This window comes from Indicator indicator, chromosome 22, assembly GCF_027791375.1.
Source record: "Indicator indicator isolate 239-I01 chromosome 22, UM_Iind_1.1, whole genome shotgun sequence".
In the NCBI taxonomy this organism is placed as follows: domain Eukaryota; kingdom Metazoa; phylum Chordata; class Aves; order Piciformes; family Indicatoridae; genus Indicator; species Indicator indicator.
The window spans coordinates 9,893,150-9,948,224 of NC_072031.1; the positions used below are offsets into that span (position 1 = coordinate 9,893,150).

Consider the following 55,075-nt stretch of genomic DNA (forward strand, 5'->3'; position numbering starts at 1 on the left):
TTTATTTTCTGGTTTATGCCTGGAAAGTTAAAGTCTTCCATAAACAAAGAATTGCATTATTTTCCTCTAATTTTACTTCCCTTATAATTTATATAGAAATTTGAATAAAGGAAGGAGGCTGTAAAAGGTCCTCAGCACTATCCTTCTGGGGCACTTTGTGACATCTCTTGTCCCAGTAATTTCCAGCCAAACAGAATCTATTTCATCAAGGTGATCACAGGTTTTTTACACTCAGCCACTTCTTTAACATTCAGTGATAACCTTCCTTCCCTGTTCTCATTTCTGTCTTCCTTAAAAAGCTCTCTACACAGTGCATAGTGGGAATATTCTATACCTGCATGAAGTACAGGAGGCATCTCCATTCTGCAGCAAAGCTGTATAAAGACCTTGGAGCTTCTGGTTTCTAATGTTGCCTTTGGCACTGCCATTCAGTCTGTGCAAGAGAGTTTTCCAAAAAGATAGGGCACGTCCTATCTGAAGCATGCAGAAGAAAATCTGTGTGCTGCCAGTGGTCAGCTGGTAACTGAATACTTTTCACAGTGAAAGATGGTCTGAAATAGACATTTGATAATTTAACTGCCTGTCTGAGTACTCTGACTCCACAGGCCCTCAAGCCCACTGATTACCCACTCAGAATTATCAGAGAAGTATTACTACGAAGTCAGAGTACAGAAACACTATTTTTCATGCTTATTGATTTGTTCCCCTGTGGATGTAATTTTTTGAGTATTCTTCTGGCATCCAGGGCCAATGAGAACAGTCAGGGCAGTGCCTATGGAGAGGTTTAGTTGAGCTAACAAGTCAGCCCCATGCCTTACTTGTCTTTACTTCTTCAGAGAAATTATTTTATCCACATCACGAAGGCATTCACCGAGATTATACTTTTCACCAGGGCCAGGGGCCATGGGAGAAATGTGCACCCACGAACTTGATCTCCTAAATCCACCAGAGATTTGCTTCTGGGCAGTAAGTGCAACATCAAACAAAAAAATAATGGACTTGTTGAGAAACAACATTGCTGAAGTTCTTCTCACCCCAGTCACTCATGGCTGTGCACACCCAGCTGCTGTTGTTGGGAGTGCCTCCAGACAGAACTGGATGATGCAAGGCATTTTTCAGATGTTTGCCCAATCAAGAATTGCCATCATAGGGTCAGAAGGAACTGTTTTCAGAAAGCAAATATTGTGCATTTCTATGTTAGATAATAGCTAAGGGAAAGCATGCATTGTAGCTGGAACCTGAAGGGGAAGCAAGGCAGTGAGTCGAAAGAGATACTCGTCTCCTGACTCAGGGTGAGACTTCTGCTGTGCAGTGCAAGCAGTGCTTTCCCCTTCACCCCTTACTACTGGCTGCAATGCATCATGCTTAATTTTTCAGAGGTGTAAAATGAAATTGGAAAAGAGGATAGAAGCAAAAAGGTTCAGTGAATTGGAGAAATAGTAATGACTTTGTATCTGACTCATCTTCAAGCCATTCCATCAGATCAAAAATAACTCTTTATCAAAGATAAGTCCCCAGCAACAGCATCCCAGCAGTTGCACAATGTTTAGTTTAGCAGCTCTGGTTAGGACTTCTGAATTTCTCCATGGAGCAAGAACAGACTTCTTTAACTGTAGTGTTAGTAATTCAGATAAAAGAACTCTCCTACCTGTTATCTGGTGACACTTTTTGGCTATGTTTCACTACTGCTGTTCTCATACCTTTCCACTTGAAGTATGTTACTTACAGAAAGCATTGGCACTTCCCTGGCATATTGTATCTGCAAAAGGTTTTAGTAGGTCTTAAGTAGTAGCTGTCAGAGTAGTTCTGTGTCCTCTCCCAGAGGAGGTAATTTCTCAATAGAAAGGATAGGAACAGCAAGTTTAGTATTGGCATGTCCCACTGGTACTTGTGTGGGCTCTGTTTGGTGCTCAGAATATTTTTTAAACAGATGTTTGGTCAGAGTCATGTCTTCTGAGGAGTTTGGGTCAAAGTCATGTATTTTGAGGAGTATGGGTCAGAGTTATGTCTTTGGGGATTGACTACCACAAAATGTCAGTGTGGTTTAAGGACATACCAGTGCAATTGTGTTTCTAAAATAGTAGAATGGTTTGCAAAGAACTTTTATATGCCTTTTGCCCACTGGCCGTATGACAGGAAACTGCCTTCCGGGCAAGGCATCAGACAGTCTCTGCATGAGGCTCTAGGAGTGAAACATCTCAAATGAAGACAATAAGAAACACAGGCACAAAGGCCTCAGCTCAGTGAGCTGAGGACAGATGATTGTAGAGCTAACTTTGTAGTACTAATATTTGCTGCAGTGCACACTGCTATCCTAAGCTTGCTTCTTGGCAGGAAGGGACAGCCAAAGGGGAGTTTATACTTCCAGTGAATGAAATTGGAGGTGATGTAGATATGAAATCATTAACTTGAGAAAGTAATGGAATCCATCTAGAATAGGACAAAGACAATACCCTTCCTTATCCTCAAGAGTAGCTTGACTGCTAGCAGATTTGCAGCACAAAGTCCTTGTTTTGCCTTCTGCCTAACTTCATTAGGAACTGAAACATCTTTTTCCTGTTGCAATTCCATTCAAGTTAACAGATCTGCAAACAAGAGTTTGGAGCAGAGGCTGGTGTGGTGTCTGTTGACAGTTCTTTTTGCATGCCCCTGCTGATGGGTGACTAAGACAGAAGGATTGTTTCACATGAGGGAAGAGCTACAGGTGGGCATTGACAGCTAAAACAAACACTTGATCTTGTACCTATAGTTTTAGGATGGAAAATGAACATGAGTCTTACCTAAGGCTAAGGCTGGTGAGCAGACTTGGCTTGTGTGATTCATGACAGTGATTCCATGCAGTCCATATAGTGCTGCTTGTAAGGGTTGTAAGCTCCATTGGCTAGATACCATCATTACTGATGAAGAAAATTGGGCAAATGTGTGCTCTGTTTCTGAACATCATCATTCAGCTCCAACTCAGGTGGAGTTTTGTCCATGTATCTGGGATAGCTTAGTACAGATTACAAACCAAACCTGAAAGACTGCTAATTCTATAAGCACACCTACGCGCTATGGATCATGTCTCATAGAGACACCAGTGCAAGAACATGATACTGGTACCATGATAATGGTACTATCATTAATACTATTTGTATTTTAATAGTACCTAACTCCCTTTGTATGTTTCAGGTTAGGGATGTGTATTAGTTTGGGTTAAATTAATGAGGTGGGAATTATAAAATATAGTTATTTTTATTTTCCCAAAACCCCACCCCAAAACCATGTACAAAACTGATAAAATTATTTACAGGGTCTATTCGGTCATGAACTTTTCCAGGATGCTATGGCAATTTTGACACAGTTTAGAGAGTTCAGAGACTGGAAAAAGCTATGACACAAATAGCTTCACCCACTTATAAACCAAAGGCCAACCAATAACCCTTAGGAAGATATGAGCAGGCTGGGTTTACTCACGAGAATCAGGGTAGAAATTTGGAGATGGTTCCTAGCTCGCTTTCTCTGCTGACAGGCTCCAGAAACTGTTGACTTGTGATCCAATTCGAGGCTCAGGCTTTCCGCAGTTGGTCCCAGGGAGATGAGAAACGGCAGGCAAGTCCCAGGCAGGCAGGGGCACAGCTTTGCTGGCAGGCTCCCGAGCAGGATCGGTCCCAGGGCGCTGGACCAGACACTCGAAGCAAGGCAGGGCACTCGAGATGACAAGGCTTGAAATGAGGTGAGGCTTCAGCAGATCTGAGCAAGGCTTGAGCTAGGCAGATCTGATCAAGGTGCCCAGGCTCCCTAGCCACTTGTATATATACAAAATGCCAGAGGTCACTTGGTCCAATGGGGCACTAAGGCTAACATATAGCTGCCCAATGGAAAGCCTTCTGCCAGGCTATGATCATAAAAGGCAGAAGCAAGGACCTCATACCTGGGGGAGCTTACATGCTCTGACCCCAGATAGGCATCTTGTTTACCAGACAGGCAAGGTCCTGTCCCCTTTGTTCCTTTTCCTGCATTGCCCTGTTATTGTGGTGGGAAGGAGGGGAGAGATAAGGACCTGTCTAGACATCTTAAGGCCTATCTGGATTTGTACTGGGCCATGTGTCATTACCACCACAGGATGACAAAACGATTTGGAGAAACAAGTAGTTTTGGTGCCTTCACGTTCAAGGCAGTTACCAGTTCAGCTATTTTTAGTCTTCAGTATCAATCCAGGTCTTTCCAAAGCATTGCATTCACATTGAGTTTTCAACAAAAAAAAACTTTGCAGTAGGAATTTTCTGTCTGATTTTAACTTCTTCAGGCAGTATTACCAAATCAGGACTGTGATCCTCTAAGGTACACATGATTCAACGTTGAAACTTACAGAGACTCAACTGACTGAGAAGCCTTATTTAGTATCTCACATCTTGTTCTCTAATTTGAAGATACGTAATGTGAGTTTGCAGGGGGTGTTTGTTTGAGGGTCCCAACATCCTAGCCTGTTATTTTGTTTCTCCATAGATTCATTAGCAGCTGGGAAAAATGTTTTTTTAAGTGATCACACATTTGTTTGCTCAAAACTGTATTGTAATGTGAATTACATCCCAGTGAAAATACAGAATAGTCTTTCCTGTGTACAGAACCAAAGCCTCACAGTCTAGACCTCAATTTCCCTGAAGTCTGTGGTATTTATTTAAAGCTTTAGTTTTGACCTAGATCCAATTCTAATTTCTGAAAGCTACATGAAGTTCTGACTTGCAGCAATTTTCATCTTAAGGTCATTAATATATATGCATGTAAAAATCAAGAATTCCACCCTCTTGTCACATGAACTATATAATATTTTCAGGAAGAGTAATTTTTTTGCATAATGATATGCACAGGATACTGCAGGCAGAGGAAAAAAAAGCATGTGGCCCATACATATTTGTTATTAACTGCTTTAACTTGACTTACCTGGTTTTCTAAGCAGCATTGCCAGGGGAATTAATTGCATCGGTCAGTGGAGAGAAAAATCAAGGAAGAATTCTACTCACAACAAATTAAGGTTTAATACTGCAAAGTTGTCATGTATATGAAAGGTTGTTGAAAGTCACGTTGCTGGGAATAACTAGGGGGCTTGTTACTGCAGTCATGATCATCTTTCTGACAGAAGTTCACTATTGGGAAATGCGATATGAAATTTTCCTTAGGTTCTCACCTCATTCCCATACTGTGTTTATTCACTGTTCATGTGCTTCCTCTTTAATTTCTCAGTTAGGAACATATTTTTTCATCATCTACAGAACTGTATAATGAATGATGAGCAACTCTGAAAAGAGTCTTAAGTGAATGCAAGTTACATCTTTTTTTCCTAGTATTGGGAATGGGTATTTCCTCAAATAATTTGAGGCCCTTGCATAAAGAGGGTCAATATTGTGCTTCTAGACATAGCCACAATACAAAGCAGATCCCTAATTCCTGCATCTTGTAGTTTCATTTTGAACCACAACTGTTTTCTTCCAAGCATGTCCTCTTTTTTAGGAGAATAAGCCCCAAAAGGGTGTATATTTTCCTTTCTAGTCATCTCCACAATATCTTGTCAGCCTCTTAGGGGCTGACCCTTCACTCTGTGAATGGCTGAAACTGCTGTTGAAGTCTGGAGTGGTTTAAAAAAGTGCAGAATCAAAGAGGTATTCTGTTGGCAGCTTAAAGGATTACAGAATGTGTAGCACTAATGGAGACATTGATTCTTTGGGATTTTATAGGCATTCTTCTGTGTGTGTCTATCATGTGCAAACCTATCTGTGGAATTCCTTTTCCACCCTTCCTCAGGAATTATTTTTTTAAGATTGAGCAGGAGCCTGAGTTCTTTTGCCGAGTGAAGCAAAAGGCAAAAGCATATCAATGATAATGCAGCAGGCAGAAAGCATGAGTGCCTGTTCTAACTTCAAATCCATTTGGCTGTGTATCATGCATGCTAAGACTGCTGTACACCAATCACACAGAACACAATCCCACCCTGTGGAAGAGTTTCTTTTCCAGAGTAGTGTGAATAGACATGACGACAAACAACCGCTCCCAGTATGTCCTGGTCCAGATGATAAACTGGCCTCAAAATTACATATACAAAACACATGACCAATTGCATATTTTAATTTGTAATTATCAAAGTTCTATGTTAATTGTGCTAATTGCTTGTTGTGCAGTAGCAGCAAAATAAAAAAAGATATTTTAATTTTTGTTGTCATTACATTTTCTGTGTACAACAATTAATTTCTTGGTCCTCTGAACATAATGAATATTCTTTCTCTATGTGAATTACCTTTCTCTATATAAATCATTTAAATGCAGGATTCCTTCAAAGTGAGGTCAGCAAATCCAATAAGTTATTATGGACCTACTGTGTTCCAAATGACAATCTTCATATCTATGTCTTATTTATTTTGAGCCTCTTTACTGCACTAAGCATACTTTTCTCTGATATTCTGAAATGTCTTGCAGTTCTACATAGCAGTACAAAATTCTGCTTAAAGCAAGCAAATATCCAGAGCCATCTGGAGATGTACGTAATTTCTCAGTGGTGGACAAAACTGTATTTCAGACAAGGACAGGAATGACAGAGCAGAGAAGCAGATAGAGCACATATGGAAAGCAATATCCACTGGTGAGCAATTTGGACTCCAAACCAATATATGGCAGAACTGTTTTCTCACTCAGAGTTTACTCTTAGGAGAACTGTGTACATTAATTGAGCCACCTGCAACAGTGTCGCAGTACCAGAGCCTACAGAGAAGGTTAGCCTGCTTCGAGCTTTGACTGGTGCTGCTCAGGTATCTGTGGGAGTCACTGGTAGGTTATGGTGGGGCACAGACAAGACCTCCTGCCTTTCAGTGATCTTGATGTTCTGAGAGACCTTCCTTCTTTTCTTTCTCTCCTATGAGCATCTCTTCTACAGGATGAGGCTCCCAGAGGATAAGACATGGGATCCTCAGTGTGGATATTTCTTTGCCAGTCTGCCCAGGCAGGAAATCTTGATCAACATGGAGAATGCTGACAAATTGTTGCCAGGCTTGTGTTTGCCAGCTGGTGCAAAGCACACTGCAGCAAGGACATGCGTACAAGCCCATCCCCAGTGGTGGAACCACCTAATTGTTCAGCACTGCCAGTGAAAAGGAAAGCTCCTGTGACTATCCTGATCTCCAACAACTGTAATCAAATCCTAGGCAGAGGGAAAATCAGACAAGACAGACTGATGTTTCTGCTTATGCACAAAAAGCAGTGTAAGATTTTCATTTAAGACAGGAGTATTTAACGTGTGTAGGAATGCAACACAAGTTGTGTTAATTTGCTTGATAAAAAGAACATTTTCCGCTACCTAAGTTCAGTGATTTGGCAGTTTTGAGATGTCCTTGCTGAAAATAGATGTCTAGAGGTTTACGTGGGATGAAGGTTATATTTGGGTCAAATTAAAAAGTGGTCCATACTGTAAAATTTACCCAATGAAAAGGCAGAAGTGATAATCTTGCTTTTATCAGCAGTAAACTGAGCAGGTGCAAGCCATGTTTAATCCATGACCCCTGGGAGCCAGTAATGGTAATTTCTGTTGTCTTCCTGTGCCAGATGCCAGGCCTGCTGAATTTCTAATAGAGAGCACTAGCTAGAAAGTCTGATAAGGCACAACTGAGCACCTGGGTTGCATCAAAATGAGAATGGCTCTGTTCACTGCTGCTTATTGTAATATTCCACTGTAAGCAACACCTGTGGTATGACTTTATAAATAGATAATTCGAGCCGTGTTCACACAAGGTTAATTCAGAAGTTGTCAGCTTGTTAGGCAGCTTTCCAGCCATGTGCTGGTGACACATGCTCGTAACACAAGAGCAAATCATGCTTTATATTTGTATGGTACGTTATGACAGAAAGTGGATTTCTTTTTTCCTTATCTTTAAAATTCCTAGTTTGCTTCTGCATTAAAAGGAAGCTTCATGTAGATGTGATTACAACATTTTCTAATGTCTTGGAGTAGCTATGTCATCTGCCATGTTCCAACACCAGATGGATAGTCAAAATTACTTAGTGGTAGCTTGCACTTGCAGAGGAATTAAAATTTTGGCAAAGGTGCTGTTAACTATTTTCTCATCTAGCTTAATCCCTTAAGATGTTTTTTTCTCAATTTACAGTGATAGTTACTGTACCCCATGGAGTTTACAGCATTGAAACAGCACGTCCTTTTGGTATTGTGTACAGATCTGGATAGGAGATGCTTTTGCTGAACATCCTACAGCCCTTGGATTTTGATTAGCTTTGATTCTTTAGACTGAATTTCCTTCCTGCTCAAATAATTTACATTTGGAAATTATGAAGAAAAAATTGCATCTTGTCAGCCACCACTTCTTCCTAATTACTGAGTGTATGTGGAGATCCATAAACAGTCAGCAATTTATCATCAAACTTCTTTCCACTTTTCAGCAGTCGTTTAGATTCTGTGTTGTCTGATATAACATAAACATCCAACTAAGATATATTTATTGGCTTTGACAGCAAAAAATCCCCCAGTTCTCAATAAAGATAAAGGCATTTTTTATGTGGACGAATTTCCTGGACCAGAGAGGGCAATTGTAACTACTGACATTTATTCAATGAGAATAGAGCTTTTCAACTCAGCCAAAGCTTTAAAAGGTAGCAAGGAGGTGAGCATTTTGCAAAACATCTTTTATCCTTGAGTATCTGCTGCTTACACAAGATGAGATCATTCCCTGGACTTCAGTAAAATGGGAGGCATATTTCTGCATACCTGGCATGCATGAGCACTATCAATCAGGTGAGCAGCCCTACTCCCCTGTAGGATACAGAATCAAAGGACATGCAATACTCCTATGTTGCTCTAATGAGGGAGAATATTCCACACAGAGTTGAGCTCATTAAGTTGTTGGTCCTGGAGATGAAAAAAACTGCATTAAGTATGATCCTACTAGCAATGCAACTTCACCTGTAGGACTCAAAAATTTTAAATAACATTGTAAACATGTTTCTGCTGGATTTTATTAAGAATATGTGGGAAGGATTGTGGAAGAGAAGAAGTCTTTGATTCTTGGATGATCTTTAGACTTTCAGACTGCAAGGATAAGGAAAACAAAGCTACATATGTCAGGTCTGTTTGTTTTCTTCTAAGTAACCAGTTGAAATTAATAAGTAAACTTTTCAAATAAGATACTGTCCTCAATAGTGCCAAAGGTTTTTTTAAACCGCAGCTGCAATGTGTTTCTAGTGAGTTGTTCCCTGCCTGTGGCATAAGCTTTGCCCACTGGTTTTCGTTGCTTTCTCTGTAACAAATTTTCACAGAGGTATTTTACAACTCTTTCCATTCCGATTACCAAACAGTACAGAAATGGATGCCAAATTATTACCTTTGACAAATGGTTCTTGTTCCGAATTTGGTCTTTCGAGCTCACCTATTAAAAATAAATGAGAGTATCAAAATTTATGTTTTCCAGTGTACATGTGCTGGGTTTATGCTCCTTGCTCAATTATCAAGATTCTTCCTGATCCTGCTCAGTTTAGCTTGATTCACCTTGATTCTTCTCTGCCTAATTGGTGGTGTTGAAATTTCAGCGTTCCTCAGGATGACATTCATTAATGTAAGAAGAGTTAGAAAGATTGCAAAGCATCAGCATTCCAGTACAAGGTGGATCCTTCCTTCCCTTATAGTGCTTCAGTGAACTGCACCTTCCTCTGAATCTTGAGTTCTTCCATTTTTCTTCCAAGTGTGCACTGCAGCTGAAAGCAGCAAGAGCACCAGTTGTCTGCATGTTAGCAGCTTATTTACTCTCTTTTATTTATCCCTTGCTGGATCTGGCCTCTAGACCCGAGTGTTTCTTTTAAAAATGCCTTTTGTCAGTATTGTGAATTATTTCCAAATTGGCACGAGCTTTCCCCCCACATAGAGAGTGGCCCTTAGCATGAAGTCCCTGGTTTATTTTCACTCAAGTGTGGAGTAGTTACTTAAGGTTATTAAAGATATTTAAAATGAGAGGTAAGTACCTACATATATAAAAAATTGTCCTTTAATCTTCCCTGAGTTTCAGCTTGCTCAGTGTTAATGGGAACTAGTATGGGGGTTTTCCTTAATTATTTTTATAAAGCTATGTGTAAAGTGGTATGGAAATGGAAAATGCTACATGAATAGCAGGTTGATCAAGAATACCCTGTTTGATAGGGCTCAAAACAACTCTCCTCTTTCAACAGGTGACACATTCAAGTGGCAATGTATAATATTTATCAAAATTTAGCAATTAGAATTCTTTTTTAGAGAAACATGCAAATTGTATTTTGTCTTCTGCCCAAATGTTTGCCTTGCTTTACTGAAAGGGTTTATGATGAAGAGATTCCTGCTGATCTAGAGGTCCAGTAGCAGACAGTCCTTTTTTGGCAAGCACACTTGAACAGAGTTTATGCCAGCAAGATACATACTTAAACACAGTTAATTACAGGGCTATTCCCTGCAGCCTGTACATTGATTATTTGTTTTCCAAGAGGCACTGGTTCTATAATTTGTAGGTACTTTTATTAAATTCTTATACTTGGGCTGAAATGTTGATGAACTGTTCCTTTGAAGCAGTGCTGTTCTTGCCATATTACACCTATGGTGTCAAAACAAGTGAAGCCTTAAGCAGCAGCACTTCTTATTTCAGTAGTCTCAGGACAAGTTTCTGAGAGGTGCTGAGCAGCTTCCACAACTATTGCCTTAATGAAAACACTGCATGAAGAAAGGCTGAATTGAAACCTCCCTGTTTGAACTGTTGTGTTTTACTTGGTCTGTTTGTGAGAATATTCTTTCTGGTTTGCCTTTTGTATTTTTTTTTTTACCTTGACACACATATAGTGTATATTTAGACCACCACTGCATTAGACATTCATGTGGTTAAATGGTTTCTCACTATATTCAATACTGCTTTGCTGCATCTGGAGCAAAATTTAATAAGAGCACACAGCATTTGCTAAAAATAACTAGGAGAAGGTGGCAGGAATTTCTAATGTAGCTATGCAAGTTTTACAACAGCTTCTTTACACAGAAGTCAGCATTTTGCATTTTCTTTTGTGTTACTGGAAATTTCTTAGTTAAATCTCCTATACCCTTTGGAGAGAACAGACACAAAATTTCTCTTAAAACATTGGTGAAAGGTTCTATAGAAGCTTTAAGATACAGCTGTGTCACCACAGGTGTGTCTTTTAGTCAAGCATTAGACAATTGACAGTGGCATAAAAACCAGTTCCAAAGCTGGCATGAATTGGCATTTTGGCTGGCAATATCATCAGAGAATAGTATGTGGGGAAAGACATTTGCCCACTTATGACCATATTTCTTGTAATTTCTTGTAATCCTATTAAGAAATTTATATTGATGCTGGCACTTCTTTTGCCTTTTTGAGGGAGTTCTTAAATGGTCTTTCACAAAAATTCATTCTTTTGATTAACTCCACTGATGGTGTAAGATGGTTCAGTGAACTAAAGTGAAATGAATTTGATTTAATAAAGTAATTAACATAAATTTAAATGAATGCAAAAAGATACATTTTCAATTATGATTTGTGTTAATATCTTCTTGTTAAAACCTCTTCAAAGAACACCTGTTGGAAGCCAAAGCAGACAGCACCCTTCCAGATCAGGCTTATCCACATTACAGTAGGTATTTCTGAGTCAACAGAAATTAGATTTGTACCAAATATTCCAGGACATTAGTGGCAGATGCAAATCCAAATAGAAACATTTCCCAGTAAAAATGTAATTCCTTAATGGATTAAGAAGAGCTACTAAATCTTTATTAACACATTTTAACATGAACACGAAATGAATTTTCTGACAGTGATTCAAAATATGCCCTGTCATGTGTTTTAAGGGTTTATTTCTCCATGTGCAAGATTAAGCATTTGTGGGAAGAAATCAGAGACTTCTGTTCTAAGGCCATTTTAGAGTGACAGATAAATACTAAGGGGAAAAAAATTGACTGAAATAAACAAATTTCCCATACTACTTTGTTTTAAACCTGCTTTTCTTTAGCCAATTTTGCTTGGGAGCTATGTAAAATTTTGAATGCTGTAGTATTGGAACCAAGAAAGGTACCTCCAATTATGTAAAACTACTGAAACTGGAGGTTAAAATCAGTGATATTTTGTCTGTCATGTGGAGAAACAGTTTGCTTTGTTAAACATAAAAAGACAAAACTGACAGGGAAAGAAAAGGTTATATATGAAAGGATAAGACATTTCTCTTTTAGGGGGAGGGAGAGCAGGGTGTGTGCCTCAGCATTCATATATACAGAAACTAGTCTTTATGCTTTAAAACAGTGACCTGGAATAAACACCTTGGTTCTGTAATCAGCCATGTCCTGATGCTCAGTGATATCTTTGTAGTAAGCAAATCGTGAATCTTTTGCGGCTTTATTCACAGTTACACTGAAGACCTTTAACACCTCTCTGGCAAGCTGCTCAGTCTGCTAGACAATATTCCTTCTGCACCAATAACGTTATCAAAAATATTGAAGAAAACCAACTGAAAATAAAACCATCAACATCCTTTAGTTGATCCAATTATCTGTCTCTAAAAAAAGGTTTTAACACCTCCCACACAGAACAGCAGCTTCAGTATTTTGGCAATGATAACAGCGCATAATCAAGAAACAGGAGGCTGTGGTAAGTGGTAATAGATCCCATTTTGTGTACAGGAAGAGTTTTGTTTAAGTAAATATATTTTCTTTCCAAGCACCTTTTGGATTAGTTGCTGTTAGGTTGCTCATCCCATTGGTCTCGTATAGGTACTACAATGTTTAACTACAGAAATTGTAAATGGGTGAATCATGACATAGGAGATAGGAGATGAGGCTTTGTGTCTTTGGGGTTTTGTGGTGTTTGTGGTGTATTTGAAGATAGGGAGTGACTATGACCAACATGTAGAACAAAGGATTGCGAGGTTTGGTTATGTAGCTTCTACCAGTGAATAACTCACAGCTAACCTCAAGTGTACCATCATTAGAGAATAGTGCTCTGACAGGTCCCTTTAATGATACGCTGCCATAACTTCCCAGATGATATTACAACATTGTGTTTTATCAGCACCCTGCATCAAAGGCCTAACATTCAATTATGATAGGGTGGGTTGGGAAATACAGCATTGTGCTGTGTATACAATGCAGTGAGTTGTTTTGACTATTGAAGTAAGAACCCCCTTGCCTTGTAAACTTTCTGATGGGCTACAGATGAAGTTTTAAACTTTGTCTGTAGCTGCTATGAACCTCCAAATTCTTTTTGTAGGGAATCTGCATGAAGCCTGACAGATCTCAGAAGTACCTTAGGTCCTAGACGCTGTAGTGATAGATACCCTAGATTTGCTGAGGAAGTTATACCACAGAAGCACAGTAGTTTGAATAGGTGTCATTTTAAAAAGTGGTCATAATGTCAATTTGAAGGTGACACATCCATATCCAGAGGTACCAGCTCTGACATCCATACTCAGAGGAATATTTGATAGAGTGAAGAATAAAAGACTAAACTTGGATGTTTATAGTTTACACAGAGGAAGACCTGGCTGCATGCTTGTCACCAGCATCGGTTTTACATCAGTACAGAGCTATTTAAATTGAGATGGTGGCTGTTTGTACAAGAAAAAAATATTATTACATATCTTACATATGCTTATTACATATCACTGATTTTAAAGGGGAAGGACCACATGTTGCCTTCCTAGTCCATAAAATCTAGAGAGCCAGACAAGGAAGGCTTTGGGATCATTTGTTGGATTATATAAATTTTAAAGAATAATTCATAATAAGTAGCATAATGCATTAATAATAGTTTACTAAAACAACAAAAGAGGAGATTGTCTTCCATATCATTATTCAAGCAAAATATTTCATTTGGGGAAAAAAACAACCTAATTGGAACATTTAAAAAAAAAATGGGTCATTTAGAGTTACTGTCTTCAAGCCAGAGAGAGCATATATGGGGGTAGATGGACTGGTGTATGTAGTCTAAGTACATCCCCGTAGTAGGAAAAAATTACCCTAGAAAAAAATCTTAGCAACAGAGGAATTTAGGTTTATGTTGTGTCTTCATGGACATCATGTTCCTCATGCTACTTTGAGAACAAAACTTTTATTTCACGAAGTCCCAGGGGTGCACTCATTGTACATTTCTTTGGACGATCTGTGCTCACAAAGTCATTATATAATCTTGACATAATTAGAATTTCTGCTAAATTATTTGGAAAATGGAAATCCAGTTTGTTGGTTGTAAGGTATTTCCTTATTTCCTCGCTATACAGAGCCCCTTAGGTAATACTTCATTTACGCTGCTTAAAACTAACACCTCATTTTCACATACTCTGAATTCAGCCGAATTACAAACCCAGCCTCATACCCGAATAACCATTCCTTCTGAGCCCCGCTTCTATCATTAATTTTACAAGGTCATTTCCAGCCTTGGAAACGCACCGGCTGCAGAAGATACTTTCTGCCCGTCTCTGTGTCTAACTCCTCCTCTGCAGAGGAGCCAGAACACCCCGGACACACAGGCTGAAGCTTGCCAGGATCGGCCCGGAGATCCTGTGTGCCTGCAGCTGGTCCGCATGGGCGGTGGGCAGCGCAGCGCGGGTGTTCCCAGGCCTCTGAGGAAGCTCTCCCGGAGGGCCCCGAAGCTTCTGCTGGAACCTGGCTCTGCCTTTTACTGTTTCTCTCGAGCTCGGCCTCTGGCAGAGTTTTGCTACGGGTGTGCAGGGGGCGGCAATTAAACACGTACTGCTCGGTCGCAGAGCTCGGCCGCCACCCTGCATCGACTTAGCCCTCGAGGAGTCCCAAGGTCCAGCCTGGCTTGGAAGAGCAGGGTACGACCGTGCTCTCGGAGACACGAAGGCACGGGTTTTGGCCTGTGTTCCTCAGTGCGGGAGATCTCTGCTGCTGGACCCATTGATACGGAAGGGCCCGCTATAACTTTCCCGAAAGGTTGCCCAGGGCGAGGCCAGCGCGGCCGCAGGCTAGACCCCCTCGGACACTGCAAGCCGCCACTGCGCCTCCAGGCGGCGCTCTTCCCGCTACTGCCGCGTGTCCTGCGCACGGGCTCAGACAGGTCCCTCCTCCTTGCTGCTGCCTCCCGCGGAAACGACGTCGTCAAATGGTTGGCGGAGCGCGCCTTCAATCCTAGGGTGCTCCGCCCCCTCCCGTCGTCTCGAGTGCGGCTTGATTGGCAAACGCGCGCCACCGTTCTCGCGCTGCAGCCTGCGCGCGTCCTAGCTCGCCCTGCGCTGAGCGACTGGCTGATCTGACTGTCAATCACGGATTAGCCCCATCCCAGCCAGTAATGCCGCCTCCTGAGGTTGAGGTGCGGATTGATTGGTGTATGGGGCTGTCAATCAGCAACGCGCTCCACCTCCTCCCGGTCAGGTAGCCCGGAAGATGGCGGCGGCGGCGGCGATAGCGTCCGCAGGGGCTGGTGGGGCTCTGTGAGGAGCGGAGTAGCGGAGTCCGATGCCGCGGGCAGCCGCGCATCGGAGGCGGGGGGCAGTGGCTGCCGCGGGGGCTCGCTGGGAACGCTGAGAACCTCGGGCCCCGCATTCGGTGCCGGGCTCGGTCCGGGAGCTGAGGGCATGCAGCAGCGCGGGGGTCTCGGTGGGGGTGCCGGGCGACGGAGAAGTGGCCCGGTGCCTTTCGGATCCCGGCTCCCACTCGGGATCATCTTCCTGCTGTCGCTTCTTTTGGGGAGCGGCGGGGCGACTCCGCTTCCGCGAGCAGGTGCAGGTGAGGCGCGGGAGGCGGTGGAGTGGAGCGGGGTTAGGGGGGGGCGGCTCCGCGGTGGGGCCTGCGAGGGGGAGTCTGGGAGTGGGGCAGCGGCGGGGCCTCAGCGCGGGGTGTCTCCGGTGGGGGCCTGGGGCTTGGAGACGCAGTGCTGGGGGAGCCGGGGACTGCGGGCTTTCAAGTCCCCGTCCCTCCTTCTTCAGTGCTGCTGGCAGGGCTCCGTGCTCGGCGCTCTCCTGAAGCACAGGGAAGGGCACGGCGAGGGGATGGAACTTCCCGACACGGTGGGCTGCGGCTTCATCGTGGAGGTCACGTCTTGTGCTGTTGGCATTGAGCGGTATCCCGTTGTAGATACCTCAGTGGCTTTAAATTGAACTACGTGTTTATTTCGTCTGTGTGTTTGCCCACATACGTTCTCTCTATAGTAGCTGATACAGAACTCAGCGTGATTTGTCTTTTTCTCATTTTGACTGTGAATCACCGGGACTCCCGTTGCTGGGTGGAGGCTCCTCAGGGCAGACGGTGCTTCCCTCCTTTCCGGTCAGATTAGTCGGATCCCCCCCCCGCCCCCATACCGGCCTAGTCTCTCTAAATAGTCATGTAGTTCACACTTGCTTGCTTCTTATGTTAGGTAACTTCCTTCGATTTTTCGGTTTTCGTTATTATTTTCCTGTTTATCTTAGAAGCCCAAACTGGAAAAAAAAAAGCCACCTCAATCGTCTTGAGTTACTGATCAGAGCTTTATTAGTACTGATAGGTAGGAATCATCTCTCTGGTAAGGTTTTTATTTGTTAGTATTTCATTATGACTTGCTAACATAACGTATTGAGACTGAATTTTGTTACATATGGTTTAAATGCGCACTGAGATTCATTTCTAGCCATGAAGAGTTGAACAGATGAAATAGGCAATATGCTCACAGAGGAGGAGCATTGGGGAGGGGGAGATCTGAAGCACAGAGATTAAGTAATTTGGCTGTTGTCCTACAGAAAGTATCAGAACAGGGAGTGGAACCCATACTTCCTTTATTTTGAACTGATGGCTTTTTCCCAATTTTTTTTTTTTAAATTCCCAAGAACATTTCTGAATTGTTCATAAATTACTCTCTCCGCCAGGCTATGTTGATGTCTGTCTTACTCTCTATAAACTAAACTTCAGAAAAACAAAAACTGTCAGTCAAATTTTGGGATTAAATGTTGTTTATTTTTTTCATCATTTATGAAATACTTAAAGTTTGTCCCAATAATATTAACTTGTCATCAAGCCCTAAAGTAAGACAGCATAATCAGTTTTGCATGGAGGCCTTTTCTCTGTCTTGCTTTTTCTGAAATGTGGTTAATTTTTCTATTTAAAGGTAGATGGCACAGTGTCTGCATTCAATGTTTTCTTCTTTTTTTTTTTTTTTTTAAATAAAAATACCTCTTTCCAGACTATGCTTTGACCCTTGCAGATCTGGGAGATCAAAACATAACTTCCATCACTGGCAAAAAGCTTCATTCTCAGAATAAAAAACCAATTGGACAAAATGCAGGATGTAACAGCAAAAAAAACCCAAACAAAAAACCCCAAAACAAAAAAAACCCCACTTTAATGATTTTTTTTTTTAAAGGCAAAATCAGGTACACTAAATGCAGCACTGCTATAAGTATTTATGGTGTAATACTGAACTGATATGAAGTTAATGAGATACAATAATTTTATATGTTGATTTTGGTTATAGTTTAGGTTACAGTGTGTATCCATGTGATGTTAGCTGAAGTTTAGCAAACTGCCGAATCCTGTCATAGAAAACCTTGTGAACTGTGGGAAATGAAACTATTGCTTTCTACTGCTCATATAGTAAGAAACAATGTATTTGAATTATTTTATTGACAAAATATTTAGTATTTAAACCTTTAAGGTCTCAAGTGGAACCTTTTCCTTTTTCACTGACATCACTTTTGCTGGGAGGACTTCCTACTGCATGAAATAATGTGTGCAGATGGATTTATGTGCAATAGATTCTTAGTCTGCAACATGTCACCAGTACAGCAGCAACCACTCAGAAAGCTACAAGGACTTCTTTTCTCTCCTTGGGACTTTTTTTTTCCCCTCTCCTTCTTTTCAGTACCTTACCAGTGGATGATAATGAGACTGTTACACTTTCTCTGTCATACTAGGCAAATTTTATAACCTGCCTAGAAGACGTACTGGGACTTTGTTTTGTTGGGTTAAGAACCATGAGTTGTGTTCAAAGGCAACTTCATCTGTATTGTGAATCTCTCTCTCATGTTCCATGATGGCCCTGTATTGGGACTGGCTGGAGCTGATAGTCTCCATTCTGAGCTTTAGCAGTTTTTGCAGTTAACTGTAATGCTCAGCCTGATACCTACGAGTTGTAAAGTTGTGAAGAATTTAATGGACTTCTAATTTAATAGTTACTAAGTGGTTCCAGAATTATCTTAGGATCCCACAGTTCTTTATCTGGCAAGAAGGATTGCTTTGCCAATGGAGAAACATTTTGATGTGTGTTGCCCTGAGCTTGTTACAGGAAAGGTGGGAATCCATGGAATGAGAAGGAAAATGTTACATAGTGAACTTGTAGGTACTTCATGGAATATACCTGTCGTAAACTTCTCTTTTGGGAAGCAATCTGGAACGCAGGAAGTGGTGATGGGCAGGTTGTAGCAAGACTGGACTGAATTGCTTGTTCAAAAATGCTCCATTTAGTGGCGGTGCTGTAGAAGTATGCCAGACAGTATGGCTCGGGAGCTGTCAGGTTCCCAGGGCCTTGATCGAGATGAGTGATGCTGCTCTTTTTAAGTATGGCTTCAGAGTGTTTGCAGATGAAGGTGTGCATTGATGATGTGTTCTATATTTGTCTTGCATTTCCAGGTTACATTTCTAAACACATGTAAATTTTTTTTTTGCTTTTATACAATAAGGAGAGGAGGAAATAAGGCTTTTAACTGTTCTCCTAGTAGAATTCATAGCAATTATTGTAGAATATGGGAAAAACAATATGCTGCTAGCTAAAAATACTTTGACTGACTTGGATTTAATTTATTCTGAGAGTGGAAAAGGAGAATACTGAGATGTACTGTGGTAGTTCTGCATTTAAGGTTTCACTTTATACTGGAGGTGAGAGCTGAGGGCAAGTCTACTGGAAAGTAGTTCATAGAATTAAATACTGTAGTTGGTTTTAGACTGTGGAGTGTTGGTGATTTTACCTGAATGCATCAGCCAAGATGCATTTCCACTAAGATACCTTTTCCACTTTTAGTACTGGGTGGCTGAAGTAAGGGCATTTGGAAACTACTCTTTAGCAGCAGTATTTTGCAGCCAAACATAGTGTGTTATAATCTGACACATCTGCTTTACTGTGCTAAAGCTTTACATTTACATTCAGGCTCTCTTTCTGTTCTGACTTGGATTTCTGTACTTGACCTTAATTCAGCTGCCTCTCCAGAAAGCTGAGTATTAAATTCAAATGTGTGCAATGTCAAGACAAAGCATTTCTATCAGGTCTCTGCTTTATGAAGTCTTTGCCAATACAAAGTAACAGGGACTCCAATATGCTTATTTTGCTGTAAAACTTGAGTAGCTGGTAGCATTTCTGACAAGTATACAATTTTACATTTGTAGTTTGTTCAGTTGAATTGAGACAGCTGGACTGGTGCTTTCTTGGTCTGTGCTGAGAACCTCAGTCTTGGGACTGAACGGACCAGTTGAATGTCATGGCACTGTGTCCTTGCTGATGAGCTTGGTCATGTGCGATCCAGGAAAAGGCACTGGTTATGATATACCAGAGTAGTTACATGTTCATGCAGTTATAGGTGATGACTTAAAACTTTGGGATGAAGTAACTTTATAAAAATTTGAGTTGTGTAGCATATGTATATGTAAAAATACCCTCTTGGGAAAATTACTGCTTTTGAGTGGCTTTGGCTTGGTGTTTCACTTGGAGTTCTGTCAGGATGGGGCCCAGTCCTGGCTGTGGCCTGTGATTTACTACAATGTGAAATGTTTGTGACACTTGCATATAAGAGAAGCAATTTTCTAAGCATATGCAAGTTAGTGGCTCGGATCACTTGAAGCTAAGACAAATCTTGCTTGTGAAGTGGAGATTTTAATTTGTAGTGTATACTTTTCTTGGGAGTGGTCTACCTTTCCTTCCCCTTTTGAGCACTAAAGCTGTTTACTTCTCCCTGTATTTCTTTTTCTAGCTTCTATCCTAGACACCTAATAATTGTAGAGCTAGAGCTGCAAAGTTGTCTTTTATCTTTTGTTTCTATCTGAGTTTGGGACTGAGGTTGAGACACCAACCCTGACTCTTTGGCCTGCAGGGGTGTTCCATGCAAGGCGTTCACAGGCTTGGTCTGCTTTCTCTGCTTCTGGCTGTAAAGTGTCTGGACTTTGCTACAAGTAAAGCACTCCGTAGGAGGAGGTCACTTTCTGAGGTTGTTTCTCACATCTTGAATACTTGAGTTTAATAATTCCTCAGGTATCATTGTAGCATAGCACTGCTCAGACAGTCTGAAGGTGTGTTGTTGTAGCATCAGGTGCAGCTTGTTGGTTTGAAAGGCCCCGTTAGTTACAGCAGGTTTTACCTCAGATCCTGTATATAAAAAAGGAGGTTTTGTTACATAGTGAGATCAAACATTCTATTTGAAAGGCACAGAAGACAAAGTTATATTTTTGGGAGCTACTGAACAACTGTCAGGCAAATTTGAATAGAAATAACTTTCTGGATGTTTGCTGCAATCTATCCATTTGTGGTTTACCTGTGCAGAGTAAAGGGACCCTTGGGCAGTGTGATGTCAGAGGCTGCAAAAATCACAGTTTGCTCTTTCTGTCCTCATGTGCCAGTTTTGCAGTGGAAGGAGAGCACACTGGAGCACTGGAGTCTTCCCTGGGTTTAATTTTAGGTCTGACTTTCTTTGGTATGTGCATCTAGTATCTGGAGCTTGATAGGGTTCTGGGTACGATTTGCAATTGCTTCAATACTATTATTGCAAACTGAACTCTTTGTTTTGATTGTACTGCTGTTAGGAAAGCTCTTGAGCAACATCAGTGATACTAGAAACATTTGGTACATGCTTTTGTAATCAGAAATGCACAAACTGTGTCAGGATAGCCGTTGCAGTCTATATGAGTGGTTTAAGCACAACTTGTAGCAGAGTGTTGTGCCGCATATAGCTTAGGCAAGGTAATGGTGTAAAGCAGGTTATGGCAGTGAATTTTCTAAGATTTTTCAAAATGAAATACTGGTATAAAGTTACACCTTGTCCAATACTGCTACACTTAGTTGTAAGGAAACATCACTGTAGGGACTTAACAGTGACATGACTCTCTTAGGGACTACTATTGCGCTTTGAGAGTTCTTTGGTATGAAAGAGGTGTAGAAAATTTTATCTGGAGACCTTTGTGCATGGCTTTTAAGCTTTCAGCCTGTAGACCAGATGTAGTTCTCCAAAACTGCTCATTTATCCTAAGGCTTTTTCTTCCTAGGGATCGTTCAGCTGTGAATAGGGATGACAAATACAGCTGAATAAGCTCTTTTGGAAAAATGCTCTTCTGTTCCCAGTCTGCCCTCTTTCAGTTTGAATTGCTATCCCTTGTCTTGTCACTATACTTCCTGATGAGGAGCTGCTTTTAATCTTCCCTGTAGACCCCCTTTAAGTACTGGAAGACCACTGTAAGGTCTTCTTGGAGCCTTTTCTTCTCCAGGCTGAACAACCCTAACTCTCTTCATATCGCCTTATAGGGGAGGTGCTCCAAATCTCTTTGTGGTCCTGCTCTGGACCTGCTCAAGGTCCGTATCTGTCATATGCTGGGGGCCCCACATCTGAACACAGTATTCCAGATCGCCAGAGTGGAGAAGAGGGGTAGAATTCCCTTCTTCAACCACATCTCTTGATGCAGCCCAGGATGTAACTGGCTTTCTGGGCTGCAAGTGCACACTGCTGGCTCCTGTGCAGCTTTCCATCCACCGACACCTCAAAGTCCTTCTCTGCAGGGCTGCTCTCAATCCATTCTCTGCCGAGCCTGCATTTGTCTGTGGATTGCCCTGACCCAAGTTCAGGGCCTTGCACTTGGCCATGTTGTAGTTAATGAAATTTGCACAGGTCCCTTTGGGTGACATCTCTTCCCTCTGGTGTGTTGAGCAGACCATACGTAGTGTGGTGTTGCTGACAGAGTTGCTGAGGGTGCCTTCAATCCCACTGTCCATGTCATCTACAAAAATGTACACAGCACTGGTTCCAGTAATGACCCCTGATGATTGCCACTCATCACTGTTTCTCCTCCTGGACATTGAGCCTTTCACAGCAGCTTTTGAGTGCTACCATCCAGCCAACTCTTTATCCACTGAAGGGTCCATCTGTCAAATCCATATGTCTGCAGTTTAGAGACAAGGATGTCCTGTGGGACAGCGTCAAACGCTTTGCACAAATCTATGTCCATCACGTTTCCCAGATTTTCCATCAATGCTGCCATGCAGCCATAGGGTGCAAAATGATTTAACCTGTATTTTTTTTTTAACATTGTCTTAAGATGCCTTTGTGCAAACCTGAGATTCTAACACTGCAACTTCAAACAGATCTCGCTGTGTAAACACTTGAAGCACCAGCCTATATTTAGTGCTTATTAAAATTGAGCAGTATGCTGTTGTGTGAGTAATTCTTTGACGTTACTGGGAAAACTTGTAGGGTAATAGAATAAAGACAGAAATGTAAAACTAACCTTAGCTCACATTTTTGCAAGGTACTGTCCAGACAGCTCTCAGGCTAGGACAGGTGTTCACGAGAAGTGAGCTTTGGAGCTATGTTGTACTGAGGTGGTTGTACTTTATGAAAATCCGGCATTGCCCCAGATATTCTTGCCTTAGGGTATGTAACCTGTGCCACACTTAGGTACAAAGTGGGCTTAAGCAACTGTAGAAGCTCATCTGAAATACACTGTGAAAGTATTTGGGGGGAGCACAGGAGGAAATAGCTTGTAAGTGTTGACTGAGATTATGGTCTTATTAGGGACAAATGGGAGGACTGAGATAATTTGCCAAGAATTGTTGGCATAGAGTTACACATTCAGTTGTGATATGAAGTAGCTAAGATTTCTTTTTGAAACTTGTGGCAGAAGACAGTGATGATTTCAGGGTCACGTGTCCACAAAACACATTTAACTATGAAACTGGTGTTCTGTCACTGTGGAACTATATCCAGAACACAAGGTGGGTTGGAGGAGTGTGTCAGAGGCTGTTTCTAATTGCTTCATGGGCGAAAAAATTGCCACTTGCTGTCTTCATTACCCTTACTTCTGATGATTAACTGTTGTAAAGAAGAAAAGCTGGTGGCTTATCAAACGAATTGTCTGTGCACATATATTGGCCTTTCATCATCCATCTTCCCCATGAAGGACTGAAATAACAGACTTCTGGAGTAAGACAGGGATTGTAAAGGATAAGTAGAGGGGTGAAACGTTTCAATTTTGATTTAGAAGAATGTGATAACAAACTAACTTGTGACTTTTTTATTATTTTTCCCCCAATAGAAGTCTTGCCATCTTACTTCTCTCTGTGTGAGACTTTGATTTAGGCCATGTTACACAATTCAGATTCAGTTTTATTGAGAAACTATTAATTACTGCTTCATGCATGCAGAAAGATTAAATGCATGTGGTCTCAAGTAATTTATTTGGCTGTAGTTTTCAGTCCTTTTTTTTTCTTGAAAAAATCCTAGGAATTAGGATTTTCTGTAGTTGTAATGAAGAAGGGAAAATAAAATCGGGTGATAAAGTGCTTTTGGATGAAGATACATTTGTAATATCTCTACCAAGGATTATTTCTGTTTAGTTGTGTAAATTTTGCATTATTCAACTTAAGGGTAATAAAAGTGCCATGAGAGGATAGACTTTTGAAATAACTCTCTTCAATTAACATTTTTCAATAGTTTGTTCCAGATTGTTTTAAAATGTTAAAAGCATGTTTTTCTTTGGCAGTAAGTACTAAAAATCTGAAATGTTCAGTTATAAACTGAGAACCTCATTAAGGACCCTTAAGCAGCATTATATATGTCTGTTCTTAGGGATTTGCTCAATGAAGGAATATTTCAGCTCTCTGATTGAATACTTTGGGCATTTGGAAAGAGTTTTAGATTTTTATTAAGGTGCTGGCATTGTGTGGAGGGCATCAAGTCAATGAAATTCATCTCAGATCTACGGATTTCTTCCAGTTGCGCTGTTAGTGGCCATACAAATCAAAGGGCTGGCTGGAATTTGGAGTCATTCTCTCATCCTGAATTTCCTTTTTTTAATTTTTTTTTTTTTTTTTTTCCCAGAAGAATGTCTGAAGTGCCAAAAACACTTGTGTTAAATTTTTGTTCGCTGTGCTGTATCTCAAGTGAAAGCTGATAGTGATTTGAATGCAGCTGTACTGCAGTATTTGAAAGCTTATTGTAGTATAGCATTTCACAACTAGATGCTGGTACTGCACGCGTTTCTGCTGAAACTCATTCTCCAAAATGATTAGGACTTTTGGCTCAGTTTCTAAATGGAGGTAGCAGGGGTAAAAATGAGATTACAGGAATGCAGTAACTAATGGAATATGCTCTTGAGGTTTTTTGTGTGAAACGCTGGGGTTGTGATGTGTTTTGTGCTTTACTTTGTCATTCAAAATGGATATTACAAAATGGATATCTCTAAAATGGTTTTGTGTGGTTTCTTTGCCTTTTTAATCCCACCTGTTACCTGTATGCATTCAGAATTTGTAGGCCTGGTTTTATCTGTTGGTTTTGTGCCTATTAGTAGCTCCCTGAAGATTTCAGGGAGTAAATAAACATAGGAGAAACCTTTTGTGAGGAAAAGATAATCATCTGAATCTGGCTTGTGAAGAAGTGGGTAGGAGTTGACAATGTTTTTTGCCCTTAATTGCTAACACGGAAGAGAACGACGGCATTATTTCGGAAAGTCAAGCTAGCTTTTAAAATCACATTTATCAAACCCACTATAAATTAGGATGATGCTAGACTTTTAATTCTGGTTACATTAATATCTTTTAACATGCAGAATAAGTAAACTGATCAAGTTTATGAAAGATACCATGGAAGTAGTGAGGGAGCAGAGTTAGATATGGTCATTCATTAGTATTTTAAAAACTTCACTGTTCCAGCTTGGTGTCAGGAAGTAGCATCTCAGTTCGTGGTAGTACAATTTGAGGGTGTCCAAGAGACAGTTTAAGTGACTGCTGTCATGCTAGATTTGTGCTGGAAATAGTTACAGCTATTAGTGCAGAACTGCCATTTATATAGCTGCTCTCGAAAGAAAAGAGGCTCTTGCATATGCAGGGGGACTGTTGCATAGCAACTACTGTGCTGAAAGCTTAAAATCAGATGCTCCCTTGAAGTTCACTGTGCCCTACTAATGTCTGATTTTTCTAGGCCTTGCACTGCCTTTATCACAGGAGTGACTCTGATTAGTGTATTCAGTCATGTTTCTCTTGTACGTTTAGTTTACCTTTTTCCCCAAGCTTGGAACTGTGATGTGCGTTTTTTTAACCAAATTTCCTGATGATTGAGACCTTAATAACCTGATTAATCACTGAACCGAATCTGAGAGTTCAAGTATCATGGCCTTTCATAATCCAGTTGTAGACAAAGGCAAGGCTGCTGTCCCACATACAGACAGTCTGGTCCAGCATCGTTCCAAGGGGTGGCTGTTGGTTGGCAAGTGAACATGGATAGACCATTTGGCTAGCTGGTGTGCCTGGTGCTCTTAATTAATGGTAGCAAAGGATGACACAGATGGATGACATACATGGGTATTTTCAGAGAATTGTGGGCAGACTGGGAAATTGGATAGAGGAAGAAACCAGTTCTGGTGAGAAACAAACTTATTTGTTTAGTTGTTGTATTTGGTAGTCAGTGAACTATCTTGTGAAGAAAGTACACTTTAAAGAAGCTGAGGAAGGTATGGAGAGTTCTGACCTATATAAATTGCTTTGGAAAATACTTTGTATGGAAATAACATTTTTCCACCCCTCAAAACATGCTAATACATACTGCAGCATATGTTCTCATGCCTACACTTGATCCTGAGAATGCCTGCATAGAGTATCATCAGTGTTTTTTCAGTGAGTATGTTCATGTTCTTGCTTGTATACAGGGTTTGACTTCAGCTGTGCTATGCTCAAATTTAGACTTCCTTACAAAGTGTCAGTCTTCAGAGGTGCTGAAGAATCTACTTCAATAGCTAGAAATTAAATACGTATCTCAGCCAGGGATTTGAGTTGTTTATGATGGCATGTACTGTTTGAAGTGGGTAACTGACAGTGTAGAATCAGTATTTAATATTGAGAGGCTTTGGAAAAAAGATCCTATTTTCTATGCTGATAGTTTAGAACCATCTAGATGCTGTTTTGAGAGAACGTTTACTAGCACAGAGTTACTTGTAAAGCATTATGTTGTGTTAACCTTGCAGTTACACACATAGTAACACAGGCGTGCTGCATCTTCTGCTCTTTTAATATAGTAGTGATATAATCCAGGCTTCTTCCTGCTTAAGTAGCTTGGAGATACTTGACCAAAGTGGTCTAGAATGTATTAACTGATTGGAAGCCTTATATTTGGCATTTTATGGAGAGTAGCTGTTTTACAGTGCCCTTCCTGGAGAAGAGATTCTGATTTCTGGATACATATTAAAATGGAGGGTATTACTGCTTAGGGTCACATTAAATATAGTGGATTTTTTAAGTGAGATAATATGCTAAGAAAGTTTATAAAGTTCTCCACTTTAACAATCTATCATGTTTAGATTCTTCTGCATTCATTAGGAAATGGAGTGGTGTTTATTGGATTTTATTTATGTTTAGATTGAAATTAGTTAAATTTACAATGTATTTTAACATGTTTTTTTCTTATTAAAGAAAACTGTTTTCTGCAATTATTTGGGTCCTCTGTTTAATTGAACAAATTTCTTTCTGGTTGTTTCTTCAGTCAGGGTCCTTATAAATATCTGGTGTTAGTTCATACTTAGACAGGTTACAGGCAAAAGGAGATATTAAACATCTCCCTTTTCACTTCCAAGTAATTTTCCTAAGCTCCAGTGAATTGATGGAAGTAGCAAAAGAGGTTATACTGGAACAGGTTGTTCAGCATTTTGACAAAGACCAGTTCTAATACTTAATTATTGACGTCAGACACTGAATATGTATTTATGAAGGCTATTAAAATCACTTCTAAGAAATTTTAGCCCAATTGCAGGTTTTTGTCATATTAGGCTTAATTTTACATTTTTTTGTTTTTAAAAAGTGCAAATTAAGAAATATCACTTATTAATGACTACATGAGAGGCTTCAAAGTTTATCCAAGTAGAGAGGGATTCTATAATTCTCAGTAAGTAGTTATTGCTTGTATGAGTCATCTGAAGTGCTGGTTCTGTAAGCATTGCAGAAACTTGCCTATGATAATTGACATTTTTCTTGTATTAAAGCATCATTTTATAACTTTGTATGTGAAATTTGCTTGTGCTTTTGGAAGTTTAGATGACTTCCATCTTCTTAATGAACTGTTACTGGTTAGCTGCCTTTTCAAAGGCTATCTTGGCTGTCTTTTTTAAAGAAAAAACAACAGTTCGTTACTTTCTCCAATTAATTAGTTTGGTCACACAGTTTCTTTTCATGGGAATTGTAAAAGGTCTGTAAGGTTAGGGACTAGCATAATGAGTAGCAGCAATACTTTATTTTTTTTCCCCCCATCTTGATTTCATGACACTGAAAGGAGGTGGTTACATTATGGAGAAGAGGATAAGAAGAAATTGCATAAAGCACTTAGATTTTAGGCTTTGTAAATGGGCAGTTTTCTTGACAGAAGGAGTTCCAGACAGAATATACTGCCTTTCATACCAAATAGCTGAACACATGTGCAGTGTTTCTAGCATGTACTGTAAATGCAGCTTAGGATAGTTGGAGTTCATTGTCTCATTTTGAATTACATAGACCAGAAAGCTAGTGTAAGACCACCAAGAGCTTGAATCCTCCCAGCTGGATTTATTGTGATAACTTGTAACTTCAAAGGGCCAGAAGGGAGATCTGAAGTTGGAGTGATTATAATGTTTATGCACATACATGTTGTGCTCATGTCATGCTGCAGTTGTGATAGTCCAAGGGTATGGATAAAAAGGAGACTTTACAGACTACCAAAACCCCCCAAATAAAAGTTTGATAGCCCTTTTATAAATTCTATTTTATACACTTGACAGCTGAGGTGTTTTATACATACTCTTCCTTTAAGGATCTAATCTGAAGTTACTGCTTTGAGTAGCAACCTTCAAGGCGTGCTACTAATGCATTTTTGTGAGTAACAGGACATGTTCTTGGTGTCTGAGTTTGTGTAGTGATTTACTTCACTTGGCTAATTTTCCCAAAGGCACTGCATGAAACATTCTGTGGGGTTCAGGAGTCTTGATCTGCTACTGGGAGGAATATATGTTATAGTTTTGATGTGTTCCTGGATCAGGGAGAATCTTTCTGTTCAGTAGATGGCCTGCAGTAAGCTGACTTCTCATTTCAGTGAAGTTAGTGAAGGTGAGGAAGTTGTTTGGAAATGTGGGTGGGTTGGAAAAAAATGTCTTTATAATTTTAATTAGTGATATCTGGTAACATAAATATGTTTACTTTTGTTATTTGGCTTCTGATAGAAGTTCAAAGTAATCTCTTAAAATATATCTAAAGCTGTATTACCTGTGTGTTTATTACAGTAATTTAACTAATTACTTCACCAGATCTTTGTAATGGTGGTTGAGGTAATTTCCATTTTACTTAGGCTGTGGAACATCTTGAAGGAAGTAAACATAAATCAGCTGTTACATTCCCTTTTTCTCTTGTTGATGCTTACAAATAGAAAAAAATTATGGGTGTTATGTAGAAGATTTAAATGAATACAAATTGTTCTATTAAGAGCCCTCTTCAGAGATTTTCTTTTCAGAATGTTGCTGAAATGGGCTGAATAGCTGCACATTATGGTTTATGTGTGTTTGAATAAGACATCATTGATAGAATGAGGGGCAGTGGCTTCAAACTAGAGAAGAGCAGATTTAGATTGTGTGTTAGGAAGAGGTTCTTTACCATGAAGGTAGTGGAACACTGGAACACGTTACCTGGTGGGGGGGTGGTTGGGGCCCCATCCCTGGAGATATTCAAAGTGAGGCTCAACTGGGCTCTGAGCCTCCTGATCTAGTTGTGGATGTCCCTGCTGACTGCAGAGGGGTTGGACTAGATGACCTTTGGAGGTCCCTTCCAACGCAGACCATTCTATGATCATATCTACACATGGAGTGTTTATGTTTTCTAATGAAAATGCCGGAACTATTGTGGAAACTAGAAACAGTTTCACTTATTTTTGCATAAACTTTATTCTTGTATAGATAATATTCTTAAATGTACAGAAAATATGATCTGCTGAAAGTGTGCTGATGCTCTTTAAAGCAGTGTTTTGATTGGCAATTTACTCTTTATGTATAATTAAGATAAGTAAATATTCTCTACATGTTTTGTGGAATGTGATGAAAAGCTATAGCTTTTTTCTGGACATCTAATTTTTTTTTTGTAGGTTTTTTCCTAAGGCTCAAGAAGTAGGTGGACAAGTTTTTTTGTGTCCCTTAACTAGCGATCAGCTTCTGACTTCATTTTTAGGCTTCATTTATGCTGTATTCTGTTGCCAGACACTCCCATTGATACTGAAATGTCATAAAATCCAGTCAGTCCAAGCCACCTGACATTGTTAAACTTTAACACTGACATAATATCTAAATATTTTTTAATCAGGTGTTACAACTATTCTTCCAGTCCCTGTGGCAGTACCTCTTTAAAAAGGAACAACAAAAACACACCCTCAAGATGTGTGATGTGGTATCCTAGGGAACTACATATCTTTGTTCTTGATTTAGGATGAAAACAGGGATGCAAATAGGTTTAATTCCCCTGGCAAAGATTCAGATTTTTTATAAAATGCCATTTGAGGCTTTTGATCCTGTATGAGTAATAACAACCTGACTAAATTACAGAAAACGTGTTGTAGAATGTTTATGTATACAATTTTTGAAAGTTCTTTGGAAGTGTTTGCAAAATGGTTAGGGATCATGCCTCAAAGTCTTGGAATGGAAACAAATCACCTAATGAATCACAAGAGATAGAAATTGGGGTGGAGCTGATTAGATCCATTGAACTTGTGAAAGCACCTTGTATGTTTGGCAGGCTGTTAGAAATGCATTTATTGGAAAAGACAGTACTGCTTTATAGTAATGTTTTACATTTTTACACAGTTTAAGTGAGGATTTCTTCAGCTGCCTTTTAGGACAAGTGTGTTAGCTCGTGGGAAATGTCTTCAGAAATACCTTATTTCTAGCATCTGTGTTGAGAGATCTGTATAAACTTATCAACTTAAACAGAATCCTGAGGCTTAGGACTATCCTTCATCACTCATTTCAGTAAATCCTGTTGTCTGTGGCCTCTTAATTTCGGTAAAATAAGTCCAGAGTGATGCAGACAGGTAGTAGAGCTTGGATACATTTTACCAGTATGTCCTTCCTTTTCAGTTTCCTCTTATATTTGATCATATCCACAGAATTAAATGTTCAGACTCAGTTTGAACATTGTTTCCTCTAATTTGATCATATCCACAGAGTTAAATGTTCAAACTCTAAAGTAAATGCAGATGGAAAATATGCTTTGAAAGAACTTCTTAAAATGCTAACCATATTTGTATAATACTTCATACATGTTTATTTCTAGGAGAAGGAGCTGCAGCTGAAGTTTCCTCCTCATTGGTGATTCTGTCTATATGTACTTTCGTAGTACTGGTAGTACTGCTTGCAAACTGTGTCTCCTGCTGTAAAGACCCTGAGATAGATTTCAAGGTAAGCATCTGAAGTTACAAGTGTGTATAACAAGTGGCATTCTTAGCTGTGTTCTGATATCCAGGATAATTGATTACTTATGCCGATGCTTTGCAGTTATTGACGCTTCGTTGTCAGTCTTTCTCACTTCTCAAGTAGCCAGGAACTGTGTTCCTACACGCTGTGAAATCTTGCTGCAACCATTTATTTGAAGTATTTGGTTTATGCTGCAGTAAGGATCTTCATTGTCTTTTCAAAAGGATTACTAGCTGTTAGGATTAGTAGTAAAGGTATTCCCTTGAGTCAGTTTTGCTGTAAAGAACCTTTTTGTTGTTTTTCTATGTACTCTTAAAATTTGTTTTTTGTAGTCCACAGACAAATCTTAAAACACTCCTCTTGAATAAGAATGCTGAAGATGTGTAGCCACTCCAGCAAAGCTCTTGAGGATAAATTGTTATCAGAGAAAAGTTACTTTTGGAACACTGGTTATCAGTGTTCCTAAAATTGAGTTTTGCTCTCATTTCTAAATGGAGAATATTTGGCCTTGGCAGTTCATGATAATTTATTCAAAGTCAGGGATAGCATGTAAAGTTAAAAAGAAAAAAAGTAAACAAGCCAACAAGCAAACAAAAAACTCTCAAGACAAACAACACCCCAACACAGCTTCACCCCAACCCCCAACAAAAAAACCCAAGTATTGCTTCTCTTCAAATCGGTAAGAAATTGAGAATAAGGAACAGAAAACTAAAAATCTGCCATCTTTCTTGGAAAGAAAAGTTAAGCCTCCTTCACATCGTTCTTTCAAACTAAAAGCACGATATTAGTGCTGATTTTAAGACAAAAGAACAGGTTTTTAACTAAAATTCTTTTGTTTTTCAGGAATTTGAAGATAACTTTGATGATGAAATAGATTTTACACCTCCAGCAGAGGATACTCCATCTGTTCAGTCTCCAGCAGAAGTGTTTACTCTTTCAGTTCCCAATATTGCTTTACCAACTCCCTCCCAGTTCCCATCTCGTACAGGTAAAAGACAGGATTTTAATTAAAAAAAGTAGGCAATTTCAGTGTCAGAAATGGAGTCTAGTTGATTGTTTGACTTTAATTGTTGCAAACTTACATAAACTGAAGAAATATGTTTTGTAGAGTATAGGATAAAATGGGAACTGTTACTTCAAAAATATTAACTTAGGGCAGGATGCCACTTAAAGTAGCTTGAGAGAATGACACTAGTTTAAATAAAGCTCTGAAGTACATTCATTGTGCTTCCATATACACAGAGTTTGAAGTACTCTAGGACATTAGTGACTAACATCCAATGACAACTTAATCATGAAGAAAACCACTGAAGAGCTGAAGTCACTAGGCCATTAGTCTTAAATGGAAGCAAGGGTGTATCTCTTACTTCACAGCAGCTCTGCTGTGTCAGCTGTGTTACTTTTTTACTGTCAATGCAGCCTCTTCATGCTGTAAATGTGATATTGGTAAGACACAGCATTAGATTTCTTTTCCCTGGGTGAAAGGTTTTTTGGAAAGCTTTTTTTTTTTAAACACAATTTTTATAAAAGGATCCTAAATATTGCAAGCAGAGATTAGCATAAAGTACTTGTTTTCACATTATACTACTTCACGTATCATTTTTACCTGTTGCTTGTGTTGCTTCTTCATTAGATGTTCAGGGAATCTCATAGTAAAATTTCTCTACCTACAAATTTCAGGAAACTGTCAGTATGCCTTGAATACAATTGAAATGTTACTCAGTGTTTTAATCAGTGAGTGAAAAATTGTGTGCAAAATTTGTCAGCTCTTCTACGTTGCTATAATTACGAAAACCTTATTTTCTGTCACTACAAGTTATTTTTCCAGAGGTAAGGCATTTTCTTAGAGTAGGAGAGACTGGTAAAAATGTAGTTGTACTGATAGAGGTTTTTCTGTGCTTAGGAGCGCATTGGGAGTGTATGACACAGCTGTAGCTATTCTAATAAAGTAATACTGGTGTAAGTGTGGCATATGGAAATAAAAATGTGAGCTAGGATTCTCAGTCAGAAAAGTAGCAATGATGGAAAGTTTTTGTGTACATCTCTGTGTTCCTAATCAATTAAGTATCAGATGGATAAATAAATACTGGTGCTTCTCAAGTGTAGAGCCTGCAATTGTTACTGACCATCCTCTGCCAAGATCTGGGTCTTGTTTTCTATCCTTTCCCTCTCTGGGCTCATGTGAAGTATTTTTAGTCAGAAAATGTCCTCCTTCCAGATGGTAGCTATAAGTAGGGCAGTTGGGCTGAAGAATAAAGCAGTCAAACCCTTTATCTTAAAATGATAACTCTATAACTGTAAATGTTAAGATGAACAAGCCATGAATGTTGTTTTGGGAGAGTCACTGGTTTTGTAGGGGATGTATTGTACTATGGTTTGGAAGCAGGAGTAGAGAAAAGTTCTTGAGTTCTAATGTCACTATGTTACTTTCATACTCTATCTCAGACTGTATTTCCTTGCTTGGTCAGAATGTTTGTATATAATTGGGAATAAATATTGTAGGAGCTTGGATTATTTCCTCAGCAGTTGATAACCTTAACCATCTGAGTGGTTTAATATGTTATTTGTTTTGTTGTGTGTGACAGATGGATCAAAGTCTCAAGTCGCACGACAGAGTCTAAACTACATCCAGGAAATTGGAAATGGTTGGTTTGGAAAGGTGAGAAGTTACCTTTTAATCTTGTACTTATTCCTAACTGACAGAGCTATTGTGTTTCCTTTTAAAGGGGTACTCTAGGGAAGAAAAATAAAACAAAACAAGACCAGCCAACCCCAACCAAACAAAGCAAACCCATGCAAAACCTAAACAAACAAACAGAACCAAACATAAGAAAAAGGAGAGTTGAAATTAGAGGTTTTGTTGCATGCACTTCTTAGCTGTAATTTCAGAATTAAGCAGTGCTTCTTTAATTTACATGTAGTTTCTTACCTAGTACTAGCTATACATTTAACTTCTGTGGATTTGAATTAATATATTTCATTTTTTCTAGAAAAAAATATGAAGCTGCTACCTGTTTTCTGAAAGTTGATATGTAGATGAGTTGTCAAGATTTATTAAGTATGGGTGTTCAATTACCACAGGTCTGTGTGTGGTGACAAAAAACTCCCAAAAAATCTTTCTTACAGCATGCTCTTAGTTCTTGTTTTTCTTTGCAGGGACACTCTCAACACCTTTTCTTTTTTCTGTCTGTTGAAAGACACAGTGTTTATCTTTTTTTCAGGTTCTGCTTGGAGAGATCTACACAGGCACTAGTGTAGCAAGGGTAATAGTGAAGGAGCTGAAGGCAAGTGCAGGCCCCAAGGAGCAAGAACAGTTTCTAAGAAATGGAGAACCATACTAGTAAGTAATGTTTCACAGCTGGATTAATTTACACACACCCTACACTGCATATGAATTTAGGATGTTTCTTTTGTTTAGTATTCTTGTTCCTGCTTGCTTTCCTCTAACTGAAATGATTGCCTTTAAAAAGAGAAATAGTTAATCCAAAGTGAGCAGGAGTTGTGTTTGCTTGGAAGTAAACATAACTATCAAATACATTTTAGCAAAGATTTTATTGTTCAAGACTGGAAAGTGCACTTGGTTTGGTTTATCAGATTTTCTTCTACAGCTGTTTGGAACACTCTGCTGTTGCAAACTAACCTTGCACCTAATTAGTGGCCTCTGAGAACTGAGGTTTAACCCCTGTACTTGGCTTTCCTGTTAGAAGCAGAGGAACTGGCAACACTTTGTTGTCAGATACAAGAATATCTTTGAAATGGCTTGCAAGAAGGCTTAAGCACAAACCCCCTCAAAATCAGAATTACACCGTGAGCCTTAGTCCAGTAGTACTCTCACGTTCTGTTGGCGTTTCCAGTCAGATCAATGATTTCTCAACGGTATTGTTTGCTATTCTTTTCCTCTTGTGTTCTGCTTGGAGATTACTCACTTACAGGAGTTGAGCCTTTGTATACTAGAAAGGAATCTCATGTATTAAAGGGAGTGTAACTTCCTGTGTTGTGGGATTAGTGAGACTTCTCTGGAGAGCTAACTGCTTCAAGCTTATGCCTTTTGTAGATGGCTGGAGAAGGGAAGCGCATTGTAGCTCACTAGACATACCTCATAGTGTGGTTTACTTTGCCTGAATATGCCATGAGTGAGTGGTCACAGAGCTTTCTCTTCTTAATGCTTTCTAATGTCCTAGTTATATTTGCATTTAGGCTCAAGTTGTTGGCACATAGAAGAAATCTCATGCCTTCTGCTGCATTGGCACAAGTGTATTTGAAGCAATTTAGAAAAAGCAACTAATCTGGCTGGAAACTAACCTGGCTAAAAAAGGGTTTAGCTTTTGGCTAGATAGTTCTTCAGTGTGGTTCACAAACCAGTTGCATGCACTTGTGTTTGGTTTAAGGGCTGGTGGAAGCATGGGTGTGGCTTTCTTGTGGCAGTGCTAGCTTTTGTGGTTTTGAGACCTCAGTTTGAGCTGCAGTCACTGATGTGCTGCAGCAATACAGAGGAGATATAAAGCAGTAATTGGGATCTGTGGCACCTCCTCTTCATGTTCCCTGTTGTGTGTGACCCACCCCCTCCTCTCCGGTGTTGTGTATTCAAACTGCTGGTAGGGATTTCAGTGTGTTGTGTTGCACTACAAGTCATGTATAACGTGATCTTTCTGGCTTTAACTGTGTTTTTTCACTTCAGCATTCTTCAGCATCCAAATGTTCTCCAATGTATTGGGCAATGTGTGGAATCCATTCCTTATCTCCTAGTTTTTGAGTTCTGTGACTTGGTAAGTGCACTTATACAAATAGCTGCAGCTGTTTTACCATGGTGTAAATTTTGTAGTGTGTTTACTGCCATTCATGCATGAAATTCTTTTTTTTCCGTTCTGGGCAGTTTTTTGAATAGCCAGAATCTCAGAAAACAGATCTTTTTGAAGGTTAGAGATAGACCTCAAGTATAATTTTTTTTTTGTTTATTTTCTTTCCAATCCATTGTATAAATTCTAGGTGATTGTGGAATGCTCTGAAGAGGAAAATAAGCTGTTCTTTCTTTGATAACAGAATTACTGGTCTCTGTCAGTCTGCCTACAACATGTAACAGGGAGCTTGGAGGGGAAAGGAGGTCATAGAAGGAAGTCTCACAAGCACATGCTCATAGTTTCTTCCTAAATTCTGTTTACTGTCTGTACAGCCTTAATGTGCTTTTATTACCATTTCCATGAAAATGTTAATTGAGGAAATTGAAAATTTCCTCCCTTCTGCCTCTCCATCCAGAGTGCACATATTTTACCCATGCTGTGCAGCTTTGGGTTCAAATGCAGTGGTGGGCTCACTTCCAGAATCAGTAATGAGTGTATTCTAAAGTATCAGCCTATTCTGTTCCTGATCCTTCCTGTTACTGTATTCTTATTTTCCCACTCTATTCTTTTCTGTCCCTCACGCTTCCCCTCAAGCAACTGCCTTATGCTTCCTGAAAACCAAAAGAAATTCTAAAAGCGCAGTAAAGGATGTTCTCACTGCTTTCTGCTCTCCTGTTAGTGCCACAAAGGCCACTGAAGATAGGAAGGATAGTTAACAAAATCCTTTCACAGCCATTGCATTCCTGGGAATGTGTTGGAATTCACGTGAATGTTGGGAGAAAGAGGCTGGTGTGTGTGTATAGAAACTTTGAACTGTGCCCAGTATACACAAGAGTCTTCAGAGACAAAAATGTGGATGTGGTTGCTGTATTGTAGCATAACACAGTATTAAAAAACAAATCAACCCAGAACCCCAGGTGGCTATTTAAACATTGGCTCAGTATCTGCTTTTAAAGATTGTGGTCTAGATATCATGTAAAGCAGAGTTCCTTGAAAAATGTCAATGCAGAAATGAACTCAGAAGTGCATGTGTATGTTAATAAGAAAGCTTTCATAAGGAAGGTGGTTTGCATTTATAAAATACAGCAAGATCCTTTTTTATCAATTTCATTAGTACAGAATTTTCCTTTAAACTCAGGTTCATAAATACAATTCCAGCTCCTTCAAGCAGTTTAAATAAGAGTTAACATGAGCTTTTGAGTTTGAAAAAGATCAGTTAATCTTTGACCTTAAATTGCTATATTTTTGTTACTGCTCTTTTTTGCTCAAAGTAACTGCTAAATTAATGAGGCAGAAGTGCTGATAAAATAATTCTTTCCTAAATGGAAGAAACAGCTGAACTCTTAAAGTAACTGATCAAATTAATTGTTTTTGCTAGAAATGAAAAAGTAGGTGCCTAAGGTTAACCAGGTAATGGATATTGTATTTTTTTCAGTATGTAGAAATGGGATACTTCTTGCTGATTCTAACCTGCTGCTCAAATTGGAGATTCCTTAAAAGGAGCCTTGAAAAAATTGCCTTTTATAGACTCTAACAGATACATATCCAAATACTTAATCAGAATTAATTGCTGCTGTTTTTAAACCATTATGCTGTTTAATCCAACTTTGAATTTGAAGCTGGAATAAGAATATGGGAGGAGGAATCCTTGTTTGATGCCTAATGATTAATGCCAGAAATTGTCATGATCCTGCAGAGTAATCTGGAGAGGATTTTGCTTAACAGGATAAAATAGATTTTCACTTCAACTGGGGGCAGTAAGCTTGACAGCCAAAATGGTAGCTTTATAAATTCAAGAAGTTAGGTAATTTCTTTGGAATGGAAAATAAATGTCTGTGCTGAATTCTGTTCCAAGCGATCTAAACCTTGTTTTTAGAAAGTTAATGTATTCTAGTGAGTTAAACATGGCTTTCATGCTGAAAGTCTGGCTCACTTGAAGAGCTCTGACTTGGTAGAGCTGGGTATCTCTTAGGCTCAATAGTATTTTGCTCACTGTGCACACAACTATACAGAGTCTGCAGACAAAGCAGCATTCACTTGAATAGTTCAGTGCAAAGACTGGGAGGAGTGCAGTAAGTTAGCTCCGTGTCACTGTATGTCAGTAATTCTTGGTGTAGTCCCAGGGCCTAGTGTGGGAGGTAGCAGTGTTGGAGTGAAGGGAGAGAAGAGATGTGAAGGAAGCCAGACTGCATCATTTGGAGTAAATGAATGGCTAGGGAACTTGCTTTTACAATTATTTTTTTAGCAGTCAAGTTTTAGTAGAGCGTCAGTAAACGTCATTCTAAAAGCTGCCTTTTACCACTGTGGCTGGAATGGCAGTTACTTGGGTTTTTCAGGGATCTTGAAAGCCGCTAGCTTGTCTGGTACTTTTATTTTTATAAAACTGAGTAAATCAGAAGGTATGGAGGTGCTTCCAAAACACGTAAGTCTTCAGCAGGAAAGACCGTAGGGGCAGACACAGTTGAAGCAGTTGACTTAAAGGTCCTAGTGTGTGTGGTGACTATGTATTTGTTGTTCAAGTGGGAAGGAGGAGAACACATTCCCATTTTGCTAGCAGTAGTATAATGCTATGCTAAAGCTCTTTACCTTGAGTTACTGATGTTTTACATATGGCAAAGGATAAACTTGTTTTAATCTCTTGTACTTTTGTGATTAAGAATTTGATGATTAAGAAAGAAGGTGGCAAATACATTTTCAGATGACAAGTTCTTTTGAGACTCTCGGCAACGCAGACCTCATTTTGCATGTTTGGCATATTAAGCAATGAAAAAATGTGGCCATTCTACTGACTAATAGTCTAGAGGGGTACAGTGATTTTTCTTTGCAGTCCTTCATAGTTTGTCAGCATGTACCCCTCTCTTAGTAGGGTTTGTATCCTTTTTAGGGCCACTTGGCCTTGCCTTGAGTGCTGAAACAGCCCTGTAGGATTATCAGTTCCCAGGCTTTTTGGCACTGCAAGGTCTTGGTCAGAGGCACTGGAAACTGTAGTGCAGAGTTACCAGAGTTAACTGTTAGGGTAGCAGTGCTGAATGTCATACAGGCTAGCTTGCTTGTTTTCTTGGCTGTATAAACTACTTCCATGTTCTTGTTACTTGAGATTGCTTGGTTGCCTACATAGTAACTGTATTTACTAACATTTATCCTGTTTTGTAATGTAATCCAAGCTGCTCTGTGTCTCTTGCTTTGCTGCCCTGGGCAAAGAAGAGAGGTCAGTTGCACATAAGTGATTTAAGCTTTTAAATCCTAATTTTGCTTTGCCTGTGTTTAAAATTGTTTTTAAAAAGTTAAATATAAAAAGTGCTTAGTGAGGTCTTACTTCACCTCATATTAGCTTGCTTAAGTATGCTGGTGCAATATTCTATGAACAGTTAACTGTTCACTGTTAAATATTGTAGAATGATGCCAGGTTAAAAATAGTGGTAGCTGGCTTATTAACTTGAATATATTACTCAGCTGTGTGTAGCCAGCATTTTGTCAGCACAGCAAATTCTCTAATGGATTGACATAATTCATGGGTAAAGAGAAGTTATTCGTATGTGGAAGTAGCATCTATATTGTGAGGCTGATTTGCCTATTAAATTTTTACAGAAATTCTTCAAGTCTCACAATTCCCTGAGCAGATGGGATCAGCAGGATGCAGTATTTGCCTAGAATGCCCTGTGGCTGGGCTTTAGGGATGTTGCTGTTAATGAAAGGTGCCTGTCTGCAGTGGTTGGTTCTTTCTCTTTTGTTTGACATTTTTCTAATGACTACCACCTAAAAACATCTTCAAATCAAAAAGACTCTGTCTTAAACTTCTTAACCAATGAGTTCAATAAATCTGTTTAGTAATCTTAGTCAATATCAATATGAAACAAGTAGTTGATGTATCAGTGGTGTGTGGCTTAAAAAAAGGAGTTGACAATTCCTGCCAGCTTCAGAAATCTTATCTGTTGGGTTCATGGACTTTATGCCCTTGGAATTGTTCGATATTTCTTAAACTTACCTGTGCCTAAACAAGTTTTATGATGTAGGTACTCTGTACTGTGCACTATTTTCAGGCAGTTCAGTGGTAGTGGCTTCAGACTCAACCTAAGATCAGACCAAGTTTCTCAGGGCTTTGTCCAGCTGGATCCTGGAAACATCCAAGGATGGAAACTTCACAGCCCCTTGGGGCAACCTGTGCTTCTGCTCCAGTGTCCTCATGTGGAAGACAGTTTTCCTTATGCTCCATCTGAATGTGTCATGTTTCAGCTCAGGCCTGTTGTCTCATCCTCCCTCCATGCTTCACAGTGAAGACTCTGGCTCAGTCTTTAATAACTGGATAGCTACTGTCAGGTGATCCTGAAGTCTTTTCTCAAGGCTGATACCAGTTCTCTCAGACTATCATGGTGAAATGCTCTGACACCCTGATTGTCTTGAGGGTTGTCCCTCTACTGAACTTGCTCTAGTTAGTCTTGTTTTGCAGCAGCCAATACTGGACACAGGATCTAAGTGTGGTCTAACAAGTGCTGAGTAGATGAGGATAATCCCTTTTCTTGGACTATTGGCTATGGTCCTGCTTATGCAGTGCAGGAGGCTGCTTGCATTCTTTGCTGCCAGGACACACGTGGCTGATGCTCAGCTTGCTGTCTACTAAGATCCCTTCCTGCAGAGATGCTACCCAGCTGCTCAGTCCTCAGTTTGTATTGTTGCAAGTTTGTTTGTTGGTTTTATTTGTTTGTTTGTTTTGCTTTTTTCCCCAAGTGCAAGACTACATTTTTCCTTCTGGACTTGCATGACCTTTCTTTCAGCTTGTCTAGGTCCCTCTGGTTTGTAGTCCAGCTCTCAATATTGTAGTCTTAATTAAAATAGAATAGAAAAGCAGAACTGGATTTAATAACAGCTGTATTTCCTCCAGAAATGTGTGCCTCCATGAATTATTTAGTAAATATTTGATGCCACACAACACTGCTGTTATCAATGCATTTAAAAATTAAAAAGTAATTCCTTGGTGCATTTCAGGTAGCCTAAGAACTTAATCCACCTGGGACAAACCCTTAGTAACCAGTTGCTGTTTTAATGAGTGACAACTTTGGAGACTGACTTTCTTCAGGCACTTGCTGCCACCTAGAGTCAGCTGAGCTCTGTGTTTTGTACTTGTATTTGTTAGGCTGCACAAGTGGGAATCTATGCTGTGGGGACTTCATTTTGCAGTTCTTAGGAATCCTGCTCTAGTAAATCTTCTCTGGCAAGGTAGAAAGGGGGAGTGTTTATACATACATACATGAGCCAGTAGGATATTAAAGCTGTCGTAAGTCAGAAGAGTCTTTGGAAAGCATACTAAAAAATCTAATTCTGTAGGATACAGATATCTAGATGTTACCTAATTAGTAGCTAAAAACAGGATAAAGAGAATGCAATGAGTGCTTCTATGACATTAAACAGTATTAGAAGTTATGCATGCTTTCTCATGAGATGGTACTTGCAACGTGAGTAGTGTGTATAAAGCAGATGAAGATAGAACAGCTGCTTGTGTGTCCTGTAGAATCTATTCAGTTTTTAAAAAAATGAAAATGAAGTTGTTTTACATAGTAGTGTATGCTTTTAAGCAGACCACCTGTCCCATTGCTTCTTGTTTTATTAAATACAACACAGATGTGTGACTGTGCAGCCAGTCACCTTGGCTATCACTGTACTCTTAAATTTTAGTGCAGCATGCAGATACCCACTGCTTGAACTAGTAAAATTGTAAATTGTCATCCTCCATTAACTACATGAAGGAGGAATGAGATGCTTCAGTTACAACTCCATGAGGTACATGAGCACCAGAGGACCTGGAAGTGATCTTCGGTCTTTTCTGAACACCAAAGTGCTTTTGGCCAGTGCGAAGACTGTCTTCTTGTCTGGTCATTCTCAAGACTTCCCTTCTTAGCCCAAGATTTAGGCAGTCAGTGGGCATGGGCAAAGCCCAGAATGTTATGCTGGTGAAATGAGGTGTGATGAAATGAGGTGTGATCTAATACATTTTGCACTCTCAATGCCACCTGAAATAATTTTGCTGAACTTACTGAAAGTCTGTTTTTTAAACAATGAAAATACAGCAGTGCTAAGTTTAAAATGCAACTGTGAAAGCGGGAGCAATAATGACATGAGAAACTTGTTTTCTTCCCTTGCTTGGATTTGCTTACTATAGTCTTCCTGAGTGTTGGGCAGCTTTCAGTCATTTTCCATCTATTTCAGAGCTGTTCTTTTTTACAGTTTGTGGAGTGTTTCTGTGAGCTCATTAATTATGTGTCATCTCCTCAGCTTTGCCTAGGTTCAGTAAAACTGCTGCCATCATCTGAATTATTTGACTGGAGTGGGATGTGTTACCGTACCTTTTATGTCAAAAGCTCTGGTGAGCTGACAGTGTCTGAAACCTTCTTCCCTTCTGTCTCCTTGCAAATTCCAGACAGCCAGCTTGGCTGATTTGGGGCACTTGAAAACTCATTTAGAAACAGAAGCTCATCAAACTTTTTTCATGAAAAGTGTTATTGTATGACAGTTAGGTTTGATGTATCAGTCTGATCTAGGATGTTAATTACTAAACAATTTGATTAAAACACCTTAAAAGGCTAATACCATGGTGCCTTAGATGACTTCTGTAAGAATCCTTTTTTTTTATTAAGCATAGATGTGGTTAATAAATAATGTGGTTAGCTGGTTCTTCATTAAATATTTTCAAGCAATATACAAGGCTGGTAAGTGTTTCGAACTTCTTTTACAGGGTGACCTAAAAACTTATATCTGCAATGAGCAGGAGCACATTAAAGGAGATTCACAAATAATGCTGCTGCAGAGAATGGCATGTGAGATTGCTGCTGGGCTTGCTGTAATGCATAAACACAATTTTGTGCATAGGTATGTTTCCTACCTAAATTCCTTTTGGTTATGATGCACTCTAAAATTCATCTAGATGTTTTCATTAAATCCATGTGTATTGAAGATTTTGTTTAACCAAACTTCTATTTAATTTACATATCCTAAGTCATGAAGGTGTGATGCTTATGAAGATGCTAATTCAGCTGCAGTGCTGTGGTGTTGCAGCTCACTGTCTGAAAGCTAATCACCTACTTGGAGTGTGCAGCTCACAGAACACAACCTACTGCTAAACCAATCCAGAAGATGTAATTTGATTAGTTCTTGGCCAAGCTAAATTTGTTTTATTTATTTGGGGGGGGAATGTTAAAATTCATCTTACCTGCTATGTATTTTGATAGATTATAGCCATTTAGAACTTCTGTTTGCTAATCTGTCATCTTTGCTAATAAAAATTGAAGGGAAAAAATACAGTAAGAGAGAGGCTGGCTTGAAAAATTAAAAAGATGAAAAAAATCATCATAGATGGAACAATCTGACTGAAATAGGTGTTCTCATTGAACAATTTTGTTTTAATTGGGGGGGAAGTCTTTATTTTTCATTGAAGTTAATGCAGTCGATACTGAAAGAATGGTAGTAGTTGTAAAAGGCTGGGGGGAAATGTATTTGTGAAACTACTTGCTCAGAAATACACCAAAATTAATTTTAATTTTTGGACAACATCAACCTTAGACTGGTCAATGACTAAAATATCAAGGAGTACTAGATATGGCTTACCTGGCAAAACCTTGGGTATCACAAGATAGTTTATTTTGGCTTTATGTTGGGTCAGTGTGCTCCTTGCTGTAGAAACAGCACTTGCATCATAACTTTGCTACTTGGAGAATGCAGAGACCCTGTGTTCAGGGGGAAGCTGAACTATCAAACTGAAGTCTTAAAAAGTCCAGGTGTAAAACAAGAAAACCCTGAAGCCTGGAGTCAGCTGGTGGCTGATGGGCAGAGCTGCTCTTTTAACCTGTTCAGCAATGTCAAATGGCTTGAAGGGAGTTCCAGATGTACCTGTCAAATGGAATGATCACTGTTTCTTTTATTGCAGCAGCATGGCTCTAGGTATTAAATTCAACAGTGTGTTTTTGGTGAAATGCAGTTGAACTTGCTAATTATTCTGTGGATCTGCAAGATTCTCATTGTAAATGTTTACTTCTATCAACACTATCCTGATGCTGTCAGAGTAAGTGGTAAAGCTCCAGCATCAGTGATTTTGTTGTTAGTGGTAAATTCAAGCCACCAAATTTTATTTTCTCTTCCAGGATATTTATTTAAATATCAAGTTGGAAAATAAAACAAGCTGGAAAGCTTTGGAGCATATTTGAAGGTTACAAATGGGTTTTTTTGACTTGTGTAGTTTAGTGTTTCTGGAAAGGAAAACATATTATTTCATCCTTTGAAGGAGGAAAACCATGTGGCTTTGTTTGTACTTTAGAGACTTTGTTTTAAGCCACACAGAAGCAATGGCAGAGTTCTTCCAGTGCACTTAATTGCCTGGTACCCTTCTGTGAAACTGAGAAGCAAAATATTTGAGCAGTTAGTCTGCTGAGCTCTTTGCTGTCACAGCTTCAGTTCTGCTGTAAGCATGCAGCTTCATTAAACAAGCATAAATTTGAGTTTGCACAATGGGTTTTTTTTCTAAACCAGCCTCTTGGCTGGCTGTAAGGACTTGAGCTCTGGTTTGTGGTGGAAACTGGAGACAACTTCAGCATATATCAAGAGCAGTTTCAATTTGCTTATTAAAGGACTTTTATGAAATAAATTACACTTTCTGATGGTCCTTTTCAAAGACTATCTGCAGTTCTGGTTCATGTGGAATGAGTGGAATGGTTTTGTTACTTAGAGGAACTTAAATGTAGGTGTAAGATATTGCTAGTTGCTTAGTATCATATTGTAAATTGATAAGTATTGAAATCTGATCTGAGTTGGTGATTTTGATCATGCTTATGATCATTAAAATGCAAGACAAGCAATGATAGATATTTAGGTAAGGAGGAACCTACATCATTCTAATATGAACAGAAGTGATCTATATTATGGGAGGATTAGCAGAATGAAATAATTGCATATAAATTCTGTGTGAGGTTTGAATGTTTGAGTGTACTTCACTGCTCTAGTGACTGCATTTTGAACTACTTTATAAAGAACACTGTAACAGTCTAGAGTTGGGGGGGGGTGGGAGGATGTATAAAATCTTTAACTGCCTTGTCATGGTTTAGTTTTCTTTGGCTTCTAGAACACAGATTCTGCTCAATTGTGTGGCTATAAATTGATTCACTTTGGAAAATGTGTGAGGGCCTGGGGCAGTCTCATCCTTGTGGCCACAGAACAAACCCTGTCCAATAAGTTTAAGGAGAGGCCCTATCAGTGTCTGTTTTCTCTGAAAGTGATGAGAGTGTTCATGTGGAACTGTGGCATCTGCAGTACTCCAGTGAGGTGTGGAATTAATGGTTGGCTTGTGTGGGTTCCAAAACATAATGAAAACGTAAGGAACAATAGAACTGTCTTTAACATTGTTTGGATCAAAATTGTACTTCTGAAATTAATCTCCCCAGTTACTGTGTCTGGGTTTGCATTGCAAGTTCATCTTTTAGAGTGCATGAACTGGTTTAATTTCATCTAAAGAGACTCAGAAGGGTAGCTCCTGGAGCACACCTTTCTTGCATCTATCTTACTTCAGCCTTTAGTAGGATTTAAGTCTATGGGATCAGACTACAGCTCAGGTGAATAAAATCATTGAAGTGTATATCGTGGGGATTGTGCTACTGCTTTGTATTGCTGGTCTGCTCTTATTATGGCTTGTTACTTGCTACTGTACCATATAACTGTGCCTAACTCCTTGATGGGTTTTTGTTACTAATTTATTTATGTTACTGGCTTTTCATTTGATACTTCATGCTGTGGCTCAGCTATTTCACAAAGTGTCACTTCTGTAAACACCTTTCCTTGTCTTAATTTGCATTGAAGACTTCTTGGTTTGCTCTCATTAATTTATTTGTTTGCCTTTTCAGTGACCTGGCCTTACGGAATTGCTTTCTTACATCTGATTTAAATGTCAAAGTAGGAGATTATGGTATAGGATTCAGTAGGTATAAGGTAAGTTAATCTAGTCATGTACCACTTTTTTCAGGGATTTGGGGGCTAAGGATGTAACAAGCATCCTTTCAAGTTATAAAATGATACCTTTATTTAAACAATGAACTTTGAAAGTATAACTAGTTGTAGCAAGCTCATGTAGCAGAATTAGGCTATCTATAGAGGTGAATGGAGTATTTGCTTGTAGAAGGAAGCTTCTTTTTTAGATCCTATTTACAGTAGTCCTAAAATATGCAAAAGTTCATTATAATATTTTAAGAAAGGAAAAATGCAATCAAATTTTCTTAATGAAATATATCTATTTAAATACATCAAGAAAGTGAAAAATTCAAGGTGTTTTTCTGAGTAGCAATCCTTAAACAAGAAGCTGACATTGAGTTTTTCTGCTGTGCAGTCACTGAACAGTGAATGCCTTTCCTCTGGAACATTATTCTGTGCTACTTGGAGAAAATGGGATTAATTGTCTTTAATTCTAATTCACATGAAACCGCATTAGGAAAGGACTGTGCATTTCTGGAAGCTGATTCAATGTTTGAATGTTTGTTCAGTCTTTTTTTTTTTTTTTTTTTTCCCCAATAATTTAGGAAGATTATATTGAGACAGACGAGAAGAAACTTGTTCCTCTCCGATGGACTGCACCTGAGTTAGTAACAATTTTTCAAGACAGACTGTTATCAGCAGAGCAAAATAAGTACAGTAACATATGGTATGTAGCAGGCTTTAAAGTAATTTTAATGAGAGAACTGTGAACATATTTTCAAATGTTATACTAAGGAGTAAATAATATTTGTAGCTAACAGTATATCAGGCAAATGTTCAATTTTTTTTTTTTTAATTTCATCAGATGTACAGTAGGTTAATGTCCACAAACCTGAAACTGTCTTGCTTTGGGAACATGGTTAGAACAGTTACATTAAGACAAAAATCTAGTGGAAGAGTAGTTGTTTATGCTAATAAAAATCATGACTTCAGGTTTGCCAAATGCCTTCAAGTGTCTATAAAGGAAGGAAATGGTAAGTGATGCTTCCAGTAATACAGTGGCTGCAGATAACAAAAACTTGATCCCATTAGAGCCTGATTAAGTTCTAATAGAACTGTAGCATCTTAACTTCTTGCTGCAGCATTTGAAGGCTGCTATTAACTGTCTCTGCTACCAAATTGCTTATAGAAAAACTACTGAAAATCTTGAAGTCTTTTGAAATCACCCAGTTCTATTTCGATTCTCAAGTCCTAAGAAATTTGTGTAGTGGAATTTGGGGCTTAGGCTAGCATTTCTGAAAACATTGTAGTTAAACTGCTTTTATATGCTAAGGATACTGAATAGTAATATAGGTTTTCTTCACTAATATAAAGGTAGGCCTGCAAAAAGCAGTTGGGGTTGGTAGACATTATCTACATACTGACTTCCTTGCATCCTTAAGAAGAATCCCTCAAGTTGTACTGTTCATCTAAATTTCAAGTAGGCAGAGTTGTTTCCAACTTGAATCTTAGGGCCTCTAATACAAAGCTGCTGTGAATGAGTTTGGACTAGATGACTTACAGAGTCTCCTTCCAAACTAATTTATGCTTCTGTAATACATGCAGAGTCAGCTACTTCACATATTTGAGCAAGGAAAGGTTGCCCAAAGATCAGTATCAAATCTAATCTCATTTTCAGTGATCAGTGTTGTATACAGTATATGCACAGCACTGAGCAGAGGCAGCTTCTGACCACTGCGGCTTAAAAATAAGTAATTTAGGAAAACTGAAGCAAAGATTAGTTATCTAGCAATTTGATCCATAACTGTAATTTCTGATGAAAGCTTTTCTTCCTGTTGGACTACCCATAAGTTTTTTTTCATCTTGCTTTTCTAAATAGGCATTTCCTAACTTTTTTTTTAGTATGTGAGTTTTCTCCCATAGTTGAATCATTTGAGGCCCTCTTACATTCTGTTGCCTTCATAGTAATTGCCTTCATGCAACTTCATTCTTGAGGCTTCTACAATTCTGTCAAATGAGTTAACAGGTTCTGAGGTTAATGTAAAGCCAATGGGTGAATGATGTTTGTTTCTTCTTGACAGTTCTTCTTTTCATATTCTTTGCTTTCTTAGAACTGCAACTTCAAAAAGGTTCTTAGCATACGAAGTCATCTGCTGCTCTCTTTCAGGTCCCTGGGTGTCACATTGTGGGAGCTGTTTGAGAATGCTGCTCGACCTTACTCAGACTTTTCTGACAGGGAAGTCCTAACCCATGTCATAAAGGAGAAGCAGGTTAAACTCTTCAAGCCACATCTGGAACAGCCATACTCTGATAGATGGTAAACTTCTAAAATGCTTTTATTTATTCTTAAAGCTGCTGAAGACATCTGTCAAATTACTCAGTTCTCTTAAATATCTTGAAATTGCTTCATGGACTCATGCTGCATGGACTCAAGCCCTAGATTTCATAAATTCCTTTTCAGTGTGAAACCTATTGAAACATGTTTCTTATTTGTACAGGTTTGAAGTTCTGCAGTTCTGCTGGCTACCTCCAGAAAAGAGACCAACAGCAGAAGAAGTGCATAGACTTTTAACTTACCTTCGCATGCAAAGCCAAAGGGACTCAGAGATTGATTTTGAACAGCAGTGGAATGCTCTTAAACCAAACATCTCAAACAGAGAAACAAATAATTCTGCGTTTCCAATCTTGGATCACTTCACAGGAGATAGACTTGGCCATGAGATGGAGGAAGTTCTCACTGTAACTGAAACAAGCCAAGGTCTCAGCTTTGAGTATGTCTGGGAGGCAGCTAAACATGATCACTTTGATGAATGTGGTCATGTGAATCCTGATGAAGCACTGGCATACACAAGTATTTTCTTTCCAGTGGATGTTTTTGAGAGGTCACTTTCAGAGCAAGGGTCAGGAGTACAGGATGGAAGTGGTCAAGAAGCATCACTTGCTGTCCCCGGGGTGTTACCTGTGTTTGATGCACATAAGCTTTCTGTTGGCAATGACTACTATATCCAGTTAGAGGAAAAAGGAAGTGGCTGCAGCATGAATTTTGATAACCAATCCGTTGTGCTAACTACAGAAGTTGATCATCAAGAAGCTGTACATGAAAAAAGTTCTCATTTCACGGTTCTCAGGGATCTTGATGTTGAAGAATCTAGCACTGATGGGGATTTCTTCCACTGCAATACAGATCCTAAAGAGCAATTTTTACCTGCTACTAGTAGTCCAGAAAGTCCTTTCCAGAATATATTTAATGACAGATCAGAAGAGTTAACAAGTGGGAAAATACTTGGGTTTGCTGAAACAAATGATATTTCTAAAGACTTTAAACCAGTTTTAAACTCAAACATAGATGCTAGAAAGGCAGTGGGCCTTTCTGAGAGGGAGCATTCTAGTCATGCTTCTGAAAATGAAATGCTTTCCTTATGTGAAAATATCTCAAACCAGTCTGACTTGGTAACTTTAGAAGAACTTTCTGATAACTTCTTATTTCTTCAAGAGAAAAACTTATTAACAGGATTATTGTCTAACAAAACTAACAGTGATCTGGGGCAAAAACCAGATGATGTTCTAAAAAGTATATTAGAAACCTCCAATAGAAACTCTATAGAGTCTGAGCCTGTTATGGCTGAAAATGCACAGGTCCTTTCTTTAATACATGAAAGTCTTAAAACAGTGAAAGATGAAAATTTTAACCCAGTGACAGTGAATAATGGCCCAAATGCTCAGTCTCAGACTACTGTAGAGGTGCAGGCATCCTTTAGTCCACCTGCAGCACATAAGTCATGTGATAAACATGCAAATCTTCCTTCCTTGAAGGATGAGGGAAAGCCTTTAAATGCGGAAGTCAACGAAGTTGTGTCCTGTACTGCTGATACTCTTTGTCAGAAAGAGCTATCCAATAATGCCAAAAATAATAATCCTTGTTACAGTGTTTCTGTTGAAACAGATGAGTGTGATGCACAAATAAAAGACGGAATGCTTTTCAGGTCTGAAATAGCTTTTAATAGTGAAAAATGTAGTGATAAGGAGGATGTAACAAGAAACTTAGAAGATAAGTCTCCTATATTAAAAAAAGATGAATGTTTAGTGGAGGAAAGACACGAAACATCAAATCATTTTGAGAACTATAAGGATGTTGCAGAAGAGGTGACCTTAATTTCTGTTGCTGCTTCAGATTGTACAAGTCAAGATAGTCTTTTGGAAGACAGCCCTTCTGCTATTCAAACTGTAGATCAAGCTTTAGAGACACCTGATTCTTTGGATTCTTTAGATGTAAATGAGGTTTTGGAATCTTTACAGGCTCAGAGTCCTCAGAAACTTTTACCACCTGATAAACCTGCTGACAGTGGCTATGAAACGGAGAACCTGGAATCTCCGGAATGGACTTCCCATATCGCTGCTGAGGATGCTTCTAATGGAGATACTGCCCTTTGTGCTGTCAGTGAGAGCAGTGTCAGCATTTTGCCTTCTAATCCAGTCATAATTGTTTCTGAAGCAGCTGCTTGTTTAGATGCAGTGAACAGCAATTTTGAAATACCTGCAAAGGTTTTTCTGGGTGGAAATCAAAACTCATACAGAGACTCTGCCTATTTCTCTGATAATGATTCTGAGCCAGATAAAAAAACAGAGGAGGCTGTAAACCTGTCCAGAGAGACAGCACATGTTGTTTCTTCAAATGGAGGAGAGAATACTGAAAAGGATTACAGTTTGGAAGAGGGACAGCAAAAATGCGATGGAAAGAGTTACCAGGATATAAATAATCAAAATGCGAACCCAGAACTAAATCACAACTTAGAGATTCAAGAGGTGAACGAAAGGACGCAGGGTTGTCCTGAGGAGTGGGCTGAGGCATCTCTGAATTCCTTGGAAATATCAATGGAAAGTAGCTTAGGTGATGAAATAAAACTGTCTGAGACTTCCCATAAAACTGTCTCTTGTGTTGGCACTAATACTTCAGAACTTCTTTCACACAGAGACTTGAAGTCTGTCCATAACGTCCACGGTGCTTTAGATCTGAGTAACAGTGAGAAGTCCTTCTATCACACTGAAGGACAAAAACTGAAAGAGCCTGATATTGAGGGAAAATACCTTGGCAAACTCGATGTTTCTGGAATTCTTGATTTAGAAGATGGTGATGATGCAGATGAGGAAGATGAAAACAGTGATTCTGAGGATGACATGAGGACTTTTCATATGCATAGTCTGAGCTCTGACAGTGAAGATGAAACTGTTCATCAAGTACCTGAGATACTTACTGACAGGGATGATGGGAAACATCTGAGGAGCTTGTTGAAACTTCCAAAACCTCTTACTGAAAGGCAAAAGGAGCACTGGAGAAGTGAGAAGAAGGCTGTAACATTCTTCGATGATGTGACGGTCTATCTGTTTGATCAGGTATCCCTTTCTAAAGTACAAAATTAAGTTTGGGTTTGTTTGGGTTTTTCTAAACAAGATGTGGTTAAATAGTGTAGTATTCGTGGGCACATTTGTTAGATCACCTTTCTTGTTTTGATAGGGTTAGATCTTGTTTGTGTTTCTCTTGGCTGGGTGCAGTTGTGTGCTGCTGGTAGAAGAGCGGCACTAATTTGAAGTGAAGAAGGGCTTTGCCTTGGGCATGGTTGGTTACCAAATCCTGAACCTTCATTGCCTTGGCACCCTTTACTGTATGCCCTGAATATGTGGCTCTTAGTGATGGCTTTCTGATGTTTAAAAAACTTACATAATTTGAATTTATTCTTTCACCAGAGTGTTGTTATTTCTTTTACTAGAGTTTTGTTGTATCTTTATAGAAGCAGTTTATCTCTTTAGTGAGTTTGAGAATTTGGACTTTAAGTTCAAGTGCCTCTATAAATTAAAGGAAGAAAGAAAAAAAAAAAACCGAACAACCCAAAACCTCAAATTGCAACCTAACTCTATCTTGTGTTACTTAGCATTAATTTACTGTAAACCATAATCAAAGATGAGAAGAGCATTTAGGTGATAATGCTGCTTTTTTTTAATTCAATGTATTTCAAGTCAAGGGAAAGACTGATCTGCTTGTAAAATTCAAGGTTACCTTTATTTCCCTATCTGCTTTATCAATTTTTAACTTCTGTAACTTGATCAGAGAGGATTGCATTTTAACATTATGGCACCTAAACTAGTACAGTGAGTTTAAAGAACAGTCACATTGTCAAGCTTGGGAAATGTTGCTTATGATGACGCACATGAATATTAGAGTTTATTGTGTTTTGGAATAGAAAAAGTAGGTAACATATTGGCATTTAGGCAGTCTGTAGAATAATAATCCTTTTGTCAGAGGGGAAGGAAAAAAAATAGCTGATTGAACTGCTCTTAGTTGTTGAACTCTTTACTTCTAATTACAATAAGTGTTAAAATGTTGGCTGCTTCAAATGCCGGTCATACAAAGTCTGTCTCTTTATCCTGAAGCATGATTAAGGGATAAAAAAAATGCTGGGAGATAGGATAAGGCTTTATTAAAGAAGAAAGAAACTACCTCTGCCAGACTGTGATAAGAGAAATGTTTTCAACTGGAAGATGTTTTAGCTTTGTTCCTAGAAATATGAAACCTTATTATATCATAAATAATATTTAAATAGTAATTTCCTGCTTGCCTTTTACTGTGGATTTGATACAGCTTTCTTCAGAAGTACCTGCACTTGCTTAATCTAGAACTCGAAAGTTTTGTTGTATGGCTTGCAGACCATTTAATTCCATAATAGATTTGGTGGCAGGGCTGGGGAGTGTATTTTTGGAATGCTTGTGTCTATCAGCATGGATACAGAGTGTGTACCAGAGAGTTAAATGAGCTCTTTTGTTTGCCTTAGGAAACGCCAACTAAGGAGCTGGGAAACCGTGCGGCAGACTTGAATGGGGAAGGCTCTTGCAGTGCTCCTGTTCCATCCTCCAGTTTCAGCTACTTAAACAGATTTGCAAACTCAGAAAGCTCAACAGATGAAGAAGGTACTTGAATGTGTTCATACTCAGCAGTGGCTGAGACTTACATGCATAGTCTCTAATGAAATGTCATCTAAGTTATACATGATTTGTGAAGTCACTATATCGGTTTGGCACCCTAAGCATATGCAAGCCATACCATAAGCAGCTGAGCTCAGCTATTAGTGTTCCTCATTATCAACACTTGTGATTTAATGAGAGTGGTGACAGCCTGGAATGGGTTGTCCAGGGAGGTGGTTGAGGCCCCATCCCTGAAGGTGTTTAAGGCCAGGCTGGATGAGGCTCTGGCCAGCCTCATCTAGTGTGGGGTGTCCCTGCCCATGGCAGGGGGGTTGGAACTAGGCGATCCTTGTGGTCCCTTCCAACCCTGACTGATTCTATGATTCTAATACTTGTGATTTAATAATATATTGATGTCTTGGGTATCTTACGACAACCAAAGAAGGGTAGACAAATCTTTAGGACCCCCAGGCCTAGAACAGAAAAGCTACAAGTTTTGTTTTGAGCTAATGCAATCTTTCAGGGGCTTACTTTTAAAACTGTCAAACTGTATGTGGCTTTACAGCACTGTCAATTGCTGCCTTTTTTTCTTTCTCCCTTCTCCAAGGTGGGGGTTTTGAATGGGATGATGACTTTTCTTCTCCAGAGCCATCCTTTATATCAAAGGCAGCTAATAGTGTTATTAGTTCTAAACCACCTCTTCAGTCGTCAAAGTACTTCTCTCCACCTCCACCTTCCCGGACTCTTGATCAGAACTGGTCACATTCGTCCCCTTACTCCAGATTCTCTATCTCTCCTGCAAACATGGCAAGCTTTTCTCTTACACATCTTACAGATTCAGATATAGAACAAGGAGGTAAGTGATTTAGTTAAATATTTTTAAATTGCAAATAAAAAATTTACGCAAAGGTAAAAGTCATAGATGTGGCAAACCTTGTTGAGAAATGCATTTATAACCCTCTAGGAATTATGTTTCCCTTCAAATAGAAATTATTTGCATCCAGAACATTTACAGGACAAGCACAGAGTTTTTCTGTTCAAAAACCTACTGCTATATTTATATGAACAAAATCTATACAGTTCTTCAGCACTTCTGTGTAGCTGCCACACTGGCAATCAAATAATTCTTCTTGTTGCAACGTCAAAAGCCGCAATTTCATGTTTAGTGTTTCTGCCATTGTCTGTAAGCTTGTTTTATAGTTTAGTTTCATTCTAAGGAGCAGTATGAAAAGTGCATACTTAACATTTCAAGAACTGTTTTTTAGAGCTGTGTAGGACAGTTTGTATTAGCAGAGCAAATCTGTTCATAGTTTTGAGGACTTAGCAGTATTAACAGAAGCTTTCTTGTCTGTAACAAAAAAGGTTTGTTAAGCTTTGAGGGTTGAGAGAAGCAAAAAATAATCAGACTTGAATAAGTTCAGCAGATCTTGATAAACTGTTGCATTATTAAAATAAATATTAGTGATTAGCTGAGCCTCGCTAATGGCCAATGTCTATAAATATGTAATCAGGGTTGCATTGTTCTAGTATTGTGCTTATTGATTAGATAATGATTGCTGCTTAGTGACTTAGAGATAAGGCAGATTATTTTGGAGATCGTATATTCCCTTACGTGTCGTAAGCAGTGACATTGAAGTGTGTGACTTAAGCAGATGTCTATGTATAAACGTACCAAATGTTTACAGTGCTTGAAAGCTGTAGGGAAAGATTAACCAAAACTTGGAAGTGCAGAATAGCAGAATGCCAAGTTTTAGGCAGAGTCTTAGGGAAGTGAGGGTTGTACAGAGGAATCTCACTGTACCTTATGACCTTTTCCCTACTAATAGGAAGCAGTGAAGATGGAGAAAAAGATTAAATTCATTAAAACTTTCTTGGACTGCATACATAAAACATACAGACTTTGTGTCTGAAGCTTCTTTATCTAAACTCTGGATCCTCTTGGATTAACACAGGTAATCAAGAAGAAATTAAAGTAAACACTGAAAGCAATGTTAAATCAGGACATTAATTTGAATGTGTATTTAACTTTGTAATGTATTTTTAAATCAGTGCAATTTTGCTTTTCATTGAAAGATGATTCTGCCGCTGTTTTCAAGTACTTGAAGTATTTTTCAGATAACTTAAGAAACAAGTAAAGCAATTACACTACAGTCTGGTTTATGTATGGGATTGTAATATAGTCTTTTTATATTTTTTCATGTAGTTCATTATCTATTTGAACATACACCTGTTGTAGAATTGTGTATAACTGTCCTGTGCAACAGGTGGCTGTGTTGCTGAAACTGTATGAATGATAGTTGATCAGTAGTGAGCCATATTTATTCCAAAAATATCACTACATATTACTTTGCTTATTACAATTGCACTACGGATTACTCTTCCTTTATTTCCTGATAATGTACAGAATCAAATCTTAAATCTTTTGAGGAAAACAAGACAAGTTGAATTGGTCCAGTTATCCAATTTAATTTGTCCTTTTTGTAGCCTTTGCTATGCACGGTACTTGTAAAACATAACTTCTGAGTGTTCTGTTAGACTTGCTGAAATCTTCAGTACCATTTCTAAAGGATAATTATTATAGATTGGTTGTTAGTGTTCATGTTTTATAGGAAACTGGAAAAGAATATATGATATACTCTGATGTTTTTAGATGAAAGAGATGGTGTCTCTTAATTCCTGAATATGATCCTGCTGACTGCTTGAACTGTAA

At 39.0% G+C, this 55,075-nt stretch overlaps 1 protein-coding gene across 1 annotated transcript; it reads left to right on the forward strand.

Annotated features, from left to right (window-relative positions):
- The first annotated feature begins 18,509 nt into the window (after positions 1 to 18,509).
- LMTK2 (lemur tyrosine kinase 2) lies at positions 18,510 to 54,220 on the forward strand. Its single transcript, XM_054391326.1, has 14 exons — positions 18,510 to 18,561; positions 30,492 to 30,616; positions 31,475 to 31,619; positions 33,217 to 33,290; positions 33,853 to 33,971; positions 35,310 to 35,397; positions 42,197 to 42,330; positions 45,348 to 45,432; positions 46,017 to 46,138; positions 47,579 to 47,728; positions 47,910 to 50,802; positions 52,236 to 52,371; positions 52,973 to 53,221; positions 54,192 to 54,220. Exons 1-14 carry the CDS (start codon positions 18,510 to 18,512, stop codon positions 54,218 to 54,220), a joined length of 4,401 nt encoding a protein of 1,466 aa, XP_054247301.1.
- Positions 54,221 to 55,075: the final 855 nt, after the last annotated feature.

What these genes read in the sequence shown, in the direction of transcription:
- LMTK2 (XM_054391326.1), top strand. Translation starts at nt 18,510, where the DNA reads ATGAGTGATGCTGCTCTTTTTAAGTATGGCTTCAGAGTGTTTGCAGAT. An exon ending in AATAAGTACAGTAACATATG is followed by an intron (nt 46,139 to 47,578) that starts GTATGTAGCAGG and finishes GCTCTCTTTCAG; the next exon opens with GTCCCTGGGTGTCACATTGT. An exon ending in CGGTCTATCTGTTTGATCAG is followed by an intron (nt 50,803 to 52,235) that starts GTATCCCTTTCT and finishes TGTTTGCCTTAG; the next exon opens with GAAACGCCAACTAAGGAGCT.